At 49.1% G+C, this 70,075-nt stretch overlaps 2 protein-coding genes across 9 annotated transcripts; one reads left to right on the top strand and one right to left on the bottom strand.

The window, feature by feature from the left end:
- The first annotated feature begins 604 nt into the window (after positions 1-604).
- On the top strand, positions 605-26,246 carry SLC41A3 (solute carrier family 41 member 3). Of its 8 annotated transcripts, none has more exons than XM_066195484.1 (11): positions 605-755; positions 1,793-1,825; positions 12,390-12,497; positions 13,336-13,407; positions 14,200-14,344; positions 16,396-16,542; positions 19,143-19,287; positions 20,012-20,091; positions 21,824-21,958; positions 22,754-22,902; positions 25,342-26,246. In XM_066195484.1, the coding sequence occupies exons 3-11, from the start codon at positions 12,468-12,470 to the stop codon at positions 25,525-25,527; spliced, it is 1,089 nt and encodes a 362-aa protein (XP_066051581.1). In that variant the 5' UTR covers positions 605-755; positions 1,793-1,825; positions 12,390-12,467; the 3' UTR covers positions 25,528-26,246. The 8 variants fall into 8 exon arrangements, with proteins under 8 accessions (XP_066051581.1, XP_066051577.1, XP_066051578.1 ...); XM_066195480.1 differs by having other exon boundaries at positions 1,793-2,109; XM_066195481.1 differs by having other exon boundaries at positions 1,793-2,109; positions 22,717-22,902; positions 25,342-25,501.
- Positions 26,247-32,866: 6,620 nt separating this feature from the next.
- Positions 32,867-62,406, bottom strand: CHST13 (carbohydrate sulfotransferase 13). Its single transcript, XM_066195254.1, has 3 exons — positions 62,267-62,406; positions 37,715-37,791; positions 32,867-34,391 (listed from the first exon to the last, which is right to left on the bottom strand). Exons 1-3 carry the CDS (start codon positions 62,358-62,360, stop codon positions 33,546-33,548), a joined length of 1,017 nt encoding a protein of 338 aa, XP_066051351.1. The 5' UTR covers positions 62,361-62,406; the 3' UTR covers positions 32,867-33,545.
- Between the last annotated feature and the right edge of the window lie 7,669 nt (positions 62,407-70,075).

Genomic DNA, 70,075 nt, shown 5'->3' with positions numbered 1-70,075 from the left:
AGGAGACTTGCATGAGTATGGTTACTCCAGTGCTTAACAAGATTTATGTGCTTAAAAGTGATGGATGCTGTAATCACATTTCTAACACGCTGATTCAGAACGGGAGGGGGAGAAAAACCAAACCAACAGGAGTTTTGCTCTGCCGGTGGTGGAGGCAGGCTTTTGCACAGGAAGCTTGCAACACGAGCTCTCGCAAATGCCAAAACGAGGAGGGAAAAAAAACTCCGCCAACCATGCCGACAAAAAAATACCCCGACGAACCCAAACAGAGGAAACGTCTTTCCGCAGCTCTTAGTTGCAGCCTCCTGTTTACGCTGCCCACGCTGGAAGCTGTCACCCTTTCCCTACCATCCTCTAGGGGCTCCGGCAGCGGCGGGGGGAGAGCGGGCGGCGCTCCGGGCCCCCGAGCGCTGCCGTCCCGGGGCTGTCCCCCGAGCGACAGCCGTCCGTGCCGGGAGTGCCCCCGCGGTGGCCGGGGGGCACCGGGAGCGGGCTGAGGCCGCTGCCGGCGTGGCGGGGCGTGCGGCAGCCGCGGCGCGGGCACGGCGCCGGGGCAGGACCGGCGACTGCCACTCACGGCGCCGCCTCCGCCTCCTCGGGCGGGGGCCGGGCTCGAACCCGCGGCCGCCGCGCAGGGCGGGTGCCGAGCCGCCCCCGCCGCGCCCAGATGTGGCGGGAGCCTCCCGCGCTCGCATCGCCCCGGCCGCGCCCGGGGCCCGCGGGGACAGCCCCGGCACGGGCAGCGCACGGAGCCGGTAAGCGCCGCGCGGGGACGGGGCCGCGGTTCCTCCTCCCGCAGAGCGGGACTTTGTCTGCCTCCCTCCCCTGCCCGGCCGTGACTGGGGTCTCCCAGCCCCCAGATTTCCCTCCGCTCCCCAGATGCTGGGGCAGGAAGAGGGCTGGTCCTGCCTGGGATGGCGCAGGGCCTCGAGGTGTTAGGGGCCCATCCTGAAAATGAAAGCATCAGAGAACATCTGGCAGAGGTTAATCCAGATGAGGGCTGGCAGGAGGTGATGCGTGAAAGACTTGGGGCACTGCCTGGGCCAGCAGTGGGCCAGGCAGTATGAGTGACAGTTCCATCAAGAAATGAGATCTGATGGCAGCAAATGGGCTACTGGTTAGAATTTTGCATGTTTATTTTTTCTTGTAAGATGCTGTGGGGTCATGGCAACTTCCCTGTAGACAAATGAGTCATGTAGTGCATGCGTGTCAACTAAGGCACAAAAGGAAGGAAAAGTATCCAGATTAGCATGAAGATCAAAGAATTGTCTTGTTCTTGAGGAGTGGTGGCCTGCTGTGCTAGGTAGTAATCATAGTACACACCTGGATGCTAGTCCTTTACTGAACTGCGGGATGCTAGGATATAAGGATGTCAGCTGCTCCCGTTTCTTGGCTAGGGGTCAGGTCCTGAAAAGAGCTGGATTCTGCTGGGCTCATAGGTTCTTGTGACTCCCAGTGTGAGAGCTGGTGGGTCAGGAGTCCAGGCCATGTGCAGCACCTTCTGCATTCTCCTAGGCTTTCTCAGGGGAAGAGCCTGGATGCACAGCATGCACTGCAGCTTGAACACAGGCCCAGGAAGAGATGCAGCTACAGAAAGGGAGATTGGTTTGACACGATACAAAGTTGAAGGTAAACTAAGTACTAGTATTTGGGCCAGCAGAGTATCTTGGGTTTGGGGAGTAAGTGGTAGTTTGCCTTCAGGTTAAGTGCACACAATGCCAAAGAATTTCTTGTCTCTCACCTACCTGATACTTCTTTTTGTTATCTCATTGTTTCTGACTTTGTTTTTCAGAAAAACTGTGATTCAAGAAAGCCACCATGAAAGGTGAGGAAGTTCGGCAGAGGAGAAAAGAGGGCAGGTCTAGGAATGGAGAGCGATCCAGGCACAAAGGAAAGAGCAAGGGTAAACACAGAGAGAGCCGACTTGGCAGCCAGGAGGCAGAGGATGTCTCTCTGCATGCACAGCAGAAGCTGTTGGCTGAGGAGAAAGCGGCCATGGCAAAGTCACAGGAAGAGTCAGCAATCTCAATTTGCCTGCAAGTGCTCCTGCCATACCTCCTAGCTGGGCTTGGCATGGTCTTGGCAGGCATGGTTTTGGATTATGTTCAGGTAAGGGAAATAAACTCACCTGACATATGTAATATGGGATAAATGGGGGACTTTTCTTCACAGGCAGAGGATTTGCTCTGGGAATTGCATAGTGAGGGAGGATTTGCAGCAGCTTGTCCCTCAAAGTCAGCTGTTATGTACTGTGCAGCTCTCAAGAGACATGTGGTGCTTTTCTGGCACCTTTCCTCTTCTGGATAAAAAAGAGAACACTGTACTAAAGAGTAGGAATGAAGGATGATTAGGAATGTGCAGTCCTGTGCAGAGATCTCCCCTTGGTCCTGGGAAGAGGGTGGGTGAGGGCAGCCTAGGGTGGCACAGTGCTTTCCTGCAGCAGACACCCTGGGGACATCATTCACAGATGTAGCTCTGGACCTGCACCTGCTGCTTCCTTGGACAAGGTGTCAGCCAGCCCAGCACTGCTAACACTTCATACAACAGCTCAGCCCTGCCTGTGCACCACATCCTTTTCTAAGGCCTCACAGCAGATGACTTGAATTCTTTAAGTCCCATTTCTGACTCTGTGGTGGTCAGGATGAGACCTTTCCTTTTATGGTGCAGCAATACCGACCTTTAAGGCAATGATCAGCACCTAATATCAGACAGTTTAAAGCTGCAGTTAATTTCCAGATTATAAATTGCCATGCCCTTGCACTCCGGGTTACTCTAACAGCGTGTCTTTTTGTTAACCTTGTTATTTGACTAACTAGCTGTGAGGTCAAACTACCCTGACCTATCTGATACAGTGACACAGAAACTCCTGTGCTGACATTGACAACTTTCAAAAATGTGGAGCTGTGTTCCTTTGTCATTAACCCAGGGTTGATCTCCCTGAGCTAGAAGAGCTATAAAGGCTAGGAGTGACCCAGTATCCTTAACTGATCTTAGCATGTTCTTGATGCACAGCAGAATGTCTAGTCAGATCAGAGAACACCAGGCAAATTCAGAACCCAGTGTCAAACTACTTTTTGTCTCCTTAGACATTATTCCCAAGAGTCTTGAACACTGAGCAGCCCCTTCCGTTTTCATTTTTTAGACTTTTTAAAACTGCCTGTTCTATGGATCTCTGACATTAAATGTATGTTTCTTCCTACTGTGAGTTATTAAAGTGTGAAATGGATTGCAGATGGGTTTATGATGTTGGAGGAGGATTTTTCCTTCGATGTTTCTTCCCTGGGAGTTTTTTTTCCTGTGGGGAACTGAGCCACTAATATGAACAGAATGTGAGGCAAACCTCAATCTCCTCTGAAACTGCAAAAGTCTGTTTTCTGTTTTTGCAAATAAAGAGCTCACTAAAAGCGTCATATTAGTGCTTAAAGTATGGGAAATCAATCCATGCAACCCATGCAACATGTCATAGGAAACATGACTTTTGACTGTTAGCAAAGTGGCTGTTGGTGCATGACCATAGACTGCTTGAGCACATCTCATCAAGGACTTGCTGCTGCCCTTCCTTCCTGAGCCAGTCCTGACCTTTGCCTGGCTGCTGCTGTTGTTACTGTGGGACAGCAGTGGATCCGTGAGATTCCCTGGGCCCCAGGCACTTTCCATTTGCCTGCTTTCCATCTCTCCACAAAAGCTCTCTTCCCTACCCTTTCCTAAAGTGGGGAGGAGAAGAGCAAGGTTAGAAACAAAAATACACTGCTTGATGTAACAGAGAGCTCACAGAGTCAGGAGTGGCAGTGCTTGAGCAACTGGGACGTGCAGCCCCTGAAGAGCATCATTCTCCCGTGAGCCCAAGGTGTTGGAATAGTGCTGCCTGTTGCTGACACTGCCACGTTGTGAGAGCACTCACAGGCACTTCTGTCTCTTCTTTGCAGGGATGACAAGGTAGGTATGAATCTGTGCTCTCAGACACTTGACATCTTTCTGTTCTGTTTTTTTATACCGTGCCAGTGGATGGAGGATCTAGATCAGGGTCAGGACTCACCAAGGAGGCTGTTTCTGCTTTGACTCCTCCAGGACAGTGCTACTTGTTCACTTGTTGGCAACATGAGGATAGGGCGTATCTGTGTGCACAGACGGGCATCAGTGCACCTCCCCAGATTTTGCCTTCTTGAGTGGTACAGCCATGAGCTGTGGGGTAGTTTTTTTTATTTTTTTCACTGGCTAATTACAATCTTTTTCCCACTGTTGAGCAATGCTCTCTTTCTTCTCAAACCTGATGTATCTTTTCTGGACAAATAAGGTATATTTCTTTGCCAGGAAAATGTGATGCATCTCTCTGCCAACAAATATGGCGTGGCTCTTTATCAGAAGCTCCTTAAATGCATAATAAAATGACCCAGTGTACACACATGGGTCACCTGAACCAATTACCTCTCAGCATCCTGATTTATCGGTTGAGGGCTTTTTATGGTGCTTGCTTAGAAGGAGAGAGATGGAGCGTAATAAACTCATAAACCCTGTCAGGCTGACGCTTTAGAACAGGATGTGTTGCTGCTGTGTTTTTTTAATGTCATTTGAGTCATTTAGGCTCATTGATAGTTCCTTTACATTAATGTTCCTGCCTGTCATCAATCCAGTTGGCTGATACAACGGCATATGGCACTAGGTAGGCACATTATTAGAACTTGAAAACCTATGTTTTTGTCCAGAAATTTTGTCCAGAAATCGTCTTTTATTTCCTTGAAGCCTCTGTGAATGACTAATCAGAACTGGGCCTTCATACTGTCATTTCTCTCTTTCCAGCGGGTATAAAGAGGCTGGGTCATGTGTGGTTATTACAGAATTTTTATTAACCTGACTCTTCCAGATATTGTGGGACTTTTTTTCCAGTTAGATTAGCTGAAATGTACTCTCCTGTTAGCTTTCAGCTAACTGGACCATTGTTAGGTGGTGGAGACACAGTGCACACCAAGGCAGCTGGGAGTGGAGAAGGTTTTAGGGGCTGTACCAAAATAACAGCCTAGAAAGCAGCGAAGGACAGAGCCCCCATAGCTTGCATTTGTTTTCCACTCTGCCTTGCTTCCAGGGAGATCTGCTCTGTCACCTCAGTTTGTGTGAATTCAGACCAAATAAACACTGTCTAAATGACCGAGAACTTCCTCAGTTCCCAATTTAGCTGCGAGCATGTCATGTTCTCTTCAACTCCCCCGCAATGCTGGGGACCCTGTCACAAGGACAGAGTCCACAAGCCATTAGCCTTTTTCTCTGCAGAGAATGTGAGGGAAGGGGTTGATCCATCCTAAATGGTGGTTTTTCAAGCTTTTTGACCCTCTGATTCAATTAGTTTGCCCAAATTAATTATTAGAAAGGTGCCCAAGCATAATACCATGACTCTTTTCCCTACACGCTTGAATTTGAGCTGAAGCCTTTGCAGAGCAGGATAAAAATATTTTGGCCACGTGTAGCCATGGTGCAGCTCTGATTTTTGACCTTGTATAAGCTGCTTCGGCATGAAGCCTCTGGGGTGAGACCCCCTCTCTCAAAGACAGTACCTTCCCAGGAGCATGCAGGAGCAGCGTGTTTCACTTTAGAACAGGAATGGTGACCAGCTCACGGCGTGCCCTTTCTCTCCCTTGCCTGTCGTGCAGAGAGATTATGGAGCTACCTTAAATAAGCTCCAGCTAGGACTCTTATCTTGGCCTTTGCAAACTAGCAGAAAGTTGAAGTGATGACAGCAGATAAGGGTGTTCGCTTTTGAAGCTTATTGGCTGGTTCTCTGAACGTTTTTTTCCCCCTGGGAGCCAGTCATTCAGAGGTACAGCTGGCATAGCCCGGTTGCTCTGTCCCGCGAGACCATGGAGCGGACACGAGGGGCCGGGGTCTAGCCAGGCAGATCTTGTGTCACCAGCCGGCTCAGCTGTGTCACCTGCCCGGGGATGAGACCTGCGTAATACTGTCAGCTGAGAGAAACATGGGCTCGTGCTTTCCTTGACCTTTTCTTCACCTTGGAGAAGTGCAGAATGGATCGTGGTTGGTAACTGCCCACCTCCTCGGCCTCGGGACAGTGAGGAAAGTTCAGCAGTGCTTGTGGTGGGAGCGAGGGAGCTGGGCTGGTTTGCAGCAGGCTTACACATTAAACCGTCGTATCAAACGCGCGCCGCGCTCTGACAAGAAATGTAACCCGAGGAGAAAGGACACCAGTGTGTTTGAGCACGCTGAGGGATTCTTGTATGACCTGTCACTCTTTCAGTGCTGTAGCCTGAGCAGGTCTTACTGGTTTTTACTGAAGTGGTGGGAGCTGAATGGGGTGTGGGCTCGTTTCTATTCGTCCACAGGCATCTCTACAATCTTCTCTTCTCTTTTTTAATTCCCCCCTGGATATAAATCAGAGAAATTGTGTCCATCGAGTTTGCTGCCACCTGGGCTCAACCCAGCTGAACCAATTTTGGAGGATACCCTTGCTGCAATCGTCTGGACGTGCTCCTAGGAGGAGAAGAAACTAAAGGAGTTTGGCATCGTTGCTGTAGTTTGAGGAAAAACATTCCTTCTGACTTTGGAGAGAGCTACAAGGAGGATGTGTGTGATGTCTTGATCTCCCTCCATTTTCCTGCTGAGCATGGGTTAGCAGTGTGTGACCATGGTGGTCACCCAGTTACAGCTGGAACTGTGCTTCCACGGCAAGAAGCTGAGAGGTTTCACCTGCAAGTTGACCAGGTCAGCCAGTGGATTTCTCCCAGAGACTTCATTCTCCATTGCCTCCCAGATTTTTGTGCCGTTCCTTCTGGCTGGCTTGGGAATGGTAGCTGCTGGCCTCTTGATGGATGTTGTTCAAGTAGGTACCTGTGATTAGGCAACTTGTAGCGAGAGGGTGGGCTAAGGCTCTGACCTTGAGTATTTGTGCTTGTTTGTTTCTAATGACTGTGGTCCTAGCAGCCAGTCAGCAGTATGGCTGTAGGCTTTTCTTGTGCTGGAGGGACACTATCCATCTCCTTTAGATCAGTAGCTGGGTTCCATGTAATGTGGGATACTGGTTTTCAGATGGCTGCCTAACACTGCACTGGGTGCGTTAGGCTGGGTGCTCCCTTTTCTCTATCAAGCTGAACACTTTGGTAAAGACTCCTGTGAAGCAACTGGATCAGGCTGCAGCATATTCCCCTGTTACATGATATCATTTCTTTCCTTCAAAAAATGCTGATAAGAAGATCTAGGTCAGAGTCATTATTAACTACCTGTTTTACTTAAGAGGCAAGTTCTTTGCAAACTAATCTTTGGTCTAGAAAGCATTTAGATACTGTGATGAGAGGCATGCCGCCATTAAATGATTACCATTGCCTACAAACTGCGTGCTTCTTGGGCAGTTTCTGAGGTGGGTATAAATTTAGAATAACTTCCACTGACTGCCAGGGAGTGCTGCTGCATTTACACCATTGTGCCCACAACCAGGATCTATCCCATCCGTCTTTCCTTTGTACCAGTGGCACAAACAGAAATGCAAAATTTGATCTAGTTTGGGCATCTCATGCCAGTGGATTTACAAACCAAAAGGCTGGCAGAGTTTGCCAAGGATATATCCTGCACTCTGAGCTCACTGGAGTACATTGGATTCTCTGGCATTAATACCACAGGAGGAGCTAAATATGGATACTTGAATGTTTGGAAAGACAATACCTTGCTTGTTTTTTTCTTACACTGAAAGAAACAAAGAAGGCAGAGAGTCAAACTAAAGGGAACACAAGGAATATCAAAGAAGGGTTAACTGGAGTGGCACAGGCTGTTGCTGTGCTGTGTTTGTCATCTCCACCTTGTGCTGTGCTTAGGCACAGACCTGTCTTGCAACATTACAGAAGTTCTCAAACTACCCAGGATGTTATGTTAATAGTTAGCATTTGTCTCAAAGAAGGAGAAAAACGTAGAACATACCCACTCTGTACCTTGGAGTGAATAGGTCTTTGTCTAGAAGAAATCAATTCACTTGCTAGGAGCTGAGCTGTGTTCAAAAATGTAACTGGATCCAAACTGATGGGAAACACAAGCCATGTATGCGTACATTGCACCTGTCCTTTAAATAACAATGTGCAATCTGGTTTGTGTATTTGCTCACTTGACTCCCAGAAATGGGGTCAGGTGTAAACCACAACCACAGGAAGTGTATATTTTGGTGAACTATGTTGAAATAGAAACCATCAGTCCATGGGTTCAGCTCCCAGAGGAGGGAGCCCAGTTCTTAGCTACGTGTTGAGAGTCACAACTGGCACAGGAGAGATGTTAGTGAAGTGAGCTGCCGTGGTATCAACAACCCCAAAGCTAAAACCAAAACCAGTAGCTGGGAAAATGCAGGGATCTTGTCCTTTAAAGCTTTGGGATATTCTTTTGTGCTTTTTTGTCTTTGAGCTGTTTATTTTCAACTTCCTGCAAGTGTGAGAGCTAGAAACTCACAGTCCTGTCCAACTAAAACCTGACACTAAGTTTGTTTGCTTGAGGCCAGGTACTATAAGACTCATATTGCCAGTCATGAGGGCTCACATACTGAAACTACAGGTTTTTCAAGTCCAAGAGGGTGATTTGCCCATTTTCTAGTGGTTCTTCTGGCTAAGGAATGTTTTGCCCTATTTGTAGTGACAACAAAACATTCTTAGAAAACTCTGTCTGCCTTGGACAGGGAGATATATGGGCAAGCTTAAGGATGGTATCTAGAGCATAGATAATACTGAGTTTAATCCTGCTGTCCTTCTTTTATTACATACAAAATACCTTGAAATAACTTGGTTCTGTGTTGTGAGTCCAGCTAATGCTGTTTTTTGCAGGGCTCATATTACTGTAAAGGGAACAAAATGTAAATTGCTCATTCTTATCCTATCAAACTTCTTAGGATTTTAGCAGGTTCTGATCTGCTCTGGGATGAAACCAAGAACTGTACATATTAGTGTTTAAAAGAAAAATCAACAGAAGAGATTTATCTAGCCCAGTTGACTCTAAGGCTCAGATCTGGGTCTCCCATGCTGTAGGAAAAGGATGCCCTAAGAAGTAGATATTTGCCATTTTCTCTTCCTCTGTGTGCAGGTGATGCAGTCTCTCTGCAGGGCTAATAGCGTGGCACAGGTTTTCTTCTTTCTGGACACTTCTGCCTCTGCTCCAGTGATCCTTGTTCTGCTGGTCCCACTGGATTTGGGGCTGGCTGGCATGGCTGGCGACCTTGCAGGGCCCTCCCAGTGTTTGGCCCACTTTTTTACAGTAAGGTGAATAATCATATTGAGGCTGGATGATCAGATTTCAAACCAGAGAATTCAGGAGGAAAGCTTCCCTTTCATTTTCCATTTCCACGCCACTGGAGTGGGACACAGTCCAAATAAAAGTCACAGATATAAGGTACCTCTGTCCTTTGTTGACAAAAGCCCATGAGATGATTGGCTTTGAAAAGGATTTTGAATTGGCTTGCATTTTGTACTCTAGGATATTTTGATCTTTCTGTTGACTTGTTCAGGGCAATGGAAAATCTCTGGGGCTTCTGAGCCGCTGCCATAGGAGATGGATGTCCTGGGGAGGTAACAGGATGGGGTTGGGTCTGTGAGGACAGTGTAAGGAGTTCCAGCAGGGCTGCACTGAGGCTGGGGTGGCTGGCTCAGTGCATCCATGACAATCTCTCTTCCTCTGAGGAACCCCACAAGCAGAACCAGCTGCTATGGGTAGAACAGGGGGTTAACCAAACTTCTGAGCTGAATTTTAGGGCTGAAACTCCATTATGAAAATGTGAAGTGGGAAAGAGTCTCCTCCTGGCTCTGTGTCCCTCTGTGTGGGTTTGCAATGCTGCATGGAATGTTTTTATTCTTTCTAGACCAGTTTTTGTCTCAAAGAGCAGAGATATTTCCTAGGCTTTGTCTAGGTGTCTTCATTCAGGTTGTTCCTTGCCTGCATGGCTCCAAACTGTCCCACTCAGCCACTCCTCCAGCTGTCAGTCCTGCAAGTTGATGGCACAGGCATCATCTGTTTATTCTGCATTTCTGCAGTCACTAACACAATGGAGTCCTGGCTGTTGTGGTATAAATCATCCTGAAGCTGTCCTTAGGCTCCCAGTGAGTCACTAATGAGACTCAAATAGAGGCAATTAAGTCAGCTTTTTTTATTAGTACAGTTGTGTGATTATTAATTGTTCAGAGCTTTCAGGTGTAATTATATGTAAGGCAGAGTCCCAAAAAATCATGCCTCATATGCTGAAACTTCTCTTCTGATGGCTTGAGACCTGCAAAACCTATTATGTCACAAGGATTGGAGCTTACCTAGATATACCAAAGTCGTATTTCCCAAAGGTGGCATGCACAGAAAATACAAAGCGTTGAGTTTTTCTGTTGCTTTCTATTTATGTCTTTTTATGTGCAAAATATGCAAGGTCTTAAGTATGAATTTCTGCATGCCTCTGTGTTTTTAATGATTGGGGGTTTTTACATTGTGACTGTGAAGTCTGTTTTTTCTCCTCTTTCTTTTGAAGGTGTCAGAGATGTGTTTGGATCTTTTTTTTTTAATTAAAGAGAGAGAAGAGAGGGGGATGTGAATCTTTAAAAGACATGTCTACCCCTAGCTTTTCTCAGGTATTTAAGTTCCATGTTAGCAAATTTAAACAAAACTGTAGTGTGTCAAATAAGGGGACAGTTTTTGTGTTGTTGGTTGTTTATGCAACAGTAATGTACCTTGAACATTTTGAAATGTGCCTGTTTCCAGGTCACCACTGCCAGGAAAGGTGCCTTTTTTATATTGATAATAACATTTCTCCTGTTATCTGCACTTCTGTTGCCTTGCACCACATGCTCAGGACTGGCTCAGCCCCAGTTCCATTCATCCTGACTGAGAAGAAAGCTGTGAGGTCTTCCAAGCAGACAGACACCACCACCCTCCCACAGCTTCCTGCAGCTTCCCATGGCACAACCAAAGAAAAACACTGAGCTGTTACACCCTGTATATATTTCCTAACAGGCTGGCAGCTGAATGTGTCACCATTTGTTGAGTCTGTCCAACCGCCTGGATATTCAGGTTTATAGAATCCCAATGGATGTGGAAAAGGTGGGTAGGGATGTGCTGTTAGTTTTGTCCTCTAGTGCCAGAATTCAAGGCCACCATGGGTACTAGCCAGTGACAAGCTGGGAACAATGAACAAATTGATCCTTCACACAATGTGCAGCCTAACTATGGATATTTTTGCCCCAAGATGGCACATGGGTTGGAGGGAGGAGTTTGGATGAGGACCTGAAAGAGAAAGCCTTTCAACTCTGGTAAGTGTGCAGAAAACCTCCACCAGCTCAGTACCCTGTGGCAGATAGTCATAGCCTGGAAAATACACTGGAGAATTATTGCATTTACTTGTTGTTTTCGTAGACTCTTGCTTTATACACCCAAATTGGATTATTGGCAGAGCTAAGGATGGGTTAGATGGACCTTTGATCTGATTCATTGCAGACACCCTTTTGTCCTTGTATTCCATTCTTAGATGTTGGGCTCGTTACTTTTCCTTCATGCTCAGTGGCCCCATTCTGTGATTTCATCCTGATTTAAACCTCTCTGGCTGCAGCAAGACTTTGCCAACACCCTTGAATGCACAGAGGAGGAATGAATTGTATTCCAAGGCACTGTATGGTACAAAAATTAGAGAAGACACGTCAGTCAACAAAGTTTCTTACGTTTTCAGATTGTCTCTGGTGTTGCAGCTGCTTCAACAGCTTTGTACAGTTCAGCTTCAGAGGAGTAACAAGAGTCAAGATATTGGCCCAGCAGTTTGGCTTATGAGATATCTTAATTCAAAACCTTTTTCCAGCTGCACCAAGAATGTACTTGGTAACAGGAGGATTTAGGAACTGCCTGTGGAGAACAGATGCAAAAATCTTGTTCCCTCCCACCACCAGTCTTACATGCTTGACTAGAAGTTTGGTAAGAAAAGACAGACATAACTTCTTGTTGCGAGATCGTTTTCCGAATTTTTGTTTTTGTTCTTATGAGTTTGGGTAGCAATAGAGGTTCCTGTATCTAGTGTCAATGCAAAGGATGGAGAACATGCTCTATTTCATTTGGCTTGTGAACCTTAATTACTTTTAACATTGGTCTTGGCTGATGCTAGAGGCAGATTTTAATTTGTGGGTTTCCAAAATCTTCTGTTGCCCCTAGAAAGAAAGAAAGATCCTTCCCCATTAGGGTAGTGCTTTGTTGTGCGTGAGATGAGGAAGAATACTGCAAGCTGAAAATTCCTTCCTTCACTCCCAAAATGCAAAACATAAAATGCATCAGGGCAGCATCTGCCCCTATGTGCACAGGATGCCTGGAGGTGGTGAGACAAGAACCTGCTACCCTGGGGTGCAACAGCATTGGGCCGGTCAGCATCACAAACTGAGGTCATTGCCTTTGTTTCCTTCCAGCACTGGGATGTGTTTCGGACAATTACAGAAGTGTTTATCCTGGTTCCTGCCTTGGTTGGCCTGAAGGGTAATCTGGAGATGACACTGGCATCCAGGCTCTCCACTGCTGTGAGTGTTAACAAGCTGGTGGGGGGTGTTGGGAAGGGGGTGATTAGCAGGAAAAATCAGGAGATTCTTCATTTATGTAATCACACAGTGTATGAGAGATGCCCTTTTCTGCTAAGTAGAAACTAGTGGGGTGTGAGCATTGAAATAATGTGTTTGCCCTCATTTTGTAACTGGAACAGAGAATTTCCATCTGCACTTTGAAGGTGAATTAATCCCTAGGTGGCCACTTGCTGATATTTGGGACCCTGTGACACATGAAGGAGACAAAGGCAGGACTCCACAGCTGTCAGTTTCAGTACTGGATTGCTTTTCTGTGGGTATTGATCCTTGAGGGCTTCCCACTATTGATCCTTGAGGGCTTCCCAGCAATCCTACCTCGGGGGGAGCAGACCCAGGCTTCTTGGAACCTGCAGCAGCTTTTGCTACTCTGTATTTGATCTCTTCTATCTCCCTAAGCAACACTATATACTTTGGCCTTTTTTTATTATGCCTCAGGAGAAATTGTAGCTTACCACAGAAATTTAGAGGGAACAAAAGATGAAAAATGGTTTCATCTGTTCAGCTTTTCATTTGTGTGGGCTGTGGTGGATGCACCCACTCCACCTTTAGCTGGGTGCCCTGCAACACCTCTGCACCTCCAGCGTGAGCCTCTGATACCCCTGGGGACACTGGGCTGATGGAAGAGTGTCAAGAAGGAAGTGCAGGGAAGCCTGGAAGACGGTGACCTGCATTTTCCTCTCTCTGACAGCCCCTTTCCACCAGGTACCAAGTGAAACTGCCTTCAGCAGCCACCTGTACCACAGAAACAGCTTTTCAAGGTATCTCTCTTGACTCCTAGGCTAACACTGGACAGATGGATGATGCCCAGAAGCAATGGAAAATGGCCACCTGCAATTTAGCCCTTATCCAGGTGAGTCACTTCAGCTGGGAGATGAAAAAGTCCCTTTTCTCTTGCTATGCTGCAGACCAGCAGCATCTGTTCCAGCAGTGCTGAATGCAGGGCTGGTGATCTGAGGCAGGTATCCTCAACACAGCCAAGCAGAGCCAGGACTTGACCTCCAATAAAGCTCTGTGTGGCCCCAGAGCTTGTAGTTTAGCTGTAAAACACATCTAGACATTCATTGCCTTTGTGGACAAAACTGAACTAATAAAACTCCTTTTGTAGCAGGAGCTATGGCACAATCCCTGTTTCACAGCAGCTTCTGGATAAAGCCTGTCATTTACGGGCAGTGTTTGGGAATCAGCCTTGGGCAGGAGGGGAGAGATGGGAGAAATTGCCTCTTGTAGCTCCTTCTGCTTGTTAAAATCCAGGAACCTGCCTAGAGTTTGCACATGGCAAGCCCACAGGGCTGGCAGCATGTGTCTGTGTGCTTTCCCTTACCTCCCTCCACAGCTGATGGAGTGCTGATGGAGAGCCCATTTTTGTGTTGACCAGGGCTATTCTTTGCCAATGGACTCGGTGTCCTTTGCTGAAGTGTTATCTGCCCTTTGCAGGCCCCCAGAGTTTTTTCTCCAAACTTTGTCAGGATTTCTGTTTTGATCTAGTGGAGCCTTGCAGGGATGCTGTTTAAATACTCAGATAATCAGCATCTGTGTCAGGCTTTGCCCTCCGAGCTGTGTGGCAGTGCTGCAGTCGTGTGGAGCCAGGGCTGCCTGGGAGCAGATGTGGGCGAGTGCTCACCAGCTGTCCTTTGGTCCCCAGGTCCAGGCCACTGTGGTGGGACTTCTGGCTGCTGTTGCTGCTGTGATCCTGGGAGCCATCTCCAAGGGCTCTGTGGAGCTGAGCCAGGCTGCTGTGCTGTGTGCCAGCAGTGTGACCACGGCCTTCATAGCTGCACTTTCCCTTGGTGAGTGGTTCTGGCTGCTCAGCTCAAACATGCAGCACACAGGTGGGGAATGAACTGTCCCTTCCACCAGGGAGGCCCTGCTGGCATCCCTCTGGTCTGGCAGAGGGAGGAGGGACGCAGGGAGCTGTGTCTGCTGCTTTCATCCCCTCTGCTTCTCTTTCCCCATGATCTGTTGTTCACTGGGCCCTCAGTATCCACAGGCAGCAATCAAAATGTCCTTCACCTGACACATGAGAAATGCCCCACGCTGTGTGTAGGTGTACAAACACGCCCCCACTCCGTGTCTCTTGGGTCTCAGATGAGCCATCTACACTGGCCCTTTCCAAGGGGAGGGTGAAATAATGTCACCCAGGGAATGGAGGGTCTGTTAGCAGACAAATCCAGACCATGCTCAAGATGGACTTGGGTCACCCTACACCCTGAACAGGGTTGTGGCCAGCCCTGTAGTTTGCCTGCTGTGAGCTGGGACCAGGCAGTCCTCTCCCCTGGCTCTTCCTCTTCCAGGGGAACATGATGGGCTGGACAGTAGGAGCTGGGCCTGAAGATCTCCAGTTTGTAGATCTGCCATACGAGGGCAGCATGATACCCTGAATAGAGGAGCTGGCACAAAGGATACCGCAAGGTTTCTAAATGAAAGGGACAAGTTAGAACAAGTGCATATCCCGAAGCTGGAGTCAAAGGGTGATTGTAGATGCCTTTGATGAAAAACGTGGGATGAGGCAGTTGTTAAAAAACAGCAGCTCAGCTTTCATTACTCTTCCCTGCTTGGTGTGGTACAGAGAGGCTTTGCTGCTCTGCTGTCTCAGGTTTGCTGCTGACATTAGTTCTTTCCCTGGACATGGTCACAGGCAGGCTGTGTGTGGGTGTGCACGACGGGAAGCTGCTGGTTTTATGGCCAGGGAGGGAAGCAGCATGAATATGCTGTGGGGAGGGGAGCGTGGGTGTCTGGGAGGGCTGCTGTGGAAATGTCATGTTGTGTGAGGATGTGTTTTTGTGTAAGGGGTGTTGTATCAGGGAAGATGCGCATGCGGCATTTTTGGGGGTAGAACTGATGCTCCTGTGCATGCTCAGCTTTGGAGGGGCTGTGTAGACAGGCAGAGAGAGGTTGTGACCTGGAGGGAATCACCATTTCTTGGGCTACCTTTGGTGCAGCCTGTCAGCCACAGAAGGACTTTGAAGGGATGTCTTATGTCTTGTCTCAAGGCTGCCTTTGCTACTTAGCAGTGGAGCCTGGCCAGGCAGAGCTTATTCCAGGTGCTTCTTCCACAGGCCTGTGAGAGATCTGATAGCTGAGGGATTCCCACATGTTCATCAGGGTTTGGGCTTTGTGCTCCTAAACTTACCTGGGCAAGCAAAACTTCCCTTCTCCCCAGCAGTGCTGAAAAGCAGCTCAATATTCCAGGTGCACCTCAGAAGACACGGGAAGAGATGTGGACCACCACCTTAACTCCTTGACTCTGGAGCTGCTCACAGCATCAATATCCACCCCGTGCAAATTAAAGCAGCCCCAAAGACTCTGGGACGTGAGGGCTCAGTCTGATGGCTGGGCTGAAAGGCTTATGCAGGCTACTGTAAGGAAGCTCATTGCTCCTTGATGATTCAAACTTTGAGAAATTTCAGTGTAATATGGAAACTATCTTTGTGCTATGGAATCCTGAGGAGGGGATGGCACCAGGAGGCTGCTGCATGCCTTCTGTGTGCTTATCTATGAGTGTGCTTCGTGCCTGGTCCTGCTTCAAGGCAGCAAAGATTAGGCTGCTCAGGAGGGGAGCTTCTACGTTTGGGCTGCCTGCTGGTATCTCCTTTGATCCCTGGAATTTGCTTGTGTGCCTCTGGGCCCTTGATGCAGTTTATAAGGACAGAGTCATGCACTTCAGATTGGTGAAAACAAGAGGACAAAAACCTGGGGGTGTCTAATCTCCAGCTGCATGGTGCTGTTGTGCTTTTTGCCTCTCTTAGACCCCCACGTCCCTCTGGGAACCAGAGCAGCAGTTCTGGGGTAAAACACAGCAGAATGCTTTTCTCTAATGCCTGCTCTGTGTCTTCTCTAGGTCTGGTGATGATTGGCGTGATCATCGGAGCCAGGAAAGTTGGGATCAATCCAGACAATGTCGCCACACCCATAGCAGCAAGCCTTGGAGATTTGATAACCCTTTCCCTCCTCGCAGGAATCAGCAGTACACTCTTCAAATACATAGGTACAGTGTTCAGCAGGGAATTGCAGCTCAGCACGGGAGCTTGCAAATCCTGGTGAAAGTATTGCAGGCTGCCTCAGCATTTCTGGCGTGTTTCAGAATGGAGGCTGTCATGCCACTAAGGTAGAAAAATGACCAAAGAGGCTTTTTCCAGACTCCGTTTTAGTAACAAACTGGAAGGCAGAACCTAATAAACACAACTGGGATTTGTCAAAGAAATGACCAACATGTATTGTGTGGCTTTGGAACAGAAGGCTGACATATGTGACACTGACTGTTCCTCGATCTGTCACTAGCCAAGCAAAACTACTTCTTGTGCATGGGCAAGAGCAGGTCCTTCTTCACAGGGCAGTTTCAGGGTTTTGGCACCAGTAAAATATTCTTGAATCCTCTCACATGGAGAGTCACGGATGAACAAGATATTCAGTTGGAGGGAAGCAGTCTGCAGTGTTGTGTACCTGCAGGACTCTGAGTAGGAGTTGTGGTCTAGGGTTAGCTGTGCTGCTTGTTGCCAATGACTTGGGCACCTGATGACCCTCAGAAGCTCAAAACATTGGTGATATGTGTCTGCTGCCTTTAAAGTGTTAGGCTACTTACTGTGAGCCTAAGCTAGAAAAGAAATGGGAAAATGAAAAGATCCAGAAAACTCAATACCATTTGAAACCCAAAGTGTTGCTTCAGACTGAGCAGAAGCAGTGAGGCAGCTGTTCTCAGTTTGCATAACTCATTCCATGTGCAAGCACAAGTGAGGGAGTGAAGGAGCACACACTGCAGGAAGAGGCCTATGAATCGCTTCCATTCAGTCCTCCTTGAGCTTCAGAGGTGCTTTTTTTTTAATAGGATTTTTCCATGATGCCATCACACCTGCCTCTGTAAAACTAATCTGTCTTTCAATTGCTATGCCTCAGATAATATCTCCCAGGGAGCAGAGGGCAGAACAACATGATAACCTCTATGGCTGTGACCAGAGAGCATTTCTGGGGTTGCCAGAGTAGTTTAAAGAGCCTCTTGTGATGGAAAAATAGTCAGCGCACAGACACCAAGTCATTGGGAGCATGAAGTGAAGCATGTAGGAGGATGGCACTGCTGATGGTGCTTGAACAAATGCATTTCCCTGCCCAGTGTGTAATAAGGTACAGGTCACACTCTAAAAACTTCGGGTCCTACCAAAATGTATATATATCTTTCAAAAATACTCATGAGTCTGTAGTTTGAAGTACTGTGTGCCATCTGATGCAGCACCTTCTTCTGCAGAATATCCTCTTTCCAGCGAAGATTTTTTTTTTTTTTAATTGCCTCTGGTCCTTCTCAGTCCTGCATAAAGGAGATACAAACTGTGCCAAAGGATTTGAGCTTGCTTATGGGCTGCCTGTGAGAGAATGTGGCAGAACTGGAATGTGGAGCCTGAAGACCATTCATCCTACCAGGAGTCTTTCTGTGGGCTCTGATAAGGTTTGATCAACTCCAGTGCTCTGTGTCTGCATTATCTAAGAAGGAATTAATTGCTCAAAACAACATGTGGTGTGGGTAAGAGACCCAGTACAGCAGCTAAGTCTGTCATACAACTCACCTGTCCTGGATGACTCCAGGGGGTACAGTGCACTGGCAAAACTCTTAACTCCCCAGAAGGAGTTGCATTTCAGTGCCCACTGAAGCCACTCATGAAGAGTTGCACCTCTTTGTGTAAGAGCCTTTCATTCACAAAGAATGCCATCATATCAGTGCTGTCACATCCAGGTAGCCCAAGGCCCTGGCAGTGGTGTTTTTAAAAATGCACACTTTGAGCTGCTTCATCTCCCAGATTACCTGCAAAGTTGGCATTACATCCCACTGCCTTTGGCCCCAGCTCAGAGACCAGATGGAGAGCTTACTTGAAGAAGCATTTTTGTATCCAAAGGGTTGGCATCAGCCCCATTGCTTGAAGGTGTTTCTCATGCTTCTGAGTCATGTTTATTTTCTTTCAGTGCTGCACATCTACTTATTTTTTAATTTCTGTGCTTCCAAAGATCGCTCCAAGGCTATGCCTCTGCTGAATGGAAAAAGCACTTAATGGAAACACATGCAAGCTAGCACAAAAGAAATCCCAGATCTTAGCTGGCTTATATGTGCCAGAGAACATTTGTTCCTATAGAGCAGACCAGCTGCTCAGCAATTCTGCTAGCTTGCCTCCTAAAGTACTTCTTGCCTCTTGTTTTAGGTGAAGCTGTGAGGTGTCTGCCCTAGGTGGGATACAGCTTCCACACAGGAGTTTCCCTCTTGCCTTGCTGTTTGATTTGTACCCTGAAGCCGGAAATTTTGTAACTTTTTGTCTTTCTTAGTTGGAGATGGAATTGGAGAGTTGTTCGTCTTCAAATATAACTTGCTTTGAATCCTGCTGATTTTCAAACAGCATCCTCTAGCAGTGAATTTCAGGGATTAATTATGGATTTCTGTGGTGGAATGAGGTGGTTTTGTGGGGACTATTATGCTTCATGTGATTTTTCTTCTAACATAACTCTGTTGGAGCGAGAGTCCTGCTGCCTTTCTTCATATCTTTGTGCAGTACAAATTTGGCAACCAGTGAAGCTATGGGTATTTAATTCAGGATTTCTTTTCCTTGCCAGATGTGAAGTACCTTTCTCCTCTGATCTGTGCTGTCTTCATTGTCATGATCCCTCTCTGGGTTGCTATTGCCAAGCAAAGTCCTTCTCTGGCCGAAGTCCTGAAATCTGGGTGGCAGCCAGTTATTGTTGCTATGAGCATCAGCAGGTAAAGGAGGCACTGCTCCCAGCCCAGCCCTGTATGCACACTGCAGAGAGACCCTGGGCTCACTTAGAAAGCCATCAGAGGTAACACTGGGAGGGACAACAGAAGGGTATTTGCCCAGAGCTTCTCAGCCATTGGTGACCCTCCAACAGGCTGCGAGACAGCAGATAAGAAGCCCCCAAAGGACTGGAAAAAGCAAATCATTCTAAGTCTCACTTGCACACCCAGGCATCATGTGGGTGAATGCCAGGAAACTGAAAGCACAGAGGATGATCATCACGAATTGTCAGGCTTCAACCTTGTTCTTATCCAGCTGAGAATATACGATATAAGAGAAAATACTGGTAAATGTAGAGCCAGGTAGTTAATTCCTCCTGTGCTACATCTTTCACAACCAGCTGAGATCTGGAAGAGAATTTTAAAAAACTGCTAAAGCCAGTATAGAAATGTAACAAAACTTTGTGGAAGGATCATAAAGCTTTCCTAACTATTACCAGTTTTGCTTGGGGGTGGGCAAAGAAGTCCTCCTGAACTCATTATGCCATTAACAAAATCTGTAATGCTTTCTGTTGGTGAAAACTGAGCTGTAAAAGGAGTACATGGTGAACAGTCCAACCCTGGCAGTGAGGAGGATGCAGTAACCCATGTCAGTGTGTTATTTTCACAGTGTAGGAATTGCCCTGGGAAAAGACTGATCCACCTTAATTTCCTGTCCTTTTCTTAACAGCATTGGTGGGCTTATCCTGGACAAAACTGTAACTGACCCAAACTTTGAAGGCATGGCAGTTTTCACACCTGTGATTAATGGTAGGTTGGGCATGGGGGTTCTGTGCATGCTTTTATTTATTTATTTATGCTCCCAAGTGTTCTGTTATCCACTGTTGCCCTTACACTGAGATTAGCGTTCAAGTCCCTGCTCCCATCATGAGTGGGAGGGAAGCTACTGGTCCCCATCACATTCCTGCTTATGTTTTGAAGTGTCTCTGGAGCAAAATAGCGGCAAGGACAAAGCTGTGCAAAAAGGTTAACAGCATCTCTGAGAGCTATGTTGACACTTTTCATAACATCAAGTCTACTGGGATGTCACAATAAATCCATTTTCCCTTGTTTCTTTCCCTCCACTCAGTAATTTGTGCTGTGCAATCATCCCCTATACAGATTTTTGATAAATATTAATATAATACGATTATATATGTGTATGTGTCTAAAAGATTATATGTATGGATTGGATATAATTGGATATAGATATATCTCTCAACATATTTTGTATATATTTATATTTATATTTATATTTATATTTATATTTATATTTATATTTATATTTATATTTATATTTATATTTATATTTATATTCACCGTACTTTTATACGCACATCTATCAGTGCAAACTGCTGGGGATCCTGGTAATCACTCAAGATCCACTAGGTCATTTCCTGCTATTATAACATTCTTGTAGCACAGGCTCCTTCCAAGAGAAACCCAGGTTGCTAGGGCCTCATGCCACCCTCAAAACATGGTGTCCTGTTGCAGTGCCAGGGGGTGTCACCCAGCTGCCACCTTCCTGGATCTGCATAAAGTCAACAGCCATTTAGTTTAGCAGTAACAGCCCCAGAAATGGCTCTGTGGGGACAGGTGACCCGTTTGGCAGAGCTGGTGGCAGAGTTATGCAGTGCTCTGTGTCTTGGCACAGGCAGCTCTTCACTTTGCATGTGCAAAGTGTGGCAGTGCATGGCTCAGACAGATCCCAGCTAGAGCTACAGTGAGACAGCCTCAGTATTTTCACTTTGATTCCCATCTGGAAAATCTCACATTTAATGATGATTCCTTCTCCAAGGAAGGGAGAACATGAGAAGCCTGCAGCATCTGGCTCACCGTTATCTTTTCTGTGGCATTTCCACCCTGAAAATGCTTAGGGAGGTGGACGTTTGCTCCACAGATCATTATCCCTCTATTTTCTACTGGAAAATTTAGATGCTTTTTCATGTTTGCTACAATTAATCAGTCTGGAAGGACTTAATTTACTTTTATTAGCTAAGATATTTGGTTCTAATTCATTATCATGATTCCTTTTCATTTAACAAGTGTGTTAGGTACCTTCAGACAGACATATAATCCCTCTCTGTGATGCTTTGTTATCTTTTAAACAATAATGGTTCTCTGAGTGAGTAAATCCAAGAAGTGGCCATGAGCAGCATCTGCACTGCTATCCCCAGGTGTTGCTCACAGACTGTGTCAAACTAGGTGCAATTACATCATGTTCAGAGACCACATGGCATTTACATCCAGTGCTGGGGAGAAAGGGAAAATGTTTCCAGTCAGCAGTCAGAAGAATACAATTACTGGAGTCTTCCTGATTTTTGGGAGCTGTTCCTGCAAAGTGAATAGTGCAGCATCACTAGGGATGCAGGGATCAGATTTTCTTTTTCTCTCACTGCTGCTCTCAGTGAATGCAGATGACTCACCTTAGGCTAGGTTTTGGATTGACGTGTCCTGCTGTGATGAAGGTGGTTTACAGGTTTTCTGTGTTTTGTCCTCACAGGTGTTGGGGGGAATCTGGTTGCCATCCAAGCCAGCCGAATTTCTACATTCCTGCACTTCTGGAGCATGCCTGGAGTTTTGCCATACAAGATGAGGCAGAATTGGCCCAACCCATGCACCACATTCTTCTCATCAGGTAGACCCTGAGCCCTTGGTGTCCATGTCTCAAGGCCTGTCATACAGATAGCTCCTTTCCCAAACATGGTTGGTGAAGGACTAGGTGCGTTTCAAAGGCAGAACTTTCCCCTTTCACAGAGAATACTCAGATCAGAGAGGAAGCATCTTTGCAGTGGGCAGCACGAAAAAAAAGCTTATGGCATATTTGCTCACTGGCATGCAAAGAAAGTGGCCCTCAGGGAGCACTAAAGAAAGTAATTGAAAAAGAATCTTAGATTTGATCTAACAGAAAGTCATTTTAATGGCCAGCCTAGAGCCCTCACCTGTGGACAGAGCAGTGAATAGACCATAATCTTGTTGAAAATCAGCAATTCCTCCATCTTCAGCACTGGAAATACTTAAGAATCAGCAAAACTCAATTTTGGGTCTGTTGTCTTTATAGAGTTCCTCTTGATTTTCCCTGTTAGGTTGAGAGTTAGCGCTAGATCAAACTATAAACTGGGAAAATCTGTTGCAGTGAGGCAGAGCAGAAGTTGTGGGAGGCAGAGAGCAGCTGAGAGGAGTGTCTGCAAGAATCAGAGTGGATCAGCACAGAGCACGAAGCCTTTGGCATATAGTTTCAGTGCTAGACAAAGCTGCTGGGCTGATCCTGCAGATGCTTCCTATGTCTGTGTGATCCAGAGAAGGCATTAGCAATATGGTTGGTGGGAGGGGGCAGGCCCAGGTTTTATGCATTAAAATATTCACTGTGTTCTGTCCTCCCCTCTCCCTCTCCAGCTGCTGTTACCCCTGTTTCTGTCTCTGTGCTCTGCAGGGGTGAATTCCAAGTCAGCCCGGGTCCTTTTCCTCCTGGTTATCCCAGGGCACCTCGTGTTCCTCTACACCATCCATCTGCTGCAGGGGGGCCACACATCCCTGTCCTTCACCTTTGTGATGTTCTATCTGGCTGCTGCTTTGCTGCAGGTAAACCCCAGACTCTCATCCTAATGGAATCTATCAGATAACATAAAACCAGCATTCTCCAGGTTAAAAAGGAGCCACAGTAAAACATTCAGCAGCAGCCTCTGTTTCCTGTCATTTCAGGTGTGCTTCTACCAAGAATAATGTACATTCTGTAGGTGCAGTAATACTTCACCCAAATTGCCAGGCTCTAGTTTCCCACATGAGCACAACTGTGCTTTAGGGTGAGTGAGGGGTCAGGCGTGAGAGGAGGAAGAAGTTCTCAGCATCCACTGAGCTGCAGTAAGTGTGCAGAGACACACTTGGCAAGGAAGGTCTTGTTTTAAAATGTTCACTCCTTGAGTCCCTAAGCTCCAAGTATTTCCAGGCTGCCAGTAGTCACCCCAGCAAGGTGCAAGTGAGGAGCAATGAACTCAGCCAGCAGGTTTCCCCACCCATTTTAGAAACCACTGTCACATATTATGGTGAAGACCCAGGGAATCTCTCTGGGCAGGGCCATGTGGGTAAAAACCAAAGAGAAAGTCCAGGCCCTGAGCAGTTCATCTTCAAAAGTAAAAGTTCCTGGGAGGCAGTGGGCAGATCATCTGATTTGTCCTGCTTCCCTTTTGCTGTTTTTCCTGCCCTGTAAACTTTGTTTTTCTCACTCAGAAACGCATGTGGCTGTTGCCTGAACTCACAGAGGCTGTGATTTCACTTGCCCTTTTAAATCAGTGATTCATTAATTTGCATGATGAGGTGGCTGACTCTCACTTTGCCTTACAAGCAGCCTTGTGTCTGAGGGTGAATTCTTTGTGTGTGTAAACAATCAGTTTTTCTCGACCTTTGCACGACCCTAAGCCCAGCAGCACAGCCACAGTTGTAAAGGAAAATATTTATTCTTCCCTTTATGCATCGAGGTAACTCCTTGACCAAAGCCAAGCATGAAAATACGAAGAATAAATGACAGCATAAAGAGCAGCATCCCAGCAACACCACTGACCCCGAAAGATTCCCATGGAGGCCAGTGGAGGAGAATACACTCAGCCTGGCCCTTTTTTCCCTCTTATACTTCGTAAAGAAAGACAGAAAGAAAGAGGGTTGTGGGGAAAGTTTGAGTCAGTTGGAGGAAGCCCAAGATCAGAGGCCCAGAAAACATGACCTCAAAGGACTGATTGAATGGACTGGGGTTAACTAGTCCAAAGTAGGGAGGCTTGAGAAAAATCTGGTTAACAGCCTTTAAACTACCATATTTCTGTAGGGAGGGACAGAATAACATTTGCTATATGGTCACTAGGGGAAGAAACATGAAATCATGGATTTCAAATGGAAAAAGGCAGATTTATTTTAGGCCTTGGGAAAACAAAAACGGGGGAAAAAAGCCATGGGGCTGATTGCTTAGAGTGTGGCATTTCCATCTCTGAGGGTTGTTTAGCACAAGTTAAACAAATTTTCCATCAGGAAAGATGTGGATGTATTTGATCCTGAATTGAGGAAGACGAATGATCTATGTAAAACTCTCGAGTTTCCAGCCAGCTTTAGTTTCTGTAATTCTGTTATTTAATTTACTTCCCCCATCACTCCTTCTCCCTTTCTCCCAACCCAGCTTGCAGTTTTCACCTTTAGAAATGCTGCCTCAGGCTTTGGTTACTGATGTGCTGTGGCCTCCCATGGAGGGACCACAGATGTGGGGTGCAAATTCTCTCTCCCTTCTTAATTCAATTAACTAGATTAATCTTTAATCTTTAACCAAAGTATTTTTTTCCTCCATCCATTTATCAGAATTGGGAATGAAATAAGAATTAAAAGAAATTACAACAAAGATTTTTAAACTGTTGAGATGAAAAAAAAGATTTTTTTTTTAACATGTCAGTTCTGCTTGGGATAGCTTTGATGTAAAAACTGCCTCAAACTCCAGTTGTCCACTGAGACTTTTAGGAAAAACAAAGCAGACGTGATCTGAATTTCTAATGGAAAAAAGAAGGATGAAGAGAAAAAAGTCTGGCTACAAACTTGTACTTTGGAGTTGCCTGCATATTCACAGGAACCCTTCATCTGGTGGAGTGAGTGGGAGCTCTCACTCAGGGCGTAGGAATAGGAACTGTACCTTTGGCAGATGCTTTTGGTGTGGGCAGGCTCTGGTTTGGGCAGGCAGTGCTGGTGAGCAGTTCAAGCAGGGTCTCTACGCTTGTGGCTGGCAGCAGAGGCCTGTGGCACAGTGGGTTATGTGATGCCAAAGGGTAGGAGCCAGCTACACCCATCCCATCCCATCCCATCCCATCCCATCCCATCCCATCCCATCCCATCCCATCCCACCCCACCCCACTGAGGAACCTCAGCTCTCTGGGGAAGGTGTGACTGCTCAGTGATCCCTGTTGGCCATGGCCCCATCACTTTGGCTTTGGGCCGAGGTTTGTGTGTTACCTTCCTGCTGCCTCACAGCAGGGCCTGTCTTGCCTCTCTCAGGTGGGGATCCTGCTCTACGTGGCCGACCTGATTGTGCGCCTGATGTGGAGGAAGGCTCTGGACCCGGATAATTTCTCCATCCCCTACCTCACTGCCCTGGGTGATCTCCTGGGCACTGGATTCCTGGCCATCTGTTTCCGCCTCGTTTGGTTCATCCACGGCTCAGATATGAACCTGGGGAACTGAGAGTCCACGTGCTGCTCTCATCCCTCGCACCACACGGTGCTGTCCTCTGGGACACCAGGGTACCTGGCCATCAGTGTTGGGTCACCCTGCTGGGCTGGGCCTCCCCTGCCACCCCAACACCCCACCTGCCCTCCCCATCGTGCCTTAAAGCCAGGCTCGCTCGCCCCGAGGAAACAGTACCCACAAACTTGTGCCCTTGCATGTGAGCAAGATGGTTTTAAGAAGCACCTGCTGCTCACACCTGGACCTGGCAAACGAGGCAGGAAGGAGCATTTGGGCTGTGGTCTCTATCCCCAGCACTGACACAGCCCTGAGGCTGCTCCAAAGCCTGCCCAGGTCACTGCATCTGATCCTGCCGGGGGATGTTGTAGCCCCTCCATCGGACTCTGACTTTCCATCAAGGGAAATTCTTTATTCACCCCACTTTTCTCCTGCTGAATCCCTGGAGTAGCAGAGCAACCAGGTCTTTTAACTTGTCTCCTCTCCATAGCTCTGAGGCTCAGGATCTGAGGCAGTGAGTTGCTGGCTCATGCCCAGTGGAAGGTTATCTAGGGACACTACCTACCTGCCCTGACAGCATTGCTGGTGTCTGACCAAAAAGCTGGTTAGATTGCATTTTGGGGGCAGGAAGGTTTGTTTTTACGGTTTATGGAATGTCCAGTAGTTAAAATGTTTATAGAAACACACACATAAATAAAGTGGGTAAAAAAAAAAAAAAAGTAATGCTGTGGATTTGCTTTTTTCTTTCCCATGACACTGCCTGTTTCTAGTTCTAGCTCGTCAGTTAGAACTTCTTGCTTTTTTCTCATCCATTCAGGGTCGGACAACACAATTTTAATAGATTTTCAGGAAAATCAGTGTTTCCTATCCAAGGACTTCTTGCCACCCACATATTTCAGGTTAGAATTAAAGCCTCCCCCACAGTCACCATCCACTCATTAACAATTGCTCTGGAGTGAGTCCAGAAGCTGCCTGTGTTGGTCTGGGTGACAGGCTGTGGCCAGTGACTCCTCAGATTCTTGTCCAGGGTGGCAATCTGGTGCTACCAGGGACATGTCAGGGAGGGTTTTGGGGCTGAAAGCAGCCAATTCTCACTGAAATTGAAGAAGCAATAGAGTCCTCCAGATAATGAGATGCTGAAGAGTCAGGAACTGACAACATGGATCAAACCTTTGAAGAATGTCACTGGGCCTCACCTTTACTAATTTATCTGCCCTCTTGTTGGAGAGGGGAAAAGGGGAGGTCAAGTCCCCCAGTCTGCTGGCAGACAGATGCCTTATTCAGGGATCTGCCAGTTCTAAAACACTTGAATCTCGGCTGTGTTGAGTGCCTGCTGGCCTTGCGTGCTTCGTTGCTCCCAGTTCTGCTCTGGTGTTCCAGAGCCGCTGCAGAGCTGAGGCCCCTGCATGGGTTTGACACGGCTGAAGGTCCCCAACAGCAAAAGCTGAACAGCTCTGGGCTGCCAGGCATGGGGAAAAGCACTCCCTGGAAAAAAAAAAAAAGAGCTGTTGCCTTCCCTTTCTCCGAGCTTCGTCTTCCTTTTGTTGTCATGAAGGAGAAACTGCCCGATGCTGCTGGGCGGGAGAGGCTGTGCAGGGCAGCTCCCAGCAGGGAGGTTTCAGCAGACAAGGCACACCCTGCCCTGGCTCGGGTGTCGCTGCTTCATCCCCTCTGCAGCCTCTGTGCTGCTGGCTCTGCTCGCCCAGGGCACCCCCGGGAGAGAACTGCAGCAGCAGCAGCTGTGGGGAAAGCAAAGCATCTGACTGCCAGTGCCAGTGTGGGGGCCGCAATAGAGGATATGTACGTATATATTTTAATAACTTGAGCTTGGTGCTTTACTTTGTAAAGCTTTACTACCTCAAAATTGGCACTGGCTTGAGCAGTCCTGGCAAATAACTCCTCCTGCCTCAACACCATGTTTCCTCCTCCTTGCTGCGTTGTCCCCACCTCAGAGGTCCTTTATGGAGCTCGGTGCTTTTGCTGGTCTTGTGAATAAGGAAAGGCCGGTGCTAAAGCCAAGCTGCTGGAGACAGCCTAGCCCTCAACAGGATCCTGAACATAGGAAACTCCTTCTGCTTTTCTCTTAACAACACAGATTTGTTCCTGCCTCCTCCAGTCCTGCAAAAGACCTAGACTGGAGCCAGCGGCTGGTGCAAGGGACCCCAGTCACACACCTCCATCATCAAATCCCAGTGCTCAATGCACGGGTGCTTCTCTGCCATGTGCTTGCAGCAAAGCCCTGGCACTGGCATGTCCCTTCACCGGGGGATTTCTGGGCAGAACTCAGCTTAATCTGGTTGTCACTGTTGACAGAGGACAGGGATGGGAACACGTAATGGATGCCATCTGTGTCCTACTTGTGGGACTCAGCTGCTCCAAGGTGACCTATGCTGCACCTTTCCTGTGCCAGGCTTGGGGCCTCCCCCCCTGCAGGAGGCACTGGGCTCAGAGGTGATGTGGGGAAATGACGGAGGGCACAGCAAGACGTGCTGCTCTCCAGGGCACCCCTTGGTGGGCAGCCAAGCATCAGCCTTGTGCCTGTGCACTTAATGCAGGGAACGCACTTAAGACTTAAAATTGCTTCCAGCCTCAAGAGAAATGATATAACAAAAGGAAATGGTTTCAATAAAATGGGATTTTTTTTTCTTTTTTTTTTTTTAAGGGCAGTGAGAGGCTAGTTATTTGGCTGCTCAGCCTGTTTACTTTTACTCTTTCCTCTTTTTTTCTTTGTGCAAATGAGAAAGGGTCTTTGCTAACAAAGCTCATATGTAACTCCAGAGCACAGCTTGGGTCAGCATTCCTGTAACTCCGCCTGAACTTGCTCCTCTAAGAAAGCACCCCCAGCCCTCCCAGTGAGTGGGAAGCACTGCTCTGTCCCCTGGCACCAGTTGCCCCAGCCTTCCCAGCAGGGCCAGAAGCCCCTGAGTTGTCCAGACATCCTCCCCCTTCCCTCCCTTTAAAAGCAGAAATTTGATGCTTAAATACCTGCAGGCTCCTCAGCTTCTCAGACTTCTCAGACCAACGCAGCAGGCCCTGCCTGGCCCTGCGCTCCCTGTGGTGTTGTGTTGGGGCGATGTGATCCGGGAGGAGATTTGGGGAGGGGGTTGTTTGCCCCCTTTTTCCTCCACAAATTTCAGTTCCAGAGCAGAATGGTGTGGGTAGCAGAGCCCAGAGAGAGTGGGGACATTTCCCAGTGATTTCTGTCTTCAATCTAACCCAGCAGGGAAGTCACTGCCAGCAGCAGGCCTGGATTCTCTGCTGCTGTGTCTGTGTCATTACTGTGCCCAGCTTTTCACTGGGCTGCACCCACCCAGCCAGAGTCACCAGCACCTCTTTCAGCCAACAGTGACTTCGATTTGTATTTAGTCCTCACAGCTCCCAAATAAGCAATAGCCTTAAAAAGGAGGAGGTGGAAGAAGAGAGCGTCTTGCTGCGCTTTAGTCCTTGGCTGCTGGCCTGCCCCTTTGGTCCTGGAAACTCATCCAGTGCTGTGAGATGCTTGTGGAAGGCTTACCTTGTTGTAATCTTTAGAGGGAATAAAGGAAAAGGTGGAGTTTGGGAGGGGGTGGGTGCCTACCCTGGACCACCACTTGTGTTGTGGTGCTGGGCTGGCTGCTGGGACCTAGGGGAGATCCCAGCTGAACTAGGGAGGAAGGCCAGTCAGGGGTTCCCTTATTCCTGGGTGCATAAGGGTTTTTCTTTGCAAGCAAAGAAGGGGCTGTCACCATCTGTAGATGCAGATGGGAACAGGAGTTTGTTTTCAGGGATAGTCAAATCATTTATTTTTCTCCCCCCACTGCTTCCACTCACTGCCTCCATCCTAACACAGTAATTTTCCAGAAACTCTCTGTGAGATGGAGCTTCCTTACCAGGGACAAGCAAAGTGCCAGCTAGCAAACACAGTAAGTCTGAAAAGCCTCTTCAAGGGAGACACTGCTTCCAAGACATACTTCAACACTCTTCGGTTTTTTCTCTTCAATGAAAGTCTATTTAATCCTCCAGCTGGTAAACAACCCAATCTGCAGTGCACAGGAAAGTCTGGAAGGAAACCTCCTAATCACTGAAGCTCCATTTTGTTCAACAGCTTCACATAGGCCATGAGGGATGGGGCCAGCAGCTCCACAGCATGGAAAACTCACAGCATAGGCAGAGTGCCCACCACACTCAGAAGGCTGGAGCTGCTGGAGGCACTTGGAGGAAGGGGCTGGTTCTTCATTAACTCCTGAGCCACGCTGGACTGTGGCAAAGCTCAACAGTGCTGCAAGGGAAGGTACTCTCTCTTTTATGCTGGGGGGTATAGGAGTATTTATATAATAAATGGGATGATGCACAGACACACATATGTAGACATACATAAGCCAAATGTCTATTAAGTATTATAACCATATGCAAATGCAATCGCCCAATATATAATATGTAGATTGACGCAGCAGTAATTCTATTATACATTATAATAGAATCATTATTTTCATTATATATTTGTGCACACGTGAACACACCGAAGTGAGTCTGTTCTTGTTTTTTGTGTCCCTGGTGCTCTGAGAGCTACCCAGTAGCTCTCAAGCCTTGGGCCAGACTCCAGGACCAACCTGACTCATTTAGAGTCTCTTATCCCCAAGTTCTGCAGCCTGAGGCCAGGATGGGAACCTTGCAGGGGGCTGGGGAGACATTACTACCATGATCCTGTCTTCAGCAAGGCCAGGACTGGCACTTTCTGCTGGTCACATTCCCTGCTCAGAGAGGAGAGCTCAGAGCGGGCCGAGGGGATGATGCCCTGACCTACTCCTGGGGGGCAGACCCCAGGCATCCCCTTGCAGTTCATACCCTTGCTGCACATCAGCCACTGCCACATTCCCACTTCCAAGTGGAGGAGAAAACCAAATCCAGTCACACTTCAGAGATGGCCCAGGCCTCTTTGATATTTTCTCCTCGAAAAAGGGACCCAGCGAAACAGTTTAAAAAGCCCAACCAACCAGGAGCCCTCGGACACATTGTTCCCAGCACCCATACAGGGAATTACGCTGCCTGTAGTTGGGATCACCGGTCACACGGGGTCCTCCTAGCTCCGTCCTGCTCCCGTCCTCCGGCGCTTTCGGTCGGACCTGGAAGGGACCGACCGTGCCTGCGGCGAGGGCGGCGGCTGCCCAGCGCTGGCCCCGGCCCCGCAGCATCCCGGCCCCGCAGCATCCCGGCCCCGCAGCATCCCGACCCCGCAGCATCCCGGCCCCGCAGCATCCCGGCCCTGCAGCATCCCGGCTCCGCAGCATCCCGACCCCGCAGCATCCCGGCTCCGCAGCATCCCGACCCCGCAGCATCGCGGCTCCACAGCATCCAGACCCCGCAACATCCCGGGTCCCCGTCCCGCAGCATCCCGACTCCAGAGCTGCCCCCGGGCCATCCCGGTCCCAGCAATTCGGCTGTGGCAAGGGCTGAACGATTCCTGTCCCGGAAAGCTCCAGCCCCGGCTGAAGGTGTTCACTTCAGAAATACAAAGTTCCTCTCCTCTGCTTGCATGGTTGGGTTTTCCTTTGGAAAGCTTTGGATTTAGGTGGAGAGGAAGCCAAGGGTATGACCTAAGTGGTCTGGATTGTGGATGTTGGCTGTTGGGATTTTATAGAAACAGCCCAAAGGTGGGTATTTGTAAAGGTCCTACATGACCCAAACCACACCTTTACAGGGTCCTGCCTTCAGCAGCTCACAGCCAAGGCTGCAGGGCTGCACTTGGTCCATTCGTGTGTGGCTGGGCTGTTGACTGGGTCAGTGGGTCAGGTCTGATGGCGATGCCAGGACAGGCTGCCAGTCAAACAACCATTCACAGCTGGGACCACCTCCCCATTGCCACTGTTGCAGGAAAGATTAGAAACCACCTGGCTGCAGAACAAAGCCTAGAAATTTCTATTCCCTCACTTTCACACCAAAGAAAGCCCAAAGTGGCTCCCAGCCAGGCAGATATTGTCTAAACAGCCACAGACTGCACAGCTGGGAGTGAGTATATCTGTCCTTGCCACTCACTGTGCCATCAGCTCTTCAGAGGTACCAGCAGGGAACGGTATTTAGGAAAAATACAAACAGCCATCCAAAAAAATCCATCCCTTTAATGTCCCTGCATCTGACCCCAAATTATGATTCCTGACCAAAAACAATGAAAAGATCTTGCAGTGATTTGAACAATGATTTTTCCAAGCAGAGGCAGCTCTAAGCAAAGAACATGAGATTCCTGGGAAAGCAGGAGGAATGCACTCCAAGCCTGAACGCAGCAGATGAAATTTGTTGCATCATATAATCTGTTTTTGTGCTTTGTGTTTCAGCTAGACAGGGAGATACCAAGAGAGCATGAGAAAGGCCATTTCTTGAAGATCTCCAGTGCAGATTGGGAGAATCAGTCACACTGCCAGGATCACCAGCAGCTTCATTTACTTTGCTTTTTCATTGCTTTGCTAAAGCCAATCTCCAATGGAGCAAGTGAGGAGGGAGTGTCAGCATATAGATGCCAGTCAGAGAGGAAAAAGGTTAAGATATAACAGCTGAAAGTTGTTAGCTGGAAACACCATTTTTTTACAGATACTGAGAGCACTGTGGTTTTATAAAACCTCCCATTGTATTGCACTAATAAGTCAAGTGTTTGCAGCCCAGCCAGCAGACACACTCTACAGCATCTATTACCAGTGTGTTTATTTACAAAGGCAGCCAGCAAGCCAAAGCCAAACAGAAAAGGAAAGACTGAAATAGGGACTGGTTTTAATTTAAAATCCTAGGGCTCGGTTTGTCATTTTCTTTTGTGTTTCACCCTCTCCTCCCTGTTTTTTCTTCAAGGAATGATTATCCAAAGGCAACCAGGCAAAGGACTGTTTCCCTCTAGGTGTCTCTCTCCCTGTTTTTATCCTCAATTTTTTCTCACACACACACAGGGACATACACACAGGGACAGACACACACACACACACAGATTTTCCTCGCTCTCAGTCCAACATTACCTCTCCATTACCACAGCAATCTCCCACATCCCAGCCCAGTGCTCCCCCAAACACTTTATAACGTTTATAAAGGGGCTGCACACAGGAGCAGCCCATGCTGTCATGGGAGGAGAAGCCAGCACTGCCAGCAGGGCCCTGCCTGACCAGTGGGGCCATGGGCAGGACACTTTGGATGATGTGATTTCATCAGAGCACACACCTGTACTCTTGCTGTCTGTAGGCTTTACAGCTGTTACCATTTGCTTTCAAAATATGGGAGGTGTGAGGCCTGGATTTAATGGATTTGACCAGAAATCCAGAGACATGCACACACAGGCACTGAGCCCTCTACTGTGGCAGTTCAGGGGAAAGCTCTGAAGATCTGCTGCAAACCTTTCCTCTCTACCTTTGGAGTATTTTGCACCCCAACTGAGAACATGTGGAAGGAGAGGAACAAAAAAACCCTCCAGAGATAAAAATGTGGTCAGAGTAACACACCTCTGTGTGTTACATTCCCCTCAGTAGGGGAAGTGGGATGAGGACAGAGGAAAACAAGACAAAAAGAAAAGGTGGGAGCAATTTTAAATAAAAGGAAAAAGTTACATTAAATTATTGCTTTATTTCTGGTTCTATGCAAGTCTCTGATACACTTCACTCTGACCCCTGAGACTCCATGTCTGCCCCCAAACAGCCCAGTAAGGAGGAGAAAAACCTGAAGGGATCCTGCCCAAAAACGGAGCCTTCTCAAGATTTGGATCTACAGAGGAGTCTCTTAGTTAAAAGAAAATCCTCAGCCAAGGCAAGAGGTGCCCAGTCCCACCACCATTCCCTGTAGACATTGAGGGCTGGAAGGGAAAGGGAAGGAAAAGCTCCAACCCCGGTGTTTTCAGAAGTGTTCTTTCTCCAGATCATGCATGAACAAGGCATCAGGAGGTGGAGCAGACCCTAATAAAAGGGCACAGGGAAGAAGTCAACCAAGAGATGAGCCCAAGGTAGGAGGAGAGGAACTGTGGCAAGATGAGAGTTATCCAGCTCTCTCTCACCTCTTCCCCCACAGCCCCCGCCTCATCGGATGCGGAGGTACGAGGGGATGGAGTAATTGAATAGCAAGTAGTCCATTTTGTATAAATTAAAGAGTCTCCTTTGGTAGAAGGGGCTAATGTCCTGGAAGAACTGGGCTGTCATGTCGTCTGTCGTCCTGGTGGTCTTGGACGAAGCCGGGAACTTGACGCTGGCGTCGGCCCCCACCAGCTGCAGGATGTAGTTGGCGTCCTCGGCCAAGGTCTCGTACTTGCCCACCACGTCGTAGTGGATGATGCAGGGGTGGCAGAGCGAGTGCACCCGCTCCCAGTGCTCGTTGAACGGCTCCTCCTGCTGCGTCCGCGGGTCCAGCAGGTAGTAGACGAACTCCTCGAAGCGCACGTCGTCCCCGCGCTCCAGGGCGCGGTCGCTGGGCCGCTGCCGGTGCCGCCGGATGATCTTGGTGCCGTAGCGCTTGTGGAAGGCCGTGTTGTAGCTGAGGGTGAACTTGTTGCGGTAGGCAGAGACCAGGCGCTCGAAGGGCTCCCGCACGAAGACGAACTTGAGGTAGCTGCGCAGGCGGTAGTTGATCTCGGGAATGCTGTACTCGGAGAGGGTGCGCAGGTTGGAGGGCACGTGGGCCTCGTGGGCGGGGATTCCCAGCGGGTCCTGGTACTTCCCTTGCCCCGTCAGGACCATCATCACCCGCTTCCAGTTAGTGCAGGCCACTTTGGGCACGTAGCAGTAGAGCAGCCCGTGCGTGTCGTCCACCACCAAGTGCCGCAGGTCGTCGGGCTGCAGGAGGCGCCGCTTGCGGGTGTAACGGCTGCAGACGTTGCTCAACATCTCCCGTCTCTGCTGGTGAACAGCCTGCAGGGACGACTGCTCAAACTGGGGAGAAAAACCCCGACAGAGATGGTCACCAGCTCGCCCAAGCTGACTGTGGCCTACACACAACATCTGGCCCACAACTGTCCCCACTGCCTGCCCTTCACTGGGTTTGTCAGTCACCCATGTGAGATTTTGGAGACAGCACTCACTTTGAACACACCTTGATTTCCTGCACATAATCCTTGGACAGGCTGGCATCAAAAGAAAGGACAAAATGTGATGAGGAGCTGAATGAGGAGAAAAATCGAAGAGGATGAGGGAAGAACAGGCAGTGCAGAGAGGGTCAATAACAGAACATTGTGTTAAAAGCAGACACACACACTGGGTGTGTGTGCTCTCTCTCACACCAGTCTGGGGGGTGGGTGGCCCCAGGGACAGAAAGCACAGCCTGTTTGTTGGCACAGGGTCCTGCACAGTTCCTGCTGCTACGGGGCATTGCTGCCTCACACTGGCACACACACACGTGCTTGCAGTGAACACCCAGCCAAGGGCAGAAATGTGGCACACACATTTGGCCATGCTGGATGGGAAAGGTCTGGATGTCCTGCCAAGGAAAAGCAAATGGAAATAGTCTCTAACGCTGATGATCAAACCCTGGTGAGCAGGAGGGGAGCTGGAGATTAGGTGGGGTGGCAGGGATGATGGAGAGGAACAAAGGGTGAGCAGGTGGCCCCTTCCTGAGGGCTTTGGGTTCCTTCTCCTGAGGGACTTCTTCCACACAGGCCAGTCCAATGCCTCAGCTCTGGTCACAGTTTCCTTTGGCCACAGGGCAACACATGGTCCTTTAACCCTTCTGACCCTTGCATCAAGAACTGACAGCTGCTGCACTGGCTTACCAGAAGCCTGGAGTCCCTTAACCCCTGACCCAGCTGAAACCCCTTTGCAGATCTGGGGACATGACCTTTCCTGTAATGGTTTTTGTCAAAAATCCCAAAATGTCATTAGAACATCTGGGGAAGGAAACCATTTCCAGGAAGCCAGAAGGGGAAGGTCCCCTCCTCCTCCTGCCCCCTATGTCCCTGTTTTGCTCACAAGGGATGGGAAATTTCGTGTTCCTCATTGCTGGGAACATCCAACAGCCACGCCTGGGAACGGCAGCACCAAGGACCCGCTAAGCCAGGGTGGCCCTGACCCCGCAGGGCTGTGGCTTTAATGCCATGCAGTGACCACCATCTTCCAACATCACGGTGGCTCCTCCTTTGGGGTTGTAAAGACAGTCCTCCCAGTGTCAGAGGGTGCCACAGCAAACAGCCCTGCAGTTGCACAGATGTGGCAACTTCCAGATGAAGGGCAAGGGCAGGCCTTGCTGCCTGCCTGGCTGCTGAGAGCTGTCACTGCCCAGGCCTGCTGAAGGACACCCTTTACCAGGCTTCAGGTGCTCCTTCACTGCTCTCTGGGGGCTAACGAGGTGTTTTGAGGGGCAGTTTTAAGGGCTTGTAAAACTCCTACCAGCAGTTGGGATACTAAAACAAACTGTCAATGCTGTGGATGATCCAGCAGACCTGTCATCTTCAGAGAGACACTAACATCTGGACAAACAGCTCCTTCTGCAAGGGATGAACCACACTCAGACCCTTTTGGATCTTATTTCCACAATAAAAAATAACCTTGTCCAGGTCACCTTAGTGACCACTTTCTCCAGGAACCTGCATGGGCAGTAATCTGAGACAGGGACAGGAGAAAGCATCCCATCCTTACTCCTTCCAACAGGGACATGATAAAGAAAAATGCCAAAATGAAGGAAATTCAGGTGAACAGATGCTAACTGCCAGCAAGGTAGAACTCTGACATTGTTGGCTACTAGGCTACAAAGAAAATACACCACCTAGGGAGGTGATAACCACAGCTGAAGAAGCATTCTCATGCTGCCTTGCAACACAGCCAAACCTTTCAGTAGAAATTTCTTTTGTCTGGAGGCTCCCCGTCAGCTTTTAGAATTGGAAAACCTTTTTGCAAGGGCTTAGAAAAAGAGGCATTTTAATAATGTGATTTTTTCAGGTGTTTTTCCCTGCACTTGCATAATTCAAAACTATTGGACCAGAGAGACAGACAGACAGACTCTGTCTGCAGGCATGGCAACAAATAAATGTGACTACTTTTCAGCAGCCGCCCACTGGAATAAACGCATGTCTTGCAGTTATTTCAGAGCAAAATTGCTCCCTTCATTTCCTTCTCTTTAAAAGCCAGGGAAATTAAGTATCACTTTTAAGGAAATAACACCATGACATTCCAGCAGCATCAGGGTTTGCTGGCATCATGGCCACAGGAGTCCACAATTGCCATTTTTCAGAGAGCAAACGTACTTTGGCTGCTTGCAGACATAAGAGCATCAACCTAGGCAGTAACACAATGCAACACATCTGACTCTGGCTGCACTGGGCACTGCCCACAGGCAGTGGGGAGGCTGCAGGGATGGCAGCCCACTGAGCGGCCACCAGCACTGCCCTCTGCTCTTGTGGGCTGCCACAGATGGCAGCCCCATGGACACGGGGAGATGGAGGGAGCGTTTGGTGGCTGGGGCACGTGGTGTGGCACCCGTTGGAGGGTGGTTTCCCACAGGGCTTCCTGCAGGGAAGTTGTGGGTGAAGATCCCTCTGCAAAAGCAAGTGTGGCTGACTGAGGGGAAAACTGCCTGCCCAGGGGGAAATGCAGCAGAAAGAAACAAACACTTTTTACAGCTCCGACCACAAGTCCTGCTGTGAAGGACAAACAGGACACCTTCCCTGATTCCTGCACAGGGAGGGACCCACTAAGCCCACCTGGAGAGGAGTGATTCTTTGCCCAGGCTGTGCCTGGCTGCTCATTTCTCAGCAGGTAGAGCTAGCACAGCTCACAGAAATGGAGAGGCCTGAGATGTTCCAGGATTATAAATCCCCCATGGCTGAGTCCAGCTATGTAAACATATATTTGTGCACATACCTATGTGTGTGCATATATATATAGCAGCTAACACAGAAACATCTGTCAATTATTAGCTCAGGAAGGGCAGTAATGAAGCTCTTGCCCTGCTATGATGGCCCAGAGTTGGCTTTGAAATGTTCAGACGGCAAAGTCTCCCGGGCTTGCTCAGTTATGGCTCAGCCCACTGGTATTTAAAATGTTTGCCCAAGTACCAGCAAGGGCCATAAACAGTTTTCACCAAGTTACTCCGCCAAGCAGTGTGGTCTTGTCTTTTAGACACAGCCAGAAGTTCAGCTGCAAGGACCCTGGGGGTGGCTGGACCCGGCATGGTGCCCTACACACCAAAGGAGTGGAGAAAAGGCTCAGCATTCAGTGCTCCACTCGATCTTTGCCCCACCACTTCTCTGTCCCTGTCCCCTTACCTGGTCACTCTCATATAGGGCCTGGAGTGGGCTGCGACCAGCCTTGCCTTGCCAGGTGGATCTCATATCTTCAGAGGCTGAAAAAGGAGTGAGGAAAATCAGAGGCGTTGGAAGGGTCTGCTTCCCTCACCTTCTCTTGAGATGCCCCAGTTGGGATAAGACAACCTCTCCCAAGAGAGACAAACCCATTTTGCTCTGGAAGTGATGCTCAAATCATGCTCTTCCCTCCCCCTTACTTTGTAACAAAATCTGCAGTTAGGATTCAAAAGGTTCATATCTATTTTTTTAACAATTAAACCACCATAAATAAAGGTAACAATCCAAATTTCAAGAGAAACTAGGAAAAATTTGATCCATATGCTTTTGGGAAATGCCAGTTTGTCCAGGCTGTATGTCTGAGGGAATGACCCAGAGGACACAAGACCCTGACCAGCATTGCCACGGCCCTGTGAGGGGCGAGACAGCCTCTGTGCATGACAGAGGTAAGGGGCAGATTCAACACTGGCAGGTCTGTGCTGAGCCCCCATAGGCTCAGAGTTTGCACTTCCAGGCTCAGAGACATGGACAGGAGCACACAAATAGGTCAGGTGCTTTGTCTGACTGGTAAATCAATTGAAGTTCTTATTTGCTATTTATATTTTTTTTTCTTCCCTTCTAAACCAGCAGCATCTCCTCTGGTGTTTGAAACTGAAGACAGCCGCTCAGGCAGTCCTTGCCCCCTCCCTGCCCTGCAGATCAGCTATTTCATTTTGGAGGTCCATTTGCAGCAGCACCACACTCAAGGCTGGATGTGGCCAGTCATAAGTGCTGCACCAGAAGCCCAATCAGTGAGAGCTGCTCAAGTTCTCATGCTCATAAATTATTTAGGGATGCAACCACCTTCCAGGCTAGGAAGCATCTGCTTCAGCTGCCATTCCTCAGCCCCTCAGGGCTGCTCAGGGACCTGTTTCCAGCAGAGCGGGGGCAGAACCATGTGGCCTGGATATCCCAAACCCATGGAGCCAGCCATGGCAAGGGCACAAGCTCTCACTTGCAGCAACACTTTCAAACAACTCTCCCACCACTCATTCACCCTCTCCTTCTTGGCTCTGACTCTCTCCATTGGCAGAGGATGCCATGACAATTTCCACATGACAAGGTCTGTAACCATGGGGGTTGTGCAGCCCTGGAGTTGGCTTTCACAGAAGGAATCACACCATGAGTTTTAAAATGGAGAATTATGTTTTTTCTGAAGAGGAAGATAGGACACATTGTTCAGGAGACTGTGGCCTGGGAGGCTCTTCCTGTCCTCCAAGTTCCTGGAAAAAGCATCTGCTGCAAGACATTTCTGGCAACATGAAGGTTTCTAACAGAAGCTTTTTGCATGACAGTTTGGGGCTCTGGATCTTTTCATTCCCTGACCGTCACCAAACAACCCCAAATTTGTTATACAAATCCCAGATGGTATCTGTACAACCAAAATAACCAGAAGGAAAAATCCAGATCCTGCGTTCATTTTGACATGCCTGTATTTTGCTTAAATGAAAACTACTCCAAAGTACAAAGTCACCAGGGTCTCAGCTAAACGTTATTCATTCCTGGAGCTGTAATTAGGAGGAAATGACTGCCTGACCTCACAAGATTTCATCAGCAGTGCCTGTACGCTTGCGCGTCTGTGGGAAATGACACTTCCTGCAGCACTGGATTGATCAAGATGTGACTCAACGAGAAGATACAGTTTCTTCCTCAATCCTCTGTATCAGTTATCCCACAGGGGGGTGAAATAGCATCTGTGCCAGTGGGAGATAAGCAGAAAATCCAACGTACAGTGCTGGGCTGAGATGCTCATCCCAGTTTCACATTTCCAGGCTCAGCCCTCTGCAAATGACAGGGAATGAGATCGACCTTGAAAACTCAACTCATTGCAGCTGACATCTGCAAACAGAGAGCACTAAACCTGAACCCCTTTCCCCTTTGGCTGGGGCTGAGAAACTCCTCTTGGACGCAGGACTGTGACCCCGCTGAGGGCTGCCAGCAGTGCCTTGCAGCAGACACTGCTCCTGTATTTAGTAAAAACGACGTGGAGGCGTTTGCTTTTGCGATTAACATGTGCATCAGCCAGGACCTTTCTCACTGGGACAGAATCAAACCCGGAGTGGTTGAGGCTGACTTAAGGCTGTCAGAAATGCAAATAGCTCGTGCTGATGCACAGGGCCGCGTGGAAACATCTCAGGGAAAGGCTTCAGTGCCTGTTGCAGCGTCAGGTCACGGCCCCAGAGGAGCACTGGCTTGGCAAGAGGTTCTTTCGGCTCAACAAAAGGCAAATCAGCAGTAAAGATGGGAGGGAGCAGAGGTCAGGCAGGTCACAGACATGCTCTGACCTCTTCAGTCCTCTTTTTTTCAGAGGGACCAACCTGGTCAGTGGCTGCTGCACTTTGCAGGGCTCTTGCCAACAGCCCCAGCAGAAATGTTGCAAAATGGATTTCCTGCAGCCCTTCCCCAGCGCAAGATCTGGCAGAGAACCAGGCATCTTGTCTGGATAGCAGCAAACCCCCTGGGATCCCTGCTATGCTCTTGATGTACAGGGTTCCAGAAAAAAAAAGGGGAAGAGAGAAAAAAAAAAAGTGGAAAAAAAAAAATCCCTGCCTAGGCTGTTCCCGTGCAGCTGGAGGAGGCCGGGAGTGCTGAGCTGGCAGGGGAAGACACCAGCACTGGGCACTGGCTGCATCCTGACAGCCTGTGTGCTCCAAAGGGATGACACCATCCCTGCCCCAGGAGGCACTGCCAAACCCTTCACAGCCAGGCCTGGCCTGGCACCAGGGTTTTGGTTTTTACACGGCTCCACTGCAGGAAGTCTCCACTCAGAAACTGTCTGCTCGCACTACATATGGCATCCCGAGGAGAAAAGCAGCCGGGATCCCGGCTGGGCCATGGTGGTGACTTTGGGAGCCAGGGTCAAGCCTCGTGGCAGATGCAGGTGTGGCCCTGAACAGCTCCATGAGGCACCAGTGCATGAGGAGGACAGCATCCGCTGTGTCCCATGGGATGGAGTGTCCATTCTCCATAAGGATGGGTCAGAGCAGGTGTGTGAACAGAGACAAGACCAGGCTGTCTGTGCCCAAAGCATCCCCAAAACATCTGGGATCACCTGGCCATCACAGTGGTAAGGCAGGGCTACCTGCAGGGCTGCTGCAACCTGCTTGAGCCAGCAGCAGGCTGGAGACAGTGATTTAATGGATTCCACCCCACTAAGATCAGCCTTTGACGCTCAACACAGCCCTGCCCCATGACCTCAAGCTGTGGCCACCCCCCTGCTCATCAGCACCTCCAGCATCACTGCTCACTCACTCCTGCCCCAGTCCTCCCTGCTGTCAGAGGCTGGCTGGAATTTACACATCCCTCCTACTCCACTCATTCATGCTGAGAGCAAGTTAAGCATCCCATTCCCTGTACCACTGGTTTACCAAGCTTTGGAAGGCCACTGGGACTCCCGAAAAGTTTGGGAAGGCCAAGGAATACTGAAATAAGTAACAGTGTCAAGGAGGGAGTATCATGTGAGTGAATTAATGGTTTGTGCTGCATTTTGGCACCATGGCCCTGAGTAAAGCAGGACAGCGCATCATGGAGGAGCTGCCAAGATCTTCGCATCTTGGTTTTTCTCCTGACTTCATAGCTTGTTACTGAGGTTCCCAGATTCTACCACATGCACTGGTAATCCTTGGAAATTCAGCATTGCCACAATTGCATCTGAAAGCAGGGACATCGCTTAGCCAAGGCATATCAACTTTCTAAAGCAGAAAACCCACCAACCCTTGGCAACTGCAAGATCACTGTATTTGGGTGAGAACTATCAACACAGTGCATGTCCGTGATCCAAATCTGAAGTATTTTTCACTGACACAGGCAGCGGGAAGTATCACATTTGTCCTCTGAAACTTCAAACGATGAGGCAAGGGAACAGGAGTGATGTGGAGCAGGAGACCAAAACCGCTGTGCTAAGGCAGAGACACTGACCAGAAATTGCTAAATAAGATGAGCCTGAAAAGGAAGCTCAGGCTCATTTTTTTAGTCTCCTGTACTACAAAGGCTTTCAGACTTTCTATTGGAGCTCAAAAAGATATCACACTTCCTCCTTTCTTTCCTCCTGTACCCCAGATTTCAGTGCTGTACCACCACAGCTGAAGCTACTCTCTTTCAGTGTGACATCAACACCACAGCAGGATCTGGGGCTTCAATGTCTTGCCAGCTGTCCTTGGAAAAGGAAATAGATTTTAAAGCTGTGAATATTTAGGTGTACTAGCTGATTGCAAAGACAGCCAGACGTGTGAGGTGAGGGAAAGACTGGATCATGCCTATTCCAGACTTCTGGAAGCAGCAGTGAAGGAATATGCTGTTTTGGCTACACAGAGCCTTAAAAAGGGAGGGAGGTTCTCAGCAACCACAACAGCAAATCCAGCGCGTGAATTGAAGAGTTTGGCTTGGAGACAGGATTCAGGCAGCAACAAGCCTGCTAGGCTGACATCAGCATTACCCAGGCTTTAGAAAACAGTCTGAAGCAAAGAAAGCAATTAAAAGACGTGGGTGCAACTGGATAATAAATAACTTAGAATGAAAATCAACATTTCACTTACCAGACACAGCTCATACCCATGCAAACTTGTCTGTAAATAAAATAAGCCGTTCCTGTAGATCTAGCCTATATGGTAGATCCTCCCCCAGATACAAACAGTGCATGAGAGACAACACTCCACAGGAAACAAGGACTTCAGTCAAAGAGGATGAAGTTTAGAAGGTGAATTGTAAAGGTCATGAACAGCAAGAAAGCAAGTGGCACTTAAATGAAAAATACTGGGCAGAGGGCAGATTTCTAGAAAAATACCTCCCAGATTAGCTTTGAGATTAATACTTTGAGAAGGAGTTGACATAAAAACAGAAAGATACTGATGATGGACAAGGACTTGAGAAAAGCTGCCATGGCAGGGAAAGACAAACACCAACAGGGAAACTGAAGTTCATCCAGGATGAGGGGAGTGGAAATTTAATAGGATTTAATTTCACAATGTTGGAATTCAGCAGTTTCTGCTCCTTTACTGCTGGAAGTGGCAAGAGGTCCCAGATGCATTAGTTCTGGGCCATCAGCTGCCAGTGTGACAGTCATAAAAAAAGGCAAATGAAGCCCTGAAACAAATCAAGTGAGGTATTTGCCGTCACAGCAAAAAAAAAAAAAACCCCAGCACTATCCATATGCTATTTTCCATAGCATTGGTTACCCTCACCTGCAGCACTGACAGCTCTGCTCTCCTGGGACCAAGGCAGATCCAGAGCTGCTGAGAAGGGCTGCCAGGTGACCGGGTGATCCCAGGACTCGCTGTGCCATGGGGACTGCATGGGCTGGATGTGTGTGTGAGCTGAGCTGGGATGTGACCCCCCTTGGGAACAGGCCAGCAGAGAGGGAGGGCAGGTGTTTCACAGGCAGGACATCTTCAAGCCCACTTGCTCAGAGAGGAAGAGGTTTGGAAACCCCAGATCAGTGGGAGTGAATGGCTGGGATGCAACAGGAGGAATCCCAACTCATTGTGGGCTTGAGGATGAAGATGCCAGATATTTTCCAGGCTGGACCCTGGGGCCACAAGAAGCCAAAAACTCCACATGTGGTCTCCAATATGAAACACTGGAGAGGGTTAACACCTGGAGGAGATTCAGTGGTCTCCAGCCAAGGGAAGTGAAGAGACAGCACACGTACTTGCACATGAGCAGGCACCCCAGAGGCTCTGAGGAGCTAATCCTGACCCCACCACTGCCTCCCCACTGCCGTCTCACAGCCCCAACTTTGCTTCCTGTTGTGTCTGTGCAAAACCTAAAAAAAGAGAAGAAAACAATCGCGGTGCCTGAAATGATCAGTGTAAATTACAGCCTGCAAATGCCAGCAGGGCAGTGGGAGAGGTGCTTCTTTGTTCTGTAGGAAGAGCCAGTTCTCAGGGCAGACCCTCTTGGAAGAGAATTCTCTCTCTCACACCAAAGAAAAACTTCTGAAATCGAGGGTGATGTTTCTGATGGATTCTGACTTGAACAAAGGAAAAAGGAGCTGTCTGCTTGGCACACATGGCATGTGGGCAGCTGAACTGCATGCATGGGAGAAGGAGGAGGGTACAGTGGGAAACAACTGTATTACCAGAAGGGTAAACAATGCCCAGAGCTGTATGGTCTACAGGGATTAGCGCGTGGTTTAAGTCAGTCACTGGAAGAGCCAGAAATTAGGACCTGGATCTTCATGGGCACAGCAATGAGCTTCTCCAGACCTTTCTGACTCCTCTCCAGGACCTGCCAGGGGCAATGAGTGAGTGCTTCAGCCTCAGCAGTGATGACTCACTCACCTCTGACCACAAAGATGCTGCTCCACAAAGACAGGCTCCTCACTACTGAAATAATACACCCAAGAGACAGAGAGAAGGACCCTGCCATAGAATTTCTGAGAGGATATTGTGACTGTGCTAGTCAGAGCCAAACCCTAACTGCAGCCACTGGCTGCTAAATCTGTCCAATTTTCGATTTTAACATCCAAGCAGGACAAAAATATAAAAGAGAGAGAAAAAAAAAAGAAAAAAAAAAAGAAAATAGAGCTTGGCAGTAGCAGTGATGGATCCAGACAGTTCTTGCAGTCTGAGCTCAGTTTTCCCTCCTGGTTTGATAGCAAAGACTGAGACATGCAGTTAGATGCACAGACTGCATGAGGATGGTCCAGGACACGGAGGCCAAGAAATCCCACAGGGAAACACCAACTGAACCCCTGGGCAGTGTTCAGTGGTCCACGTGAAGAGCCCTGCCTGGAAGGATCAGAGCTATAGGGTCAGTGTTGTCTCCAGAAAGCAGTTTAATTGAAGGAAGCTCTGGCTTTTATGCTTGGACTCCTACTGCTGCAGAACACATTTCCTTAATTTCTGCCTAAGCACAAAGGCTGATTGTTGTTTGTTGTTTTGTTTTTAAATACAGATATTTTTCAAAACTACTGTGATGTGAGAATCCAGCATCAGAATCCCACAGAGAACTCCAGACTCACTCACTGCCTTAATGTTGTGGAAGGCAGTGACCTCTCTTTGATGGACAGGATGACCAAATAAGTGAGCATTTTCTTTCTCACATCATACTCTTGGCTGTGAAGAACTGTGTGGCAATTCTGGTGATCACAGAGCTAAGGGAGGACCTTTGGGAATTATTCCTATTTTAATTCTTACTGAGAGGTTTTGATTTAGGAATGGGAGTTTTTTGGCTCTGAAAGCAAATCAAATTTTTGGCTTCAAAGAGGCAATCAAATCTCCTTAGATTCTTGTGATTGCTCATTTTTACTGCATCTAGAAAGTGAAGGATATAGACAACAGAAGCTTAATTAAAAATCTTAGGAAAAGAAATCTAATAGACCCACATGATTGATCTGCATAAATGCTTCCTTCATCTTTGTGAATTCAGACACAACTACCTCTGCTGGAGAGCTGCAAGTGTACGGAGGTGTCAGTGCCTGGGCTCATCCAGGTGTCTGCACCTAGAACACTCAGAGGGAGTGGGCTCACCCAGGCCCCATTCTGGCAGGTAACTGGCAGCAGAACATACAGACAAGAAAGAATTCTGGGGAAAGAGAACATGTCACAGCAATACTCAGACAAGCACAAGCAATAGCAAAAAGCAACCAGCCCTGTGGAGAACAACCAGAAGAGATGATTTCTGGTCGTTTCCCTGGGTCTCTCCCAGGCACAGCACCGCTCCCCAAGAAGAGGAGAGCTCAGATATCAGCCCATGACAGCCTGCACCTTGCACAGGTTCCACGTGGCAGGGAACAGATCCCTGCGGAGCAAACGCTGTACTTGACCTCTTTGGTTCATCCTGGGGCTGGGCCAGTGAGTGTGAGCAGTGGTCATGAAGGGGAGCTGGCATCAACTCGCAAACTCTGTAACTCTAATAGTTACAATACAAACACGCATTTCTTGTTCCAGGTCAACATCCTCGGTAGCTCAGGAAATGCCCCTGTGGCCCTTCCCACCACTGCTTCTCTTTTCATGGTGCTTTTCTCCCCAGTTATGCCTTGTTCAGCCTGTTCTGCCTCATGACAATGGCCTGTGGCAGAGGCTCAGCACTGACACAGGTAACAGGTTGCCACCTAACACAGACCCGTGCGGTGTGGTCACAGGCAGACCCACCACTGGCCTCTTTAAGTGTTTTCCTTGCTGATGAACAAGCCAGCAATGTATAACCCAAGTAATTCCTGACGGCCTGCCCTTGGCTCTGTGGGCCAAGCCTTGGGGAGGGCTGGCTGCTTTGCATGTCTCTCTGCTGAGGTACAGGCGCTGGAGAGTCTGCTGGAGACGTCTGTCTCAGCTCACTTGCTGGGGAATGGGAATAATTCTCCATCAGACCTTCCCCTGCCAGCTCCCCTCCTGCTCCCTACAGCAGACTGGCAACCTGTAGCATCCTGGGGAGCAGCAGAACCTTCCCCGTGCTTGCTCCAGAGCATTTTCAGACATTAGAGCAGAGCCAAGGGCCAGGATGGCTGTACCCCTGCAAGGGTCCTGGAGCAGGTCCTTCCCAGATAACCCAGCCAGGCTAATGGAGTGTATCAAAAGGGCAGAACCTTTGTGATTCTGATCCCAGGCAGGGACATCCCTGTGCCCTGCAAAGCCATCACGTGATTCAGTGGCATTCCTCCATGTCACCAGTTGAGCCACAACCCTCAGGCAACTGGCATGGCACCAGGGAGCCCAACTGTCCCTCTGAAACCAGTGGGTGTCTTTCATCAGTGCTGCACCCTAACTCTCAGGCTCAGAAATTGCCTCAAGTAGCTTGGTTTTGGGCCATACAGTTCTGTTTTGAAGCAAAGCCAGTGCCTGGATGTTGTCAGCCCGGTTATCCATGGCAAAGGGGCTCCATTTGGTGGCTCCTGACAATATTTAATTTAGCAGAAATTAAACCAAGTGACTTGAACTTGGCTGGATCAGACAGAACTGAGTCCCAGCAACACAGGGATGCTTGAAAGCTTAGCTCAGGCTTTTTTTTCCCAGAGCTGAACATTTTCTCCCATCCCCTCTAGTCCTCTTGAAACAGCCAAACCAAAACCCTGCCTCCCCTCACCTCCCAACACTTGGAAATAGAGGTACATTGGGAGGAGGTTACCCACAACGCTAAGGGAGAAACCACAAGGAAAGCAGCTCAGGGCAAACCTGAGCAGGGCAAGACAGGACATGCACACGAGTAGGTTTACACAGAGAACAGCCCACGTACAATGAGCTGCAGCAGGGGATGACAAATCTTCCCTCCCATCAGCCTGGATGGGTGAACCCGTATGTGTTTGCATATGGGAGAGGGTGGTTTTGAATCTCCACAGGCACTGGGGTCACACAGAAGTGATGTTTTAGCCACAATGATAAAGTACCATTTCAGGGCAAGATGAGGGGCAGGGTGCAGAAGAGTGATGAAGGCTACACAATAGTCCATCATCTTCCTCTTCTCCAGTACTTGGCTATAATACATCACATTTCTGTGGAGCCAGTGGAGGGATCCTATCAGTCTCTATCACACAGACCTTCCTCCCCTGAAATCTCCCCTTTTTGCACAAATGACTCTTGTTTTCCTGGGAAGCTACTTAAGGCCAACTCCAAGCAGTCACAGATGGCTTCTGAAGGGTGATGAGGCACCCCAGCCCCAGGACCCATTTTCATCCCACGTCTCTGCTGCTGAAGCACTCCAGTACCCCCTTCCCAGCCACAACTCTCAGAGAAGGCTCCACAGGCACTCAACTGAGGTGACACAGCTCACCTCTGAGGAGGCACAGTGGTGCAAACCTCTTAGCCAAGAGGGAAAGGAGCATTTTCCAAACTCCTTCCACCAAATGCTTATGCTCCGCAGCTACCATCCCCTGGGACAAACCTTTATGCAGCATTTTCTTCCCCAAACCACATAGTTCCTACACACACACACACAGATGTGAAGGTATTGGGGGTCCCTGGACCTCACATGACCAGGTCTACATAGGCAAAATGTCCAGGATTGCTTCCTTTGGGAAGGAGATGAAAGGAGGTGTCACCCTCTAAAAATAATACCCTTGTTTTTAGCAATCACCCCTTTGCAGCTTCTCCAGAGTGCCAGGGCTGTGTGGCACAACTGGGTGGTAATGGCAGCCAGGCTCCCTGGCACTGACAACAGCCTTCCTCCAGCCAAGAAACACACTCCAAAGAGGGGACAATGAGTCAGTGTTTTACATGGGATAACTCGCCGGACTGCACTGCCTTTAACAGGAAAAGTCCTTCACTCCTCCAGGGATGTGTGGCCTGCTGGCTGGAAGGCAGCAGTGTATGGGCAAGAGAGGGACAGGGGGTGTGCTGCCTTCAGGAAATGTTAATGAGGGCGTGGAAGAAGGTTCTAAGCTCTTCTCTCTGGAAAGTGATGGATGGGAAGAGCCACGCAGACAGATGAGTACATGTCCTGCTCTCATTCCAGCCAGACAGGGAACAGCCAGGCCTGCCAGAAGCAGCAGTGGTTGTGGTGAATATCTGGGGTGGAAATACACAGCCTCAGGGAACTGAAGTGGGATCAAAAATCCAAGCACACCTGCCTCCACTTGCGCCCAAGATCCCTGATATCTATGCACAGTCATCTGCAGACAGCACTCCTGTAAATGGAGCTCATGGGACTGGAGTGCCTCTGGCGTGCTGCACTGGGGGATGGAGAGGCAGCAGAGCTGCATCAACTCTTTGTCTGATATTGGGGAACTTGTCCCACCCACACAGTGCAAATTACTGACAGTGCAGACTCTCACACAGAAATCTGAGGACAGCACAGAAGCCCCAGGCACATTAAATGCACTCACATGGTTTCCAGCCTGCAAGAGGCAGGGGGATGCTCCCTGCTTCCTCCGTCTGGGGTTGCAGTGACCCGTGCTCATGACTGTCACCTACCCACAACCATTTCCACGCTCAGTGACTCATGTCAGATGCAATAAAACCACAGACAGCAAACGTGGGGCAGAGGCCAGCAGCATAAGGTGCCACTGGCACCAAGTGCCACCAGACTTCAGGTTCCTCCATCTGGATCCAGTTCAAGACAGACTTTTATTGGAAAATGCCTCAGCCCAGCCTCTCAAGCACTGTGGCAACCTTTGTGGGGCAGGCAATGCCCCTGTGCCAAGAGCAGCAGACACCTCCTGAACGAGTGGTGTGACAGGCAGCAGCCCCACAGCTGTCCTGACCCCCTTCCCAGCCATGGGCTCCCCATGGCCAGCCCCCTTGCCACCAAATCTCAGTGTCTTCTGTTTTAGCTTGAACATGTCCCAGCCACGTTCCTTACCAGGAGTCACACCTGAAGAGGGCCTTCTGACAGGTCACACATGGGGCTGGCACTGCCATCACCACAGAAACGTGACAACTCGACCTTGTTTCACATCACCGCTCCTTCCTCCACTGAAAGGTTCCAGAAACTGCCTCTCCAAGGGGCAGTTTCTCCATTCCCACTCCCCAGGATCTGCTGTGCCTCTGGCACAGTTCACGGCTGGAAAGAGGATGCTGAGTTGCTGGGTGAGATCAGCTCCTGCTGCACCACAGCCTGCGTGTCCCATTCAGCACCACGTGGGATGTGGGGTGGGAGGGAGGGAGGCAGCAGTCCAATGTTCAGAGCTATTTGGGTTCTTCTCCAAACCGCTAAAAAAGAGGGAACTCTGCTGAAAGTGCTCCAAAGAAACACAGCAAGCACTGCTGCCAGTGTAATCTCCACTGTCCATTTCTATTAATGCTCTTACAGGTTTAGCAGAAACTGGAAAGCTTGGAGCTGACTCTTCACCGTCCAAGGCATGCAAGAACTCCCAGACGAGCAAAGCCAGTGTGACCCTGCGTGCAGCCCCCACCAGCACCCTTTGGAGAGGCACTTCCCAGCAGGCTGCTGGAGCACTTGCCTGGCAAAAGAGACAATGGACTTGTGCGTGTTTTGCTCCTCGTGCCTGGCTGACAAACCCAGCCCACAGAGCTTCACATTTGCAGCGCACACTCAGCACTCTGCGGCTAACCCAGGCTGAGGGGCGATCCAGCGCTGAGGGGTTTGCAGCCAGCTCTGCCTCTCTGCCTTCCATCCGCTGTGCACAAAGCCCAGGCAGCAGCCACAGAGGTGGCTGAGAGGTTGGAGGGGGCGTCGTCAGATGGATGTTTTTTTAAGCTGCTACAAAAAGAACATTAAAGTCCTGATGTGAGATGGGGTCAGAACATCCTGCACTAGTTTAAGATTTCCACTGCATGTCACACGCATTGGGCAGGAAAATAATTATCTTTTTAACTTTACTTTTTTGCCTTTCCTTTTTTTCTTTTTTCTTTTTTCTTTTTTCTTTTTTTTTAAATTTTTTTATTTTTCCCCTAACAAGAAGCTGCTCAGCTTTTAACTGCCTGGAAGAGACCTCTGAAATCTGAAATCCCTGATCTGTCCAGGATTCAGCCAGATGCCTGCTGTTTAGGGAGTGCTGGTTGTACCCAAGCCAGTGCAGGGACTGGCTGCCACTGGTTCCAGAAGTGACTGTGATTCAGAGATCTGGCTTCTGGGTATGCTTTAAAACCACTTGTGTATTACTCTTGATGTTCAAGATCCTGGAAGGTTTACTTAGGAAGAGGTTATTGCGATTGCCATTAGGAAGATATTAAAATTACATAAAGAACCTCCTTGTTTTCTCTAAAGCTTCATGAAAGCTCTTTCCTCTTTTGGCTCGCGCTTTCTTGCACAGCTTACTTTGCCTTTATGTTTCTAAAGATAATTCTTCTTCATTTGTCACCGATGACACCTCTTGGACTATCACAGTGCCACCAGCCATACCCCAGCTCAGGGGCTGGCACAGCTGGGCCTTGGCTGTGTGGCTCCCTCCCTCCTCCCCAGAGGTGGGGATGGCTCAGGCTCTGTTTTTCAAGGAAGGCCGCCTTATTCCCATTTAGTCAAGTTGAGTCAAGGATCAGCCAGGGAAACTCTAATCAAGTGATGGAAAATGGTGACAGTTATAGGATTAGCTCCCAATAAATCATGCAGAAAGGGAAAGAAGGAATCCAGCTGCTTCAAGGAGCTTGCCAAATGCCCCAGCATCGTCTGTGGGGATCATATTAGGAACAGAGCCAATGGCAGCTGGTCTGGACACTCTGCCCCATTCACTGCAGGAGTTCTTCCTAAACCTTCATGTCTCCTCAGCAGCAGGAGGCTCTGGTCACCTGGTACCAGCCTGAGGCAGAGGCCAGGAAGGTTTAATAGAAAGATCACAAGCATTTTAGCTGGAGGGATGTATTTTGCTGGGGCAGTGTCCCTAGGTCTCTACTGTCACAAGGACTGCAATTAAGATCTCTATAGGAAACAGAAAATTAACAATATCAAGCAGGAACATGGCCTCTGTGAGCAAATAAAGTATTTGTTGTTAAGTACCATGCAATCTTCTGTTTCCAAATGGTTAATTCCTCCTTTAAGCCAAGTTAGAAGCTTTCCAAGAGCAATTTCTCTTCCCCATTATGCCTGTCGTTCTCCTGGCCCCAGTTGCCTGCTTGCATTTATAATACAAGCCTGAACTGCCAGAATTTCCATTCCTTGTCAATAAACTCCTCCTTTGCAGCCTGCTGCCCAGAGGAACTGCAGACGAAGGGCTTGCACTGGCAGTGCCAAGGCAGGGATCCTTGCCGGGATGGACAGGGGCTGATTTTCCCTGGGCAAGGCTGCACCAGAGATCCACCTCTCCCTACAACCTCACTGGTGTGGTGTCTGTACCCCTGCAGGCCCCCATCTCTGGGCAGGCTCAGGCAGCCCACAGCTGCTCACACAGCACCACGGAGCTGCCAAGCCAGAAGACCATCTGCACCAGCCTGCCGCCTCCTGCTCAGCTGCTGAGGCCACGGCAGGCCAGTGTGCAGGGGACCAGGCTGGGCTTGCTCTAAACCTGCCCATACTCAGGTCTGGTTTGGGCAGACGCTGTTTGTGCCCTCTGCACACAGGCCACCTGCACAGGTACAACAAAGGGGAGTCTCTCTAAGGTCAGATGGCACAACTTGCCAGCTGAATATGTTTCAAGCCATTTTCTCAGCTCTGTGCATCTGGGATTGATGAAAGCCTCAACAAGCTGATCTGAGAAAAAATGCACACTCAGCAAACTCTTCCCAGTGCAGCACCTTGCACACAGCCATCCCTCCCTGGCTTTGCTTCATGACCCTCATCCCTCTGCTCGCAGCAGGGGCAGCTGAGGGGCTCTGTCCTGCCTTTCTAAAGGTCATTAGCTGGTGAGACTCCCTGTCACAAGATACACAGCAAGAGGCTTTACAAAGAGTTGAAGAGATGCATGAGCTCGCAGAGGAGGAGAGGAGTGAATTACAGCCTTCTGGAGACTAGGGAGAACCATCCCTGAGAACCATCTCTAGCACATACAGTCCCACCACATGGCCCCTGGTGCTGCATTCTGCTGCACTTAGTAATGACCACAGCCTGAGGCCACCAAAGAGCCCTGTCTCCCCAGTCAGCATGTTCAGCAGAGGACACAAACACCTCCAGTGCCATTGCAGCTCTGGGGCACAACAAGTCCAGCATCACTGGTAGCTGCTTGTCTGAGTGGCTGCTGGATTTAACCCTTCCTCAGAGCGGCTGTTGGCTCTGGGGACATTCCCTTCCTTTTCACAGGGAGTGAGCAAGCTCTGATGGGGACCTCAGGAAGAAGGGAACTGGGAGGCTTGTGTCTACACCACCCAGCAGCAGCTGTGGGCTACTGATGCAAAACTCCACCAGCATCAATTCAGTCTTGTTTGGGTCTCACAGTGCCTGTGTCTGCTGACTCTATTAAGCTAAAGGGAAATCGATCTCCCTGATACTGCCAGGAGTAAACTTGGAAGAGACCCAGCTGTGAATATGCTACTCCTGCACCCTTGCCAAAAGGAAGGGCCTGGCTCTGTAGATATGTGCAGGACTGAACTCGCTGCCTTCTCCTGCCATGGGGAAATCTGCCTGTGCAGAGACACTCCCGTGGCAGGCCGAGCCACACTCTGGCAGGGCAACACAGTACAAATGGGGGTGGGGAGCTGCTCAGGGGCTGCTGACCTCCAATTAGTTTGTGCTGATTTCTCAGGTCCCTGCTTTGAAGAAAGCCCTCTAGAACAGGCAAGGCAGCCCCAGAGACACCCACACTGGGCAGCTCCAAACAAACATCACCTTTGAACCTCATGTTGATATTACCCATCTTCCTGCGAGGTCAGTGAAGCAACATCTGGCCAGAGAGCAAGCTTGGGTTGGGTTCCACATTAGCAATGACACTGCAAACTCCTGGGGAGAGAAAGCACTGCAAGGGATGGCTCAGACCTGCTGCTGCTCTCTCCCTGGAAGAGCTGGGAAAGCAGCCAGCAGATGGAGGGCTATAAATCAAGTGTCACTTACACGGAGAAGAAAACGCCGTGAGCATGTAGTGACTGGAGGCCAGGACTCGTGGCCTCAGCATGCCCCATATCACAGGTGACAAGCTGATGGGAAGGGACCTATGGGCCCTGTGCACTGCTATGAAGATCCAAAACATCTAATAACGTATCTTCTTGCACAAGTACCATGAGGAGAGATGCCAGCACCTGCCCATCTGCCATGACCAGGCTAGAGGCTTCCTCATCTGTCACTCGAGCCACTGCAGAGGCAGCAACACCTTCAAGAGACACTCTTAGGGGAGAAAACAGCTTCAAGTCCAGTTGGAAGCTGCTCTGAGGGAGTCTATGAAAATTAAGTCCAATTTGGAGAAAGCTGGGTCTCACCAAAATCAGGTGCTTCTGCAGCAGAGCAGGTCTCAGCACCTGTGTTCAGCACGGTTTGTGTACACAAACGCACCCGAGCACAACACCACACACAAACCCAGGGCACTGTGGTTTGCAGCATCTCACAGGTGCCAGAACAGCTTCACAGTGTGACACCACCCCGAGGGTTCAGTGACCGGGGATGCAGCACTGCTGGGAGCACTGACCACCTTTGCCGTTCCTCGCTGCAATGTATCGGAGATCACTGGTAAGGTGGAGGGGAGGTAGGACATGCCAATAGACAGGGAGGCAACCAGGGCTCCAAGGAGCCAGGCCAGGGCTGTCTGCAGGGCTGGGGATGGCTGGTGCTTGGAGAGCCCCTCTGTAGGTCAGGAAGCTCACGCCACAGCACAGGGAAGCACCTGAGGTGGCATGGGACAGCATGTTCAACTGGGACAAGGAAAATCAGCAGACAGTGAATCCATACACCCTCACACCCTCAAAACCAGGTTCTCAACCGCTTCCAGCACTGAACGGTGATTGTCCTCTCAGCACGGAGCTGCCAGAGGATGTGGGTTATGTGGCCAGCCTTTCCTGCACTGGTAGACAGCGATGAGCCACCTCAGCTGAGGGTGTAGCTGCTGAAACCACGGGTGGTGGAGCTTCTACAGTCCTAACCATTGAGGAGAAACCCTGCTTTCCTCTCCCAGGAAAGACCAACTCCAAGCCCTTCCCAGTCAAATTCCCAGCACTCCGCCTGCCCATAAATTTACAACTATTTATTTAGTCAAAGCTCATCCAGATATTAAGAGCTCAGGGGCACTATGGGGAAAACAGGAGCAGGCAGAGCAGCCAGCCTGTTCCTCCAACAGGCTGCAGGAATTCCCCACTGGCTGCTTCAAGGCTGGACACCTCCATGCCCTGAAGCTAAATGTGTTCAGAGCCATGCCAGCAAGCTAAAGGGAGTGAACTTGTGCAAGGATCTCTGAAGGAAGGATCACCAAGTCTAGAAACAAAATTGAGGCAGATCTTTGCCTCTGAGACTTCAAAACATGGGGGGTGGAAAAGGTTACAAGGAAAGGACCTTCAAAAAGCCTACAGATCCCAGACACCCCAGTAAGGGCTGCTGCTAAGGGTCTGGGAAAAAATGAAACTTGCTCAATAGCATTCAAAAGAAATGTTGGAAGAGAGCTCAGCTTCTCTCCCACTTGCCCTCTCCCTGTCCACCAGAAGCCAGCATAAAGACGTTCCCACATCAACAAGCTGGCAGGTCAGAAGGGCAGCACCAGGTCCAAGATGGAGCTCCCATGGCATGACTGTGGCCCTGATCCGACGTGGTGCCCTCACACAGCCTCTCAGCAGCTTTTCAGACTGAAAATTCACGTTGTAGGCAGCTGCCCAGGGTAAGTCACAGCAATGTGTGGGGCTGGTGCAGAAACCAATCTGCCAGTGGCAGGGGAGCGTGTGTGCACAGGGCAGTGTGTGTGTGTTTGCTTTTTGCAATCACTGCCCTATCTGAGGGGCTCAGACCGAAAACACACTCAGGGCACTACTGAGCTCTGACAGATTCAGCCCACCAAGAGGGGAGCAGAGATTTGTGGCTGTGAAGTGGTGGGGTGACAGTTCAGGGTGTCGGCCACTGCAGGTTCCTCCGGCTGCTGGGTGTCCTGGGCTTGCTCAGCTCCATGCAGAGGGGAACTGGCACTGGCGGCTGCTGGAACCACCCGTGCTGCCTCCTGCAGAGACTGAAGAGGTCCCAGTGCCTGGCTGGCACTGCTGCAACCCCTGTTTGCTGAGCAGCCAGCACACCACAGCTCCTGCCAGCATGAGCCTTGCAGGGGCAATGTTGGTATCATTCGTGTACAGGATCCAAGTCACACAAAGCCATTTCCCACAGTGTGTCCTCTGGCTCCCCTTCCCTTCCCTGTCCCCATGAGGGACACACTGGGTGTCCCTCAGAGCATCATGCTCTCCTTCCAACACAATGAATGAAGCCTCACCTCTGCTCCCCAGCTCATTAAACCGTGAGAGAAACAAAGCAAGCCCCACAGCCCAGTGCTATCTCCTACAGTGGGTGATCTCCAGTGAAGGACATGCAGGAAAGCTTTACCCAAGCAGAGGCCACTCAGCTCCTGGGGATACAGAGAAACTCTTTCTTCTCACCTTTGCCCACGTAGGCCTTTGAGTTGGAGTGAAGTTTTGGCTTCCCAGCGGATGCCACAGGCAGTTAGGAAATGGAGAACAGAGCAAAAAGAGACATTTGGGGGTTGAACTCCATTTATCAGAGCTCTACAACTGACTTTAATGGGTAATTTACTAGAATGACATGGGGTACAAACATGCAACAGCAAAAACTGGCATAGCCAGAATAAATCACAACAGCCAGCCATGAAGCAAAGATCCCAGCATCTGGAAATGAGCATCAGGGATGGGGGACAACCTCACAGGACAGCAGTGTCTACAGGGGGCATTTAGCAATATCTCCCACCATCCAGCCTTGCTGGGAGGATTTTACTGCCAAGGGGGGGGGGGGGTCCATTTGAAGAAGGGAAAAATTAAAAGATCTGTGTGAATCAGTGGGGAAATTGCAGAGAGCTTGTGGTTGAATACAGACCTGTCCCACAGCTGCCAATCCAGACAGGAGACAGAGACAGGGTGACCCAGTTTACAGCACTGCAAGCTCTGCAGGTACAGGTGCGTGTATGGGAGAGAGCAGACTGGTCTAAACTGGGCAGCAGAGCCTGAAAATGTGGGGTTCAACTCCCCACTGACATCAGTCACTACCCTCCATCCATGACGAATTTTACTGGTGGAAAAAAGTACCTCCAGCTCCTAGGGTAGGTCCATTTGTCCCTGTTTTCACTCTCAGTGCAAACTGTGCCGTGCAGGCAGGACCAAGGCACAATGGTGTTAAACCCAGGCCTTTCAGGCCACCAGAGCTACTCAGTGAGATGTTTCCCCCTTGTCAGACTGCTAGTTGCCCTTAACTGCCTCTGAACAAGGAAAGTTTTGGGCTTTTGCCCAGCTGTGCCTCCAAGTGAAACATCCCCCTTTGGCCCCTCAGAAGTATTTAGGGAGTTAAGCTCTCCTTTGGGTACTCAGCTCCAAGGGGCAGTACAGGGTGTTAAGTGCCTAATGCCTTTGTAGTTTCTTGGCTTCTGATAGAGTCCTGGGAAAGACAGCTGTGTTTGCACTGGAATTAAGATGGAGGGTTTGTCATGCTCCCCATTCAGATGCACGAGGGAACCAAGGACCAAGAAATAAACCCAGCACATAACAAATCCCAACACCCTCAGGAGAGCCCTGGCTGCTGCACAAGCACTCATCTCCCAGCCTTGGACCTCACCGACCTGCACCAACACAGGCAAAACTCCTACTGGTGTTGTTTTTGTGGAGTTCTTATTGCAGGATATTGGACTTTTGTGTGTGGGGACAAAATGTAGGTGCATCGTGCTGCCAGAGGGAAACAGCCAGGCTGAGATGCCAGAGGAATGTGGGGCCAGGAGGGGCTGGGTTCAGCCAGCAGAGCCACCGGGACACGAATTTCTCCTGCAGGGACAGAGTTAACTCCGGGAGTGCTAAGCCCTCTCCTTTCCCCTCCGAAACCTCTTGCATGTACCAGGGATTCTCAGGAAACTGTATAAAGCCAAGAAGGACTAGAGAAAGCATTCCTGGCCCTCAGGAGCAGATGGGCTTCATTACTGTCCTGCTCTCAGCACCGGACCGGGTGGATTTTCCTACCCCGACAGGTCACAGACGGAGCACTTCATATCTTTTCCAAACATGGCAGACCTGAGGGCTTGACAAATGAAACAAAAGAAAATGGGGAGGGGAGGGGAGGGGAGGGCAAGGGCAAGGGCAAGGGCAAGGGCAAGGGCGAGGGCAAGGGCAAGGGCAAGGGCAAGGCGAGAAAAGGAAGAGAAAAGGAAGAGAAAAGGAAGAGAAAAGGAAGAGAAAAGGAAGAGAAAAGGAAGAGAAGAGAAGAGAAGAGAAGAGAAGAGAAGAGAAGAGAAGAGAAGAGAAGAGAAGAGAAGAGAAGAGAAGAGAAGAGAAGAGAAGAGAAGAAAAGAAAAGAAAAGAAAAGAAAAGAAAAGAAAAGAAAAGAAAAGAAAAGAAAAGAAAAGAAAAGAAAAGAAAAGAAAAGAAAAGAGAAAAGAGAAAATACATCTGAGGGTTTAAATTTGTCATCCCTGCCTGTGTTTGCAGCCTTAGCCAGGGTAAAAGCAGCATCTCCCTCCTTATCTGGAAGGCTGAGGACATGTGTCAGCCAGCTGCAGGCATGACCCAGGCTCAGAGCATTTGCTGGCTGAACCATGCACACGTCCCAAGGCAGCGGCTGAATTTCAGCCTCCAAATACCTTTAAACAATGGGGAGGAACTGAGGCCTAAAATAAGCTCTTTCCTGTTCTGAAAAACAAAACAAAACAAAACAAAAAACCCAAAAAAACAAACCACCAAAAAAACCCAACCCTGGTTTTCAAAGGTCTGCTATATTTAAGTGTGTATTTATCTCAATTGACATCAGGTCTAGGTGCAGTTGAAGGTTCAGGGACTAGAGCTCTGCTTATCAAATCATTTATCAACTCTATAATCACTATAATAATTTGTATCCCCCTTAAGGGACCCATCTTTAGGCACAGAGATGGAGCTGACTGAGATCAATAAATTTGGAACACTGATAAGCAATAGTTTCTCCAAGATCTGCTAGTCCTCAGGGGTGTTGGGCTGGGCAACTGAAACCACCTGAGAACTGGCAGAGAGTGGTGGCAGTGGTGTCTTCCATATCCACCTTGGCACATCAGCGGGCTAAGAAACACACACAGATGGTGAGGCAGTTTCCTACCTGTGATATCTGCTCATCCTCCTGCAACCCCCCAACCCTTCTCTCTCAGGCTGGTGAAGGGGTTGGAGAAGGCTTTGCTCTATCAGAGCCCAGAGGAGATCCAACTGGTTGATACAGGAGCAGATAAGGATGGAGAGAGGGCTCTTGCTGCTTTCTCACTTGGAAAGCTTTATGGAATAGTATCACAACTCTGGCACTTCTGGTATCTCTTGTTGTGAAAGAGTCAGACCAAAGGCCGAATACATCTCACCTGGAAAGCCCTGTGAGGTCCAACAGCTTGTGTTGACAGCAGGTTGTGAAACAACACGGGGATTGAAGAAGCCAGCATTGAGCAAATGCTGCTAAAAAGACCTAAGAAACAACAGCTGGATGCTGCAAACGGACAGAAATGGAGCAGAAATAAAGGAGCACTTTGAGATTGAGAGCTTTTCCTTCTTTCTCATCAGAAAAAATCTGCCAGCCCTCCAGATGTCATTTGCCTACCCAGAGTTGCCCCGAAGACATACCATGGGGTGGCACCACAGCACTGCCCTGCAGAAAACCTCAGGCCAGATGAACACAGGGCCTCAGGACCTGCCATTCCCATCCCCCTACCTCCTTCACATGTTCCCCCTTCCCTCTATCCCACATCTGTGCTACCAGAGTCATCCCACATCCCCCACGGTTGCTAAAATCAGTGTGGTCCCCCTGAGAACGGCAGTGACCAAAGCTCTGATGTAGACAAGGAATGGCAGCCTCCAGTACCTCCTGCTGTGCCAGCCTGGATGTGCTGCCAGCAGAGTGAGATGAAACACCAGCCTGGGAGCCCTGCTGTGTATTCTCACCTCTCTGCAGAAAATGTACAGCGCGCACAAGTCAGCACAGCTAACGGTGCACTACTGCTGCCGGGAACAGCAGAGAAACTCAGACGGGTGACAATCATACCGAGGCCAGACACGATCTCCTGGATGGCTGTGGGGTGACACCAGTACAGCCAAGGACTCCTGGTGGCCCTCATCACTCCCTGAGCCCAGCTGAGATGGGCATGAGGTTTGCCTGGGAGCTGAGCACACTTGCCCACACCACCAGCCCAGGCGCAGGAGGTGTTGAAAGGTGACTGCTCCAGGTAAACCCTGGAACTACCCACCGTGGCATAATGTGGAAGGTCTGGTGGCCAGTGTGCTCAGCACCACTTCAACACCTTCCTGCAATGCAGACATCCTGCCCTTGCCCTTGGTCTGTGAGCCGGGAGCGGGACAGCTGATGGCCAACAGGACAGACAGGGCACCGCTGACTTGAAGCGAGCAGGGGACAGTCCCTGGCACAGCTCCACCCCAGGGCCAGGGGAAAGCTGAGCCTTCAGCCCCTCTGTCTGCTCATGAGTACAGCCAGCAGGAAGGAAAGGCAACAAAAAACCCACCAGGGCCACAGAGTCAGGGCACACTCAAGCACACAAGCCCACCTCCCTGTGGAGCACCAAGACCTGTCCCACCCCTCTGGAAAACACACCGAGCTTATTCCTGCCTCCAGAAGGTACATCAGGGAATTCTGCCACTGACTTCAGTACAAACTAATTCAGCCCACCACCAAAATAACCCACTCATCTCCACTGAGGGGCAGAGTTATTTCAGTCTGGTGTGTGGTTCCTGAGGCAGAACAAGAAAGCCTTATTCCCGCACAGCCATGGAGCTCAGCACAAACCACTCCAGCGCAGAACGGCCCGCATGGAGCAATGCAAACAGAACAGTTAATTCCTGCTCCCTGAGCTGAGTGAGCCCTTAGCACTCTCAAGCTTAACAGTTTCTAGTTATATCATCTTTCTTCCCATTCCTTGTCCTGGTCACAGGAAGGTTTGGTCTCTACGTGCCATTAGCAAGGATTAATTCAGCATGTTCCATGTAATGGACTGTGGGTGGCCCAGGGAAGGCAACCTGCTCAATCCTGCTAATGAAGGAGAAAGGATCTGACTGTTCCTGGGGAAAACTCATAGTATTGCTTCTTTTTTTTCTCTAGCATTTTTCTTCATTATTATATAAAAACCAAATGACACCAGACAACTAGAACTCCAAAGAACACCCAGGCGGCCATCATTTTAAAGATGACATTTTCGTTTGCAAATTGTTTACCTATTATTGTAACTTGTAACTTCCAAAATTCAAGTAATTGGCCTCAGTTTGTTTTCCTTTGGGATAAAAAATGAAGCAATCTTTAGCTTGTTTCTTTTCTGTATATGGTAATGACCTTTCCTCTGCTAGTGTAAGTTTCTCACTAATCTGAAAGGGAAAGGAAAAACTGGAAACTGAAAAATAATAAGGGAACGAAATGGCACATAAAGGCTGGGCCCAGGGAGACAACTGTATGGCTAGAAAATAAGCTGATGTTAGAGAACATGAATATTGCTTTAATTCACCTCTTTTCTGAACCTAAAGGGGCAAATCTGCAGAGGGCATCCACACCCTCACAAATGGGCTCCCACTGAGTGACAAACATTAACTGGCACCAGCAGTTAGAGATCCCTACCTCAGACCTATCACCATCTGTGGGAACTTTCAAAAATCCCTTGCCCCACAGGAAAGAATAGATCTGCAGAGCATTGCATTTCCCAAAGCCTCAGCTAGCCAGCACTTCTCAAGGTAGGATTCCAGACCCAAATTCCCTCCAGCGCCTCATGAGACACCACCAGCATTACCATCACCTGGTTTGCTCTGATCTCACAGGAACTCTGTGTGAAACTGGGTTGAGATCAGGTAAGGAATTAAAGTCAACTAAGCACAGAAAGTTCTGCTGACTCAGACCAGCAGAATCTCTTTTTGAAAACCCGAGCCCTGAAAAGAGAGATGTTTTCCAGTCAGATGCTAGAAAGCATATCCAGTGTAAAACACAATCATCTCTTCATTAGCACCCCTGGAGATTAAAGCTGATTCAGTGCTGCACTTTTTACTGAGCAGTCCCAATACTAAAATAAGATGCATAAATCATTTCCTTAAGAAAAGTAAAAGTTACTAAGGAATACAATACTGATTATGGTCTTCTGGGATTTCTGAATTCACCTGACAAGCTTCACATGCTTGTCTAGAAATAACAAATGCTCGCTGAAACCCAACTCTTTTTCAATCTTACTCAGCCAACAAGTTATGTCTTTTTTATTTTTAGGGAAAAAACACATTACAGTGATGGAGCAGCCCCAATAAAAGGAAAACCACATTTCATTTAGTCTACACTGATAAAATTCCATTAACGTTTCAGTCAAGTCAGTCTTCTGAATTTTAAGATGTAACTCTAAAGGCCCCATTGATGGATTTCTGCTGTACTCAGAAAACATTAGTACATTGTTAAAACGGCAGGAATTACCCAATAACGTCTCTTAGGAAAGAGGAACTAATTTCCCCAAAGGAGCAGAAAAAGGCAGGGAAATAAATTATCCCCCTAGAACAAAACGGTTCAGATTTTAGTTCAGAATTGTTTCCCAACTATAAAGAAATTTCTAAGAGCACACACTAGAGAAGTCCCTTGAGCCATTCAAACAGACACCCCGGAATTTTGGTGACCGCGGGTGTAAATCGGCATTTGCGGGACAGAGCAGCTCCCCTTCCCGGTCCCGACCCCGGCACAGCCTCGGGCGGGCTGCGCGAAGCTGTGCACAGTTCCATGACCGCACAAAGCTGACCACGGTTTCATGCCCCGCAGGGACACCGAACAGCACAGCGACCCGAGAGAAGGCGGCTTTAGAAAGGAGACACGGGTCTCGGAGGGAACGGCGGCGCCGGGACGGTAACGCCGCTCACACCGCGGGCGAGCGCAGCGGCGAAGTTCAGTGCGCTCAGCCGAGGGATGTGCAGCCGCCGGCGAGTTCACCGGCGCGCTCAACTTCAGCTCGCCGGGGACCGGCCGGCACCCGAGGGGCTCCAGGAGCAAGGAAGGGGCTGCCCGCCCCGCCCCGCTCCCCTCTCCGCCCGCCCGCCACCGCCGGGGGACCCTCCGAGAGCGCGGCGCCCGCGGACCCACCTGGGCTGAGGCTGCTCTGGAAGTAAAAGAGGACGAGCAGGAGCGAGCCGAGGCCGGCGGCCAGCGCCAGGCGCGGAGCCCGGCTCCGCCGCATCCTCGGCCGCGGCTGGCGGCGCAGCGCAGCGCCCGCGGCCCCGGCCCCGGCCCCGGCCCCGGCCCCGGCCCCGGCCCCGGCCCCGGCCCCGGCCCGCCGAGCCCCGCCGGGCGCCGCCGCCGCCCCGCCCCGCGCCCGCGGCCCCGCGGCCGCCCGCAGGAAGTGACACGGGGCGGCTCAGCCGCCGCTACGGGAACCTCGCCCCCCGAGAGCCCCGCGGCGCCGGCGGCGGCTCGGCCCGGCCCGGCCAGCCCCGCCGCGGGGGCGGGGGCCGGGGCGCGGGGCCCGGGGGTTTCCTCGCCCGGTGCCGCGTCCGCGCCCTGCCAGCGCTCGGGGGGAGTGCGCACTTCCCCGCACAGCTCCCGTCACGGCTTTAGGGCTTCCCGAGGGGAAAAGAGAGTCGCTGATGTGGTGGCAGGATCGGGAGTTTCCTGATGACTTTCCTCTGTACGCTCAGTACTTCAGAAGCATCACGAAGTTTCGTGGCCTTAAAATACACGTGGACTTAAAATACACCTCTCCTCTTTTTTTAATATTCTTTTGGTTACCCCCGGCCCTGCGGTCTTTTACTGAAAGCAATAATGCTTCTGACTAATTCCACCTCAAGCAATAAACTCCTGTAGAAGGAGGACATAATTTTCTATTACTCTCGGCATGCTTTTGGAAAGTGAGAGCGCAGAGTTCTCTTACTGCATCCTCTATCCCCCAGGCTCCATAATCACAGGCAGAACCAGCCCAGAGCTTCTGTTGCCCCAGTTTTGAAATAGCAGCAATGCTTTTCACTTAGCTCTGTAAAACACTCAAGATCTACTCAAAGGCACCTGCCAAATTAGCCAGGCCAAGAGCTGGATTCCACTGACAACACTTATTCACTGCTTCTCTTCAGCCCCAGCACACTTTGTTTTAAAGAGGACAGCTCAAGGAGGAGCCACTGGGAATGACAAAGCCTGGGTATGTGCACATGCTGGGCTTCATTCTGCCCTCATTTAGGGCAGAGGAAACCAGGAGGAGAATCTCATTGTAGTGAAGGAAGCTGGAATGAAATAAGAACACACACAGCATCTTGCAGGTTGTGTTGGGCTCTGACCATGGATTAAACAGCTCTTTGATGTCGCTGTTGGAAGGTCTAGAGAGGCGCAATAGAAGCGAGACCGCAGTTGAGACCCCAATATCCCTCCTTGCAAGGGCACAGCAGGCTGCAGTGACCAGCTGGCACGAACCTCGGCAGCAGAGCCCTGTGCCTGTTTGGTATGTGCAGGGAGGGACTGTCACCCCAGCCTCTAGGGAGCAAGAGACAGTGCTGGGGGAGTGCTGCTGGCTGGCAATGGCTCTGCAGATGCAGCCTGCTCTCTGTTCCAAGTGGTGCAGTAATTTTGGCCCCTTGATGAGTGTGGAAAGACTTGGGGTCTGTCTCACATGTAAATATGGACCGATAGACCTCAGGAGCAGCAAAAGGGATATCTGGTACTGCTGTTCTTGGGGCCAGAGAGGGTTCAGTGACTGAAAGCATATCCAGCCCGTGCAGTGGGGACCCTCTTGGAGCAGCTTTTAAGGAACTGGAAGGTGTACTCAGGACTGCTGGTAAATTTTTCATTATTTGCATATCCCAGTACTGAAACACCAGAAAATCTAGCCCAGAGCTCCCAGAGGAGCTAAGGAAAACAATCATCCCTTGAGCCCGGCTTCCCTGGATTGAGCAGGAGGAATAAAAACAGTAGAAATAACCAAACTTCACCCGTCATTGCAATTTCCCTTTAAAGAAAATACAGTAAAACATCCCAGTAGAAACTCAGGCACTGAGCAGGACCTGTTGAGTCCTGCTGCCTGCTGTCTGTATTTCATGCCCGGGGGCAGGGCCAGGGCCATCTGTGAGCACATCACATCTGCGAGGCTGGTCTTCAGCAGCCCGAGGTGAACGTGCTGTTCAGACCCACGGGGCTAAAAATGAAAGTACATCAGGAGGACTTCATAGGATTCCTTTGTGGACTCAGCTGCACATGCTCCCTTTTTCAAAGGACAAACCCCTTTTAGAAGGAGAAAACCCGTTTTAGAAGGACAAACCCAGTTTCCAGGGGGAGGAGGTACATTATGATAAGAGCTGACTGTGGCAATGGCAACGGCTGCTGGGAGGTCAGGCCTTTGCTGTTGCCTCTTCCTGAGTGTGTGACGGACCTCCCTGGTCACACATGCTGCTCTCTTGTACCATCCCCTTTCCCCTGCAGCCCCCCCATTCAGAAAAGAGCAACCCCAGCCCATTAAGGTAGACAACAGTGACCAGTGCTTGCTTGAGATCACCGCAGATATATGGAACACAAGATGAAGCTGTCAGAGTCTCAGATTATGATGCCAAGACTATTTCTAATGGAATCCTCCCATTCAGTCTGCTTTGGAGAAGCCCTTCTCTACTTTCCCAGGCACCATTGATGGCTGGAGAACAGCAGATGCACAGAGCACACGTGAAAATACAACTGCTCAGCAGCACACGTGAAACGAGTGTGCAAGCACTGATCCCTGGTGTCGTAATCTGTTGCTTTGCCAGGTCAATTGGAAGAACTGATAAATGAATATTTGGCGTAGAATGGCAATGGCTCCTTCCCCGACAGGCTGTGAACTCCTCATGGAAAGGCCAACCTGTTCCCTGTCTGCACAGTGCCTCCTACCGTGGGGTTCAGACCATGGCTGGAGCTATTTATGACTGTTAAAACAATACTGGTAACCAAAAATAATGATCAAAAGGTGCTAAAAACATGCTGTGGAGAGAAATTATTTGTTACTGCCAAGGTCTGAACTGCAGCTGACTTGTAGGTGAAGAGGAAGTGCTGTTCGCCTGCAGAATGATGCTGTGCCTTTGATGCAGTGCATGCTTGATTCCCTCTCTGCTCATTAGTAGTGCTCATTACTGTCTTCTCAGCAGGTTTCTGCCACATGCTTTGCTTTTTCCCAGGACCTTGGTGCCACTGAGTGGGATTAACCCCAAGCTTTGGTCTGATGACCATGTTGAATAGAAATTAAACAGTGTCTAGTCTCTGCTGGAAGCTGAGGAATCTGTTGTACTCCTCCCTGAGGCCTGGTTGTCCAGCCACTGTGAAAAAGAGCCTTTCTAGAAGATATTTTGACTTTGCACCCAGTTGTTTAATTCTGGGGCCGCAGAAGCAGTTTTCCCTGGCTTCCTGCCGGTGACACTCCCATCTGCTGGTGGCCCTGGTGCACTGACCGTGCTGCCACTCCCCGGGTGTCACCGAGGAGAGGCTTGGGCAGAGATGGGGGAATGACACTGGTGCAGCACAGGCTTTCCTCAGAGCCCTGCAGCTGGGAAGTGCTCGGGATGACCATGGGTCATCTCCCCTCTTTTTCCTAAGAACTGCATTAGACATCACCCTGCCTCTGGGATTTCCATGGACCCCTGTCTATCCTGATTCTCAGTGCTGTGCTTTAAATTTTTTGGCATCACTGTAACATGCTGGCTGAGAGGGACCTTGCAAAGCCTCAGCCTATCCCCTGCTTGAGCTTGTTCTGCAAGTTTCCCCAAGATGGACACCAAAGATCTTGCCAAGCAGTCCTTTCCAGATTTACAAACTCTCAAAATTTTTTCCTAGCACCTTATCTGCACCATCCTTGTCAAAACAGGGACCCATGACATTTTGCCCTGAAAGATAAGCAGAGAGCCAGCTTCTGCCACTTTTTTTGTATTAAAAGGAAAGGTCACTGCTGCTGAGACCACCAAGCTGAAATACTTGCTTTCTCAAGCGGTGCATTGATTTTTCATCATTTCCAGTAGCACTTTGCACCTGCAGAATGTCGCTTTTCAAATATTATTTCATAAATGCACTAGTGTTTGTGCTCACTTTGCGCTGATATACAAGAGCCTTACTTCACAGCAGCAGAGAACCATGCTGGGGTGAACTATTCACCATTGAGTGCTGGACTAAATATTGGCAAGGTCAGTATACAAAAGACACAGGTTGGATAGAAGGTAAAAATAACATTAAATACCTCTGGAGAGGCAACTGGAGGATTATTATTTAAATAGAATATAACAAGATGCTTTGTGTATATTTTTAAAATCTGCGGCCAGGTTTTGCCAGTTGTTCATACAAAGTAGCACTGATGCCTTGAGAAATCTCCTTCGTGTCAGAAGGACAGGGCAGGGAAACAACAGCAGCCAATCCCAAAGACATTCTGCACCCTGAGGAATCCCACTGATTAGGGGGGTATGAGAGTGTACATTGCCTAAAGTTAATCAAGTTCTTATGCCTCATCAGAAAAAAAGTATTAAGGGTTATTAAGGGTATTAAGAATAGTGCACGTAGCATCTGATTATGAGTAGTCAGTATTGTAACCTGACTAATTCCAGAGCTTGTCAACCTTGTTTTTACCCCCTGACCACATAAAAAAGAAAAAGTTAACAACTTCCCAGGGACCCTTTTACAATTATCTCCTGATGTCCTCAGAAATCTTCCTACAGACCAAAGAACTAAAAACTGGGTGAAATGCTGGCCTCTGTCAAAATATATTTCAAGGAAACATTCCTTTAACTTTTTTCCTGCCACAATTTAAAAATAAAACAAAAAGCAACAGTTTGGTTTTTTTTCTTTTAAAAGCATCAGTGGGGATGGAAGCAAACCAAATTACAGGCTCTAAAGACAACCCTCTGCCTGCATTTACTGGAAATGCTGTTGGTAGGATGGAAACTCCCATCAAACTTTTTATTCAGTGGTGGAAACTAGGGACTGTATTGTCTTTTGTACCAGGCATTTACATTTCATTAGTTTATATAGTGGCCCAGCTGGGAGCTTGCTTTCTGCTGATGTCTGATTGAGGGGCTCACCTGAGGAAGGGATGTGATTTACACACTGGAAAGCCAACTGACCCTGGCACAACGATGGGAGTTGTGCAGTTCCTTTGGCAGCAAGAGCAGCAAACCTGTCAAACCTCCCATGACAAGCATGGTCAGGGTTTGCCTGCTGCTCTGCTGTTTCTTGCACACCCAGGGAAGAAAGCCACAGATTTTCTCCCTACTGCCCAAAGCAACTGGTTGACTCTGCACCTCTGTATCAGCTGTGGTCAGGGTTGTCCAAAGAGAAGGTGATGGCTGAGATGGGAACCAACCAAGGACCTCGTATCCCAAGGAAACCCAGTAAATCTCTGCAGCAGAACCCCACCAGGGATTGTGCCCATCGTGTGGTAGAGCACAGGAGCTCAGTGCACAGCTCCTCTGGCTTGCAAAGGAACACAACCCAGAGGGAGGAGATGGAGGGAAGGAATTTTTCTGCTGTGTCACACAGATGTCCTGTGAGTGAGGCTTTGCACAGAGCAGGGACTCTCACATTCAGTGCTTGTTCTTACAGCCTGATTGTGGTGGCTGGGAATGAGGAATTAGAGCATTTCAAACACAAACAAAAAGCCATGCATTTCAAGTGTCCTCTTAAGGTGGGAATTTTTCCCTCTCATTCCTTAAGCTGTTGCTCCCTCCAAGGAAGAATTATATCTGCAATATCACAAGGGCTCTGAAGCGAAGGGTAAAAACTCCTGAAAAAAGACCCATAGAATTTTCCTGGCTCACAAACACCTAATTCAGACGAGGTACATTGCCAGACTTTTTATAGGACCCAAATTACCTTCTCCTGCAGGTTTCTCAGTATTTGTGGCCACTGAGTATTCACTATTTAATAAAAATATCTTCTGTCTTATTCATACCTTGTACTGCAAATCCCAATAAATAACACCAAATTCTGTATTGGGGAAAAAAAAAAAAAACCACCCAAATATTCCTGTAGTTACATACTCATGTTCGTCAGGGCAGGATGGTCTCTCAAGGGCCCAAGCCTGTAATTTTTGAATCAGTGGAAAACCTGACTGCATCCTATGCCTTGCTGCATCACTTCTCAGTGTGACACAGCAGTATTTAAATCCCTGGGGGGATTATGAGAGCTGCACTACTGCCCAAATTTGGGGTTAAAAACAGGTCATGGCCAATCTTCCCCAAAGAAATGTTTCATTTGACTACTCTCTACATGTGGGGGGTACACACTGCAGGTTCTGCATTACTGAGTAGCCTTAAACCTCACAGAAATTCACCATGACCTGGTTAGGGTCTTTGGGAATCCAGTGTTGGCAGGTCTGTTAAACCTCTGTCCGCATTCAGGCACTCTTGGACCTCACCAGCAGAGCCAGGTGAGATGGGCACAACATCTGCACCAGCACATGTTGACCTTGCTACCATGGTTCCAGAACGTCAGAACAAGAAATTCTCTCCTAGGAGGCACAGCTTGCATTCCAAAAATATTCCCAAAATGGGGAGAGGCTTGGAGATGCCACTGAGAAACCTCTCCATATTTCAGGGCAATTTAAGCACTGTGCTTTCAACCATTTGGCTGAAGCTCATGATAGGGAAGCAAAGGACAGTGCTTGCCCATGCAGACATAGTGCCTTTGTGATGGATTTGCAACCCAGGATTGTTAGATCAAAGCCTGTAATGAAAAGGCCAGACCTTTGGCTGCTCTAAGCATTTGCCCAGAGACTGTACTCATTTTTATCCCAGCTGAGGGACCATGTCCAGGATACATGCATTTGTTAAAAGAAATTCATTAACAGCCTGCTTTTATACCTGCATAAAAGGTATAAACCAGATTACTCTAAACTGGGCTTTATTTGCTTGAAAGTACATAGCTCCGCAGCATAGAGAAGCCTGGTATCTTAGGAGCAGAGCAGGTAGCAAACACTGCTCAGAAATCTCTCAGGAAAGTCCTGTTTCCTGGACTTCAATTTATTTACATGTTTATTACCAGAATTCTGGGACCAAAGAATCTTGTCTTGGGATCTTCTGTATCCAACCAGCCACAGCCAAGAAACAGCATGAGAGAGACCTTAGTTTTATTACATCATTTGGAGAGTCCCTTTCTTAGCACAGCAGCATTGAGTACAAGATTGTGACCTGGGGTGTTGCATTCTATAACCCCCCTGTCTGTGCAAAGGCAGATTTGTCCCTGAGAGTGGATGGAGGGGGTGCTTTGTGCTTTAAATGGTTGTGGCCAAGGGTGGCATCTCCCCAGCCTGGCAGAGCACTGCTGGAGAGAGTTCTCTTCCCCACAGCATTCACATTGCTGCTGCAATGCACACATCCATCTGAATTGGCTCCAAAGGGAAGGTGAAAAACCCCACACTGGAAATAAAAAGTGTAAATTGCCATCAGTGCTCAGAACATTACTGTAGAAATCTCAATCACAGAATGAACATGCTGAGAAATTTCTCTTTCTCTTTAAAACCCTGTGTTATAGGCAGGGACAGACCTCCCTGTTCTTGTCCCTCTCACATCAAGGAAGCTTGAGCAGGTCTGTCCTTTCACCCTTTAGCACCCCATGTCCTGACAGCATAACAAGACCATCCTGCAATACTGACATTGCTGGCTCTTTCTACAATGAAACAGCCCTGCCCTGGGGAAAAATGAACACAGATAACAGTATGGAATGACATTTTCAAAGAAACCTCTATGACTTAGGTACTGTCCTCACTGACCATGTCTAGTTGAGGTTGTAGGTTCCTAAATCCCTTTAGTACTGCTGATACATTCCCCCATGACTAAAAACAGAGCTTCTTGTTTACTGAAGGAGGTGCAGTTAAAATAATCATCATCAACTAAATACCATTAGTGAGGCTGTACCCTGTACATAGAGCCACAAAGTCAAACTCAGGTCTGTTACTGCAATTTTAAGCAC

The sequence above is a fragment of the Chamaea fasciata genome, unplaced genomic scaffold, assembly GCF_029207755.1.
Source record: "Chamaea fasciata isolate MVZ Bird 193981 ecotype frontalis unplaced genomic scaffold, bChaFas1.0.hap1 SCAF_13, whole genome shotgun sequence".
NCBI lineage: Eukaryota > Metazoa > Chordata > Aves > Passeriformes > Sylviidae > Chamaea > Chamaea fasciata.
This window is presented reverse-complemented; position numbering and strand designations above follow the sequence as displayed.

Bases quoted from the DNA above. Each gene is read 5' to 3' on its own strand.
- SLC41A3 (XM_066195480.1), top strand. From the start codon at position 1,819: ATGAAAGGTGAGGAAGTTCGGCAGAGGAGAAAAGAGGGCAGGTCTAGG. The intron at 2,110-12,389 runs GTAAGGGAAATA...GTTTCCTTCCAG, and splicing joins TGGTTTTGGATTATGTTCAG to CACTGGGATGTGTTTCGGAC. The intron at 21,959-22,753 runs GTAGACCCTGAG...TGTGCTCTGCAG, and splicing joins CACCACATTCTTCTCATCAG to GGGTGAATTCCAAGTCAGCC.
- CHST13 (XM_066195254.1), bottom strand. From the start codon at position 62,360: ATGCGGCGGAGCCGGGCTCCGCGCCTGGCGCTGGCCGCCGGCCTCGGC. The intron at 37,792-62,266 runs GTGGGTCCGCGG...CTCCTTTTTCAG, and splicing joins CCAGAGCAGCCTCAGCCCAG to CCTCTGAAGATATGAGATCC. The intron at 34,392-37,714 runs GTAAGGGGACAG...TTTTCTCCCCAG, and splicing joins CCCTATATGAGAGTGACCAG to TTTGAGCAGTCGTCCCTGCA.